The sequence below is a fragment of the Pan troglodytes genome, chromosome 12, assembly GCF_028858775.2.
Source record: "Pan troglodytes isolate AG18354 chromosome 12, NHGRI_mPanTro3-v2.0_pri, whole genome shotgun sequence".
Classification (NCBI taxonomy): Eukaryota; Metazoa; Chordata; class Mammalia; order Primates; family Hominidae; genus Pan; species Pan troglodytes.
In genome coordinates, this window is record NC_072410.2 from 57,687,120 (window position 1) to 57,758,667 (window position 71,548).

Genomic DNA, 71,548 nt, shown 5'->3' on the forward strand with positions numbered 1-71,548 from the left:
GCCTCCCAAAGTACTGGGATTACAGGCATGAGCCACTGCACCCACCATGGGGAGACAATTAAATACACAAAGAATAATGATCTATTACATTAAGTACTGGGAAGGAAACAAATGAGGTGCTGAGGGAAGAAAAACATGGGTGACCTATTAAAGATCATGTGACCAGGGAAGGCTCCCCTGAGGAGGTGACATTTAAGCTGAGGCTGGAAAGATGAGAAAGAGACAACAAGTGATGGGAAAGGACAGGAATTCCAGGCATTCTTTTTATTTGTTTGTTTGTTTGTTTGTTTGAGACAGAATCTTGCTGTGTCGCCCAGGCTGGAGTGCAGTGGCACAATCTTGGCTCACTGCAACCTCCACCTCCAGGTTCAAGCAATTCTCCTACCTCAGCCTCCAGAGTGGCTGGGATTACAGGCACGCACCACTATGCCCAACTAATTTTTGTATTTTCGGTAGAGACGGGGGTTCCCTATGTTGGTCAGGCTGGTCTCGAACTCCTGACCTCAAGTGATCCACCCACCTTGGCCTCACAAAGTGCTGGAATTACAGGAATGGGCCACCATGCCCAGCTGAATTCCAGGCATTCTGAGGTGCACTGGCTAGAGAATGAATAGATACCAAATGTGGAGGCACTTAGATGAGGCCACTGTGGCTGAAGTGAGGTGGGCAAAGGGTAGAGCCATCTGGGTGAGGCAGGAGAGGCAGGCGGGGCTTCCTGGACCAGTGTTTGGATTCCAGCTGGGTGCAGAGAAGAGACCCTGAAGGATATTCAGCAGGGGTGAAAATCTGATTTCTGTTTTAAGATCACCCTGGAAATAGAGGCACTCATTTGGAAGATGCTGTGTTGTCTAGGTGACAGATGGCAGAGACGTAGAGAGGGTGCCAGCTGTGGAGATGGAGAAAACCAGACAAATCGAGCTGTATTTTACAGGTAGAATCAGCATGATGATTAGCAGCTGGAACGGGGTGGTTGGGAGGTAAAGAAGAGTGTAGAGTAACTCCTCAGTTGCTGGTTTGATTATTGAGTTGTGGTGATGGGGGAGGGATGGCAATCAGGAGGTCAGCGGCCAGAGGCCACCCAGCATCTCTGGGTCTAAAAGGCAAATTCCAACAGAAGTTTAATTGGCTTCCTTTGAGTCAGATGCTTACCTGGTTCATTAGCTAGGCTGAGGTTGGGGGAGCACACAGGGATGGGTATGCTAGGGCCTGCCTAAACTTGCTAGCAGCCTACAAGAATGGAGAAAAGAAGCATGTGAATAACTAGAATCCAAAGAATTTTAAGGCCTGGGGCAGATGCCTTCTGGGGTGCCATCCCAGCCCCCCAGTCATTTCCCTTTCTCTAGAACCTGTTCCACCCACCCCAGGGTAGGGACCAGCCGCAGTAGATGGCAGGCAGAAAGAGATTCTGCTATAAAACACCATACACATAAAAGAAAGAACAGCAACAAATGGACAAAGATGGAGTATGGTTTTGTGCCCAAAGAATTTACAACCCCAAAATGAGTTTCGTGATATGCCTGCTTTGATTTCTCATTTATTCCAAGTTATCATTTATATTGTTAATCTATACAGTTTTCTCCCCCCACGTATTAGACAGCTTTTAAAAATGGTTTTCAAGGCTGGGTACTGTGGCTCTTGCCTGTAATCCCAGCATTTTGAGAGGCTGAGGCAGGTGGATCATTCGAGGTTAGGAGTTCGAGACCAGCCTGGCCAACATGGTGAAACCCCACCTCTACTAAAAATACAAAAATTAGCCGGGCGTGATGGCACGTGCCTGTAATCCCAGCTACTCAGGAGGCTGAAGCAGGAGAATCGCTTGAACCCAGGAGGTTAGAGTGAGCAGAGATTGCACCACTGCACTCCAGCCTGAGTGACAGAGAGAGACTGTCTCAAAAAAAAAAAAAAATGGTTTTCAAGTTACTTCGTGTGTATTTAAGTTTTTTGCCTACTTGATAAGCCCTCTGTTGGAAACTTCTCTGCAACCCTTGTTTATGAACCAGACAGGGCTGTGAGTATTCTGGTATACTGATGTCTACTCATTTACTGGTGTAAATTATTTCTCTGCCTCTATGCTAACTAGAGATATAGATATATATATATATGAATAATGAATATATAAAATTTATCAGTTTTCTCCCTCTATCTTAAAAGATTATTCACTGGGCTGGGCACGGTGGCTCATGCCGGTAATCCCAGCACTTTGGGTGGCTGAGGCGGGCAGATCACTTAAAGTCAGGAGTTTGAGACCAGCCCGGCCAACATGGTGAAACCCTGTCTCTACTAAAAATACAAAAAATTAGCTGCGTGTGATGGTGAGTGCCTATAATCCCAGCTACTCGGGAGGCTGAGGCAGGAGAATCACTTGAACCTGGGAGGCAGAGGTTGCAGTGAGCCAAGATCGCGCCATTGCATTCCAGACTGGGGGACAAGAGCGAGACTTTGTCTCAAAAAGAAAAAAAAAGAAGATAGTCTGGATGTAAGTAATTATTCAGGCAATTTAAAATGACCCCTTGAAATTAAATGCCAATTGTTTTGATTAGACTTTTTTCTAAAATGTCTGATATCATTCTGTGCCATAGGAAATTGAGTTAGTAACATCTTAACTTTTTCTGTTCTTTTAATTTTCCGACTCAGTCATTGTTATGAAACCCCAGGCACTGTCGTGGCTGTACTCCAGCCTTGGGGGCTATTTGATTTTCTGGTGTTATTAGTGCTAATTCGAGAGCTCAGAGGCTTTTATTCTTTTCTAGCTGGCGATCATTCTGTTTCCTTCCATCTTGCTGCGGTCAGCATGTCTGCTTCCTCTCTTCCCATGGAATTATGATCTGTTCTCAGCTCTCCCTGTACCCCTCTCACAGCCTAACACGGTGCCCTGTACAAGTAGGCACTCAATAACCATTTCTTCTATTGGATTAAACCCAGGAAGACTGGAAGTTTGCCAGAGGAAACAAAATAATTAAGCTTGTTAACTCATTAACTTTAATTTTAGACACATCCCTTAAGCTCCTGAGTATAGTTTGGGAAATCATACCTGAGTTCCAAATGGTTGAGGTTGTCAGGGATCTTGGCTGCTGAATTAAGCGGGGTGTATGGCTCTATTATACATGAAAATATGTCTTTGCAGGCACACATAATTGCTGCTAATTTGTACCACAGGAAGAATAAAAGTAGCAAATTGATAAAGAAGACCTATTTCTACTTCTATAATGAAGACTACTTACCCCCCATACATGTACAACTATTATATATCAATTTAAAAGACAATAGCCCTTGATTACCTTAAGTACAACCCCTACCTTCACTGTAGTATACCAGGATATAAAAGTATTGTCGAGGCCAGGCACAGTGGCTCACGCCTGTAATCCTAGCACTTTGGGAGGCTGAGGTGAGGGGTGTGAGTGGATCACCTGAGGTCAGGAGTTTGAGAGCAGCCTGGCCAACAATGGCAAACCCCGTCTCTACTAAAAATACAAAAAATAGCCAGGCATGGTGGTGCATGCCTGTAAACCCAGCTACTTGGGAGGCTGAGGCAGGAGAATTGCTTGAATCTGGGAGGCAGAGATTGCAGTGAGCCGAGATTATGCCACTGCACTCCAGCCTGGGTGACAGAGCGAGACTCCATCTCAAAAAAAAAAAAAAGAAAAAAAAGGATTGTTTATGAAATTCAAAGCTATTTGCTGAAATACAAGCACATTTTTATAAACGAAGGTGACATATTTAAAACACAGAAACAGGTAAATTGGGTGGAAGCAAAATTGACCCATAATCTTAATTTTATTGGTCTTTCCTACTGACACATTTTAACTATGTTACAAAAACTACTGAAGTTGAACTATGAGATACATCTTAAGTGCATCCTTAGTGGGCAGTTAATTATTTCTCACTAAATAGAGTTTTGCTCAGGCATAAAACCTTGGAGTCATCCTAGGTTCCTCTGGGCCTCATCTCACATCCTATCTGTCTGTAAATCCTGTTAGCTCTGCCTTCAGAATCTATCCAGAATCCAGCCATCTCAATACTTCCACTGCTACACCCCGATCCAAGTCACCACTCTCTTTTTATTAGCCTCTTAGCTGATCTCGTGCTTCCATCACTGTCTGTTCTGTATCCAGTAGCTGGAGCAACTGTTTATAAGTAGACGGTCTCATCACATCTCTTCCTGCTCAGTATCTTCCAGTGGCTCTTGTGATACACAAGTCCTCATCATGCCCTCTGGCCCTTCCTACCTCTCAGGACTTATTCCTGCATGCTCCCCTCAGCCACTCTACCCGTCACATAAGCCTTCTTTCTGCTCTTTAAACACACAAGAAATATTTCTTGGCTGGGTGTGGTGGCTCACGCCTGTAATCCTAGCATTTTGGGAGGCTGAGGCAGGTGGATCACCTGAGGTCAGGAGTTAGAGACCAGCCTGGCCAACGTGGTGAAACCCTGTCTCTATTAAAAATACAAAAATTAGCTGGGCCTGGTGGCTGGTGCCCATAATCCCAGTTACTCAGGAGGCTGAGGCAGGAGAATTGCTTGAATCCGAGAGGCAGAGGTTGCAGTGAGCCAAGATCGCACCATTGCACTCCAGCCTGGGCAACAAGAGTGAAACTCTGTCTCAAAAAATAAATAAATAAATAAATAAATAAATAAATAAATATTTCTTGTATGAATGGAATACAATGGTTGCTAAGTGAATTAATGAATTTTATGATAATTATAATCAATTACAGTTAGTACCAGCTATATGCTAGCCCTGCCCAGAGAGATGCTCTTTTACCAACTGGTGTAAACCCGTGGTTCTCAGACTTTACCTGGTATCAGAATCATCTGCAGGGCTTGTTAAAACTCAGATGGCTGGGCCTTACCTCCAGAAAAATTTACATTTCTAACAGGTTTCTAGGTGATGCTGGTCAGGCATACACTTTGGCTTAATGATTCTAGGCCAACTGGCCATTCTGAGGAGAAATTTGACAGATTTTGGCCTGGTATTCCTTTCTGCCTCTCTGGGTGAAAAGATTAATTGCAGATGGGTTTGGGGAAAAAAACTCTGAACTTTATTTTTTGATACTTAGCCACAGGGTGGCCCCCTAGCTCCAATAATTACTCCATAGCCCCCACTCCCACCGCATTAAAACACCTTTTGTTATTTGGAGAACTTCCAAGCCATTTCTCTCTCTCTCTTTTTTTTTTTTTTTTGCTTGTTTGTTTGTTTGAGACAGAGTCTCACTCTGTTGCTCAGGCTGGAGTGCAGTGGTGCGATCTCAGCCTCACTGCAACCTCCTCCTCCCAGGTTCAAGCGATTCTCGTGCCTCAGCCTCCCAAGTAGCTGGGATTACAGGCGTGCACCACCATGCCTGGGTAATTTTTTTTTTTTTTTTTTTTTTGGTATTTTTAGTAGAGACGGGGTTTGCCATGTTGGCCAGGCTGGTTTTGAACTCCTGACCTCAAGCGATCTGCCCCCCTCAGCCTCCCAAAGTGTTGGGATTACAGACGTGAGCCACTGTGCCCGGCCTCTCTCTCTCTCTCTCTCCCCACTCCCCCCACCCCCCCCCCAACCTTTCTGTCTTTAAATGTAGCTCTAAGGCCACTAGTTTGTTATTCACAACAGGCCGGCCCTTTCATGCATGGGATATGGTGGTGGTTTCCTCAGTAATGTAGGACTCTGGCTCTGTTAGAAGCGACTGTTGTCTTAGATAGAAATGGCACAGGAAAGTAGGTTTGTAAGTCGGAGATGACATGATATGAGAAAATGAAAGGAGATTTCATTTTAGCCCCCAGGAGGGACCCACACACAGGACAAACATCCACTCTTTTGTAGCCCATGCCGCTCTGCACAGGAGGGTCACCCCCTAAGCCTCACCCAGAAGCTCCTCCAAACCTCTTGTCACTGTAGTGGAGAGGAGAGGACCTTTCCTCCCGCTTCCAGCTGCCCTTCGTCTCACTCCCAGACAGATAAGAGGGCTGAGGACTGGTAGGAGTGAATGACAAGGACAGAGGGCTGAAGGCTGTGGATGCCACCTTCCTGGGCTGTCACCCCTGGCCTGGTGTTGCTATCTGAAAAGGGGGGAGCGGGCTGGCAGTGACAGACAAAGTGGTGAGTGCAGGGGAATAGGCCCAATCTGCGACCCACGGTCCTCCCTCTCCTCCCCTCTACACCTGTCCTCCTGCTTCTCTTTCTCTGTAGAGTGAAACCCAATTCTAAACGTTAACAGAGTCTGGAAAAGGCATCCAAGTAAAAACATGCAAAAGTTGAAAATAGCCTTCCACGTTATAAGGGAGGTTCCACTCCCAGAAAGATAATGACGACTATAAAATTCCAAATGGCACTTTGCCCACTAGCCACATTCTTCAATAACACGGTCTTAGCAGTTTCACGTGTTATTTACAGGTGAAGAGGCAGTAGATCTTTTTTCCCACTGAGGTCTCATTGAGGATATAGATAGGCTGCTTCGGATACTACTGGTAATTTTAGTTGTTTCAGTTTCATAAAATGTATGAGACCTACACTTCTTATCACAAATATCATTACTTCACTTCTTTCACTTAGAGAGAGAGGAAGAGGGGTGGAATAAAAGAACAAAGGCAGTGCAATAAAATACTCAAAATAGCTGTAAGACAAATAATGCTCAACAAAGTTGGTGGCAGCACAGAAACAGACCCACTGGCTGGTAGGCAGCAGCACCATGAGAGGGTTTGATGTATTCGTTCATTCACAAAGCCTGCCTTTGTCATGTAATAGGCACTTAGGGGAATCCAGAGCTTGTCTGGAATAGGGGGATGCGTCCTGCCAACAGAAGCAGTTCCAGACCCTGCAGGTTGGCTAGCCAAAGCCCAGCTAACTCCCATCAGGTGTACCTTCCTGAGCTGCACAGACGGAAAACCACAAACTGCTTTTTCAGACTTCCTTGCAGGTCTGCCAAGCAGAGCACCTGTGTGAAACTCAGAAGCTGCAGCTGGGAAGGTGGGCATGGGCCGTATGGGGTAGAGCTTTCTGGGAGATCTGATTGGGGTAGCTCTGAGGGAGGCTCCACTGCCCGGTTCCTAATGTCACAGGTGTGGGCAAGCACCTGCTGTGGAAACTCAGCACTCTTAACTACATTGTTCCTGGCTATTAGCCACCCACCTGTTTCCCTATACGTCCCAGAAATTCTGTACATTCTTTAATTCTTCCCTGTAATCAGTGCTTTTCTGCTTTGTTGTCTGTACTTGGAACACTTACCAAGAAATTAACCAAATCAGAGATACTCAGCATGGGCTTGAGGAAGATGTGTTTTGACATCATTTTCTCCAAATCTCTCGAAGTTTGTGACAAGTCTTTTTCTGCTACACTTTCTTCTAGTTCCTGTTCACAGTTTTGACCTCTTCCTCCATTTTCTCTGATGTTTAGCTGATTTTTACCATCTGTTCCATCATCCAGTTCTCCAAGGTGTTCATTTTGACATCCAGCCTGACACTTCCTTCGCACTTTTGTGGCACCTCTAGCACTGCCACTTGCTTGGTTTTTGACAGCTGGTACCATCAACAAACAAATGCCTTGGGGAAGAAAACATGTCAATTCTCATGGCTTGAAATGCAGGAACAAAACAGAAATGCACACCGACCTGGAGCTTACAGTACGGCGTGCCATGAGAGCTTGCATTGGCCAAAAGCATGCAAGAATACTCACTGTAGCTGATGCATGTTGTAAAAATCTGCATGAACTCTGTTCTTCAGTGCTGCAATTTCTGATGTGAACAGCACCATCAGCTTTACACAGAACAATACTCAGTGTGGCATATGTACTTTTATTATGCAAAAGAGCAGATGGCAGGACGTTTGAATATAGGGAAGTTGAAAGTCACCTGGAAATGCTTCATGTAAATAGCACTAACTAGGAAGAGAAGGCACCTGTGCTAAGAAAGGGACGTGAAGCGGCCAGTCCAGGATTTGCAGCCTTGTTTGTGTGTTACTATAGAATCGCCTGGGCTCTTTTAAAAAATATTTATTTATTTATTTATTTAGAGACGGAGTCTCTCTCTTGCCCAGGCTGGAGCGCAGTGGCGCAATCTCAGCTCACTGCAACCTCTGCCTCCAGGGTTCAAGCGATTTTCCTGCCTCAGCCTCCTGAGTAGCTGGGATTACAGGCGAGTGCCACCATGCCTGGCTAATTTTTTTTTTTTTATCTTTAGTAGAGGTGGGGCTTCACCATGTTGGCCAGGCTGGTCTTGAACTCCTGACCTCAGGTGATCCGCCTGCCTCAGCCTCTCAAAGTGCTGGGATTACAGGTGTGAGCCACTGCACACGGCCTGGGCTCTTTTTAAAAATGCCAATATATGGCAAAAAACAAAACAAAAATAAAGAGGAAAGTGGGGAGAAGGCCAGGGAAGTTTGGAGGACCCCAGGATTCCACTCACCTTACTGACCCTAGTGGTGTATTGGCTTTTTTAAGACAAGGTCTCACTGTTTCCTAGGCTGAAGTGCAGCAGCATGAACGTGGGTCACTGCAGCCTTAACCTCCTGGGTTCAAATGATCATCCCACCTCAGCCTCCCGAGTAGCTGAGACCACAGGCACGTGCCACCACACCTGGCTAATTTTTAAAATTTTTTTGTAGAGATAGAGTCTCACTATGTTACCCAGGCTAGTCTCGAACGCCTGGGCTCAAGTGATTCTACTGCCTTGGCCTCCCAAAGTGCTGGGATTACAGGAGCGAGCCACCATACCAGGCCACTTTCCCCTTTATAAAAATTTAAAAAGAAAAGAAAATCCCAGTATTCAGGCACAAACCCAAACCATTTTAATCAGAATCTTTGTGGGTGGAGTGCTGGTGGGTTGGTTTTTTTTTTTTTTTTTTTTTTAGCGTGGATGAATCTAATGAGCTTTCAACATTGAGAACCAGTGGATAGGGTTTCTACTCTGCCCTATTTATCCTTGTGAATGTGGCTTTTCTTCCTCTTTCCACAGGCATTGTCTGAGGCTTTCAAATAAGTAACCTCGTGGGTTTTTGTAGTAAGTAGCATTTGTGGCTGGAGGCCAGCTTCCCATTCAAAGACTGTCTCTTCTTAAAGAATTCTTGATTCTTGGCCAGGCTTGGTGGGTCACACCTGTAATCCCAGCACTTTGGGAGGCCAAGGCGGGCATATCATGAGGTCCGGAGTTTGAGACCAGCCTGGCCAATATGGTGAAACCTCTTCTCTACTAAAAATAGAAAAATTAGCTGGGTGTGGTGGTGCACGCCTGTTGTTACAGCTACTCAGGAGGCTGAGGCAAAAGAATTGCTTGAACCTGGGAGGCGGAGGTTGCAGTGAGCTGAGATCGAGCCACTCCACTCCATCCTGGGCAACAGAGCGAGACTCCATCTCAAAAAAAAAAAAAAAAAAGAATTCTTGATTCTTAATGGAACCACAGGTAGTCAGCAAGATGAAAAATGGAAATGATGATTCTGTAATTGTCCATGTTACAACAACCAGAGTATGAATTGCATTGCAGTTTTTTTGTTTGTTTTTTGTTTTTGAGACATTGTATTGCAAGACACCAATAGAGGCACTTACAGAGTCTCGCTCTATTGCCCAGGCTGGAGTGCAATGGTGTGATCTCAGCTCACTGCAACCTCTGCCTCCTGGGTTCAAGCAATTCTCCTGTCTCAGCCTCCTGAGTAGCTGGGACTACAAGCGTGCGCCACCACACCTGGCTAATTTTTGTAGAGATGGGGTTTCACCATGTTGGTCAGGCTGGCCTTGAACTCCTGACCTCAGGTGATCCACCTGCCTCAGCCTCCCAAAGTGCTGGGATTACAGGCGTGAGCCACTATGCCTGGCCTGCATTTCAGTTTTGTCTGGGGAAAGATCATCTCCTTGGCTGACAGGGTGTAAACAAGAGTAGATTTCCCCTCAAATGAGGTCATCCATGGCCACTGTAGTTAGAGGCTTTTGGGAAATTACCTAGAATGGAGTTTTCCAGAAAAGACCATGAACCAGGGTGCCCACAGATGCTGAGGGTACTAGGTCTGTGATTCTCAAACACTCACATGCCCAAGTATTTGCCAGGAGCTTGTTAAATGCAGAATTCCTAGGCTGCCCACAGTGCTGCTCACCCGGCAGTTGTCAGCCTTGGCTGAAACCCCTGGGCAGCTTTGAAAATACTGGTGCTTGGGTCCCACCCCCAGAAATTTTGGTTATTTGCTTTCGGGTATGGCCTGGGCATGGGATTTTTCAGGGTTCCCAGAGTAGTGTAATATGCATCCAGATTGGGAACCACAGGCAAGAAAAGTGCCACTGTGGACTCTTATTCCTGGTCTGCTGTCCCTCTTGGAAAGTCTTCCTTTCCAATTTTCCTTCACATTCTATCAGCAGTGGAGTAGAAGAGACTTAGAACTCAGGGACCATCTAGTCCAACCCCACAGTTCACAGATGAGGAAAACAAGGCCAGGAAGGGGAAGTGGCCGGCCCAAGGACACACGGCTACTACCAAGTCAGCCCCAGAGCGCATCCGGCTCACTCTCTCATGGTCCTGCTCCCATCATGCGGCCTACTGTGGAACACAGGGAATTTTATCTGAAGGAAAACGCTACAGTAAAACATTAGAAATAAGGAATGATAACGATTCAGTCCTCTAAAGATTTTTAAAGTTCTTCATCCATTTGTCACTTCATACTATCTTCTATATTTATAAAGTGGTGCTGGGTACCCAGGGGCAATGACTCACGTTCCCAGCAGGCCACGGATTTACTAAAAATGGGTGTGCTTTTGTACTTGACTCTCACTCTTAGGGACAGACTGGATTTGGGTTTTGATGGAAGAGCTGAGCTTCCAGGGAAGTATTTTAGCAGTTGATGGTTGCTTTCTTTCTTAAATCTCCATGGATATGTATACATCAGGTATCTTGTATGTATCAGGCTAATGCTTTTCAGTGTGCTTTAGTGAAGTGGAAATGGGTGAGATCAGGGATTCCTGGACAAGTGACTCCTCAGCTAGCACTTTATTGAGGAAGAGACCCTGCTATGCCCACTTTCTCTGTGTGTAGGGGTGTGGGGTGTGGGGTGTGGGGGGAGGTTCTGCTAATGGGGGCTGCTCCCCTGGGGAGCCCTACAAGCCCAAGTCATCCTAGGGCTCGGCAAAGACTTGCCAGAATTTCAGTACCTCATTTTGTTGCAGACCAAAAATAATAATAGGAAAATCATCCATGCGTCCCTGCTATGAGTGTCAAGGCACCTGTTCACGTATGTCATCCCAATGTCCTGGGGACATTTTTCTGATTTAAAAGCAAATGAAAATATTTTTGTAGGGCTGGAGCAGCGGCTCATGCCTGTAATCTCAGCACTTTGGGAGGCTAAGGTGGGACAATCGCTTTAGCCCAGAAGGTGGAGGCTGCAGTGAGCTGTGATCACGCTACCGTACTCCAGCCTGGGCAACAGAGCGACACCTTGTTTCAAAAAAATAATAATAATAAAGAAAATTTTGTGGGCCCCTAAAAGCATTGTGGGCCTCAGGTCCTGCGAGTCCTGTGCCTCATGGGCAAGTCAGCCCTGACAGGGGTGGAGGAAAACACCCACGCTTGGCCTCTGTGGCTCATGCTGCTAATGTGCTGGGGCACTACCCACGGGCCGTACAGAAACAGGCAGTGGGCTGGCTTTGGCCTGTGAGCCATAGTTTGCTGACCGTTGCTCTAGATGACCAAGGTGTAATTAGCTGAGAGAATTTCTGATGGCTCACAGGACAGCCAAGAAAAGACATGGTCATCCAAAGTGACTGGTAACCGCTACAGAGAGTCTTCCATTGGGCCCTAATTACCACCCCGCTCCTACACCCCTGGTTTTTTCTTCTCACTTTGTGAAAAGTAAAAGCGTACACTTATTAAACATAAATGGCTTGTAATCCCAGCACTTTGGGAGGCCAAGGCGGGCAGATCACTTGAGGTTAGGAGTTCTAGACCAGCCCTGGCCAACATGGCGAAACCCCGTCTATACTAAAAAAAATACAAAAATTAGCCGAGTGTGGTGGAGCAAGCCTGTAATCCCAGCTCCTCGGGAGGCTGAGGCGGGAGAATTACTTGAGCCTGGGAGGTGGAGGTTGCAGTGAACCGAGAGGGCACCTCTGTACTCCAGCCTGGGTGAGAGAGCGAGACTCCATCCCCCAAAAGCAAACAAGCCACATAAGTGTATAGCTTAATGAATTCTCACAAAGCAAACACCCATCCAGATCAAGAAATAGAGCATTCCCAGCACTTCCACAGGCTGCTCTCCCCGCACCTAAAGGAAACTACGAAACTGACTTCTCCCCTGTAGATCAGTTTGTTGGGTTTATAACACTGTGCTCTTTAGCATCGGGGCTCTTTCAGGCCTGACCATTGTTGTACTGTGTTTCTGGAAGGACTGAATGGAGTGGGCTACCACTCACAAGATCTCAGGGCCATGCTTTTGTCATGAGATTGGTTGTCTTAGAGGGGCTTGGAGGTGAGGAAGGCATGTGAGCAATCCAGCTAGCCAACCCAGGGTGCTCTGAGGACTAGAGAGAGAAAAGGTTCATTGATACCACAAAGTGCATAGCCACAAACACAGATGCTTTGTTAGAGGAACACCACAAATGGAAAAATCATGACTAGTGAAGCTGATTAAGGAAGTTCCTCTAGACTGCAACCCTATTGCTTTGAAACTGATTGGCCCATAACTATTAAAAGGGAAACAATTTATAGGGAAGACAGATTCAACATGTTACGTTCGAGTTGAGAATCAAAGCTTTTAACTGCAACTGACCCCACAGTTCAGGGCTGCCATGTTATGGCCAGGAAGGCTATGTACCGCACAACTCCTGCAAGCTCCATTCGCACAGAATACATGAATGGTGCCCTGCGGAACTGCATGCTGAGGCAGCCCCGCCAGTGTAAACAGAATCAGTTGCCTAGATTCAGACCACACTTTAACTTACAATGTTGAACTTCATCAGTTATACATGTTTGGGTAAAAGGCTCTTTTTTTTTTTTTTTTTTGAGACCTCCGCCTCCCGGGTTCCAGTGATTCTCCTGCCTCAGCCTCCCAAGTAGTTGGGATTACAGGCACGTGCCACCCCACCTGGCTAAATTTTTTTATTTTTAGTAGAGATGGGGTTTCACCATGTTGGCCGGGCTGGTCTTGAACTCTTGACCTCAAGTGATCTGCCCACCCTGGCCTCCCAAAGTGCTGGGATTATAGGTGTGAGCCACCGCGCCCAGCCAAGGCTTTTCTTTTTTTAAAAAAAAACTTAAAAAAAATATATATATATATATTTTTTGGAACAGACTCTCACTGTCACCCAGTCTAGACTGCAATGGCATGATCATGGCTCGCTGCAGCTTTGACCTCCCAGGTTCAAGTGATCCTCCTACCCCAACCTCTGGAGTAGTTGGGACTATAGGTGTGCAGCTAATTTTTTATGCACAGCTAATTTTTAAATTTTTTTTATAGTGACAGGGTCTTGTTTTGCTGCCCAGGCTGGTCTCAAACTCTTGGCCTCAAGCAATCCTCCTGCCTTGAACTCCCAAAGTGCTGGGATGACGGTGTGAGCCACTGCACTGGGTCTCCCAATTTTAAATATGAGACTAAGCCATGGAGAGGTTATCATGCCCAGGGTCATGCAGCAAGCAAGCAGCAGAGCTGGGAGTGGAACCCAGACAGCCCATGGTCCTCCCTGCTACATCGCCTGTGCTATTCAGACACAATTTACAGTTCCCGTGAACAGGTTCAAGTGGCTCATCAGATCAGCGCTCCTGATCCCCAGGGAAGAGATGGTTTGAGTGTAGATTTGCTCCTCTTGGTCTGGTTACATCAGAAAACTGACTCATCAAGTACTAATCCCAACCTCCAAACACTCTCCACAACAGAGAGTCAAGGCAACCACACTCCAGGGTAAGAATCCAAATCATTACTCCTAGCAGGCCCCATCAGGCCCCTGATCGGTGTGAACTCTCTCCTCATCCTTTGGGGATTGCCCAGAAATGAAAACCGGTTCCTGTATTATATGAAGAGCTGGAAATGTTCAGGTCAGAGAGGGGATCTGTTTCTTCAGAGGCTTCCACTCTGTTTGCAGGATAATTCCTATTATAAGAGGTGTCTAGATTCCCTAATGTTGCTGGAATGTGGTGTCATTGAAAACAAGATTATATAAAAGCATGGGTGAGGTGTGGTGGTGCCATAGTAGAGGCATGGACAACTGCTCTCTTTCAGGGACTTTCCCAGAATTCTAGGGCCTGGGGCTTTCTTCCTGTTGTTCCTACTTAATGCTTGCCTTACAGTAGATGCTCAGTTAGGGCCTGTTGACCTAGTCGTTCTGACAAGACATAACTTTATGGAGGTATGTGGCAAAACCACACACTTTTTACAAGAGCCCTGCTGGTGTGGAGTGGGAAGCCCCTGAGCAGCTTGACGCTTCCCAGTTGCAGGCAGGTGGCCGCAAAAGGATCAGCGACAGCAGCTCCGGTGGTAGCACTGCCCCCTGAGCATGCCTGCCCTGACTTAGGGGCTCGTGCCTGATGAATGGAGCAAGGAAAACAAATCCCTTTAGTCACCCAAAGCCCATCTCCTAGAAGATCAACAGCTCCTCCATCAGCAAGTGCCACTTCAACACACGAGAAGGGAATAAAGGAACTGCAGATTCCAGTGGAAACACGGTATTCATTTCTGAGGACTGTGCTAGGTTTTAAGGCAATTGTCACACGTACAAAACAGTCAGATGAACAGTATCTGAACAGATTTACCGCAACATGTTAGAAGGAGAACAGCAGGGGAAATGTTTTCAGACAAGGAGATGTGAGATTTTCCCCAGTCAGGTAACCCCTGGTCTACCGACTCTGTGGACTGAAAACCAGGAAGATACACAGCACATTCTCTCTTCTCGCCTCCAAGGGGAAGGGCCACCTGCACACTCTCGGAAGCACCCTTCTCCAGACCCAGACACGCTTCTTACTGCAGGGCCAGGCCAGGACACAGGATGGTCGGCCAATGAGTCTTAAGTCCAGCTCTAATTTCACGCTTTATGGCTTTGTGAAATTCATCTTTAGAAATGGGAAAATCAAGATACCACAGACATACAACTTGTAGTTAATAGTTAAGTTCCCCTCTATCCAAACACAAACTTGCTTGGCTTGGAGCTAAAACTATACACACACACACACACATGCATATACACAACACACACAACACACATATGTGTGTATAGATATACATATGTGTGTGTGTGTTGTGTATATATATATATGAAGGAAGAAAAAAAGATTTACTGAAGCCTGAAAAATAGTGAGTGTTCATTTACCATTTGGAATCAAACAATGTGATTGTTTCCCTTGAAAACAGAAGAGTATCAGCAACATGCTCTACCCAGCGGGGAAAAGTTTCCAGTTTCCTTTGCACGGTTCCTGGTCCCTTTTGGCTTCACAGGAGACTGGAATGGCTTAGCTGGTTTAAAGAGAGCTGGGCTTTCCCCCTGGCTGGGTCAACTCTGTGTCCCATGGCTCTTCTTCACCCTTTCTGCTCAGGCTCATGTCCCCAGTTTTAAGAAGGGGGTGTGGCTTGCTGGTCTCCGTTCCATCTACCCATTCTCATCTCAATGGTACACACATCCATAAGCATGTGCCCCTGTCTGTAGGGCCCAGGTGACACATAGCAACAGGGAAAACAAGGGAGTGAAGGAGGCTGAACACTGGGGAGCTTTAATGGCCTGTTACAGGGTGGCAGAAACAGTGGCTGGGTCTGGGAGTCACAGCAAAATCAGGCGCCCAGAACCATGGTGGAAGGTGGGGTTGCTAGTTCATGAAAACTGGAAGGACATTAGGAAGAGGCTGCATTTGATGCTGTCAAGTAACTACACACAGAACAAGGGCATGATAAAGTCCTAATGCACATAGAGAACAAAGCCCTGCTCAGAAATGCTGTCCTCACCAGCAGAAGGACTCTGTGGAGAAAGCTGTCCCTTACATAAAAAAGAAGAACATACTGGGTTAGCACTTGATATCCAAGAAGTGAAATGGTCGTTTTCGAAGATTAACAGTTTGCCTCACCAAATCCCTCTGAGGTAGGTAAGAGGCAGGTGACATTAGCCCCATTTTACAAATGGGGTAAAGTGAGGCCCCAGGACCTGTTACATCACGAATATGCATCAACAGCCACAAACAGCACGCTCTCAGATCTTCCCCCTCACTTAGCTTAGAACCGTGTCAGCAGGTAATTGGAAAAACATGGACCATTTCGCTGATAATTTTAAACTTGGATGTACTGGCAAGAAAGGGCTCTATATTTTGAAATCAGCCAAAGCCAGGGGACCTGGGAACCTGTGAATGGGGGTACCCCACTCCAATTAGTACATGGTTTTCTCTGGGGTGGTGGTGGTTTTGTTTTTGCTGCAGTGCAGCATTTTACAGAGTGTCCAGTTGAATTCAAATAATAGATGATAAATCAACAAGGGTCCTGAATGTGATAACTACATCACACCTCCCCAGGGAAGGAGGCCCATCTCTGGCCTTTTGCCAAATCAGCGTGAATGGAGAAAAAGCTAAAGTGTTATCAGAGGCCCAGGCCTCTGGAAGGAAGCAGAAAAGTGCCCCAGGGCTGGGATGCGAACTGGGACAATTGTGTGTGAAACCTGTCCTGTCCTGATTAGATTAGAGAACCCTCTGCCCCGCTTCACCCCCACAAGGCTGCATTCCCTCTCCTTTTTTCTTTGACCTCAAAATCTAAGTTGTTTACCCAAGGCTGTGGACCAGAGACCCCCACAGCGCTAACACCCACCTGGAGTATTTCTAACTTGACAATGTGCGGCACCTGCAGTCTCCCAGAACCCAGGGATCAGAAGCTATCCACACCTAGCTATAGCACAAACTCTTTAAACACCTGAGTCCCAGCTCAGCAAAGGCCAGCCATGGCTAAGAATTTGAGCATTTTTTCAATTACTGCAACTCGAGGCAATGCGACAGATGACTATAAACCCCCTTGGTTTGCTCAGAAAACACCTGATGCAGAGCTGACCGGGGAGAGTGAAATACATCTGCATTTTTTCCAAGATGTAACCACACAGGACCCTGTGAGTCCATGATTTCTTGAGCCTGGCAGCTCAAGGGGTTGTTTCCAAACAGATCCCTGGTGTACACACAGTTGCACCTGGACATGGATCAAGCCGAATGTCAGAGTGTCCTTGTCCTTGGTAACCAGTTCCGGCTGGGGAGCCCAATGCCAGTGCCGAGAGGTAAGCCTCAGGCCAGTGACTGGGCCAAAGCATTGCTTGGGAGGGTAAAAGTTGGCAAGGGCAGTGCCCTGTGTCCATGACTGGCGGCTGGGTGAACAGGGTGGGACATCACTGCTGGCAGGCAAGCCCAAAGGCCAGCCCCATCACAGAACCGACTCCTTGGATTCCAGTTCTGGGGCACTGGCCACGGGGCCAGCGGGGTTCTGGTGTGTCACCAGGGGCGATGTCTCCTCCTCAGACTTGCAGTTGGGGATGGCTTCCACTTTCACCTCAGCAAGTTCCTGCTCGCCTTTCTTTGTTGCCTTCTGATTCAGGTGGTGGAGAATGCCCGCACCCAGGGCATCCCCTTCCACATTCACCACCGTGGTGGTCCGGTCCCTGGTGGGAAAAGAAGAGGCAGCTATTATATCTACTGCTGGGCGATCGGGTCCTGTCACAGGCAGCCTGGATGCCGAGGGAAAGTCATGATTGTGAGGGGCCCTGTTGCTTCCTGGAGAGCATGCTTCTAAGGCATTGGCTTTACCTTATTCTAAATTAATTTTCTTTAAACACTTTTTTATTTTTATAGAAAGAATAAAAAAGAGCATAAAGAAGCAAACAAGCCACTCACCCCTAGTCCACAACTGAGTGAATCTGTATGCCCATTTTAATCTATTTCCTTCCAGTCACCTTTCTATACATGTATTTTATATGTATTAGACACCATAATTAAAAATCACACATAAGCCAGGCACAGTGGCTCATGCCTGTAATCCCAGCAATTTGGGAGGCTGAGGTGGGAGGACTGTTTAAGGCCAGGAGTTTGAGACCAGCCTGGGCAACATAGTGAGATCCTATCTCTGCAAAAAATAAATTAGCTGGGCATGGTAGAGTGTGCCTGTAATCCTAGCTACTCAGGAGGCTGAGGTGGGGGGATTGCTTGAGTCCAGGAGTTCAAAGCTTCAGTGAGCTATGATGATGCCATTGCACTCCAGCCTGGACCACAGAGTAAGACCCTGACTCTAATAAGTAAACAAATAAACAAACATATTGGGATAATAGTGTGGATACGGTTTTGTGTCTAGCTTTACTTCCACTGAATAATACACTGTGGGAGTTTCCCTTCTTTTTCTCATTTCAACGCTACTTTACTGCGGATGTTAATCTTCATATGTGTTCCATTGCCATCGGCAAATATAAATACCATCTCAAAGAAAATATCACTATCCTTTCCAGAAGCTGGCTTGTTGTGTTATAGATTAGCCAACACCATTCCCCTGTCCCTGGAGCTCAGAGGAAGTATTGTGCACATTTTGAAGAGAGGGAAAAATGTGATCTTCCCTGAGGGCACTGGGGAGCTGACTCCATGCAGAGTGCCGTCCTGCTGTCTGCAGAATCAGAGGGGATGGGGTGGCTGGCAGGCCTGTGTGACTTCAGGTCTCCACTGGGCAGCCGGCTTGGTGCCCTGTTTCCCTGTTCCTGGCCAAGCACCTCTTTGATGCCTCTTCTCCACGCACAGGAGGTGGCTGGGTGAGGAAGGAGAGGGGGCCTCGGTCAGCTCTGGTCCTGTCCAGCTGGCCAGCTCAGGGACGGAGTTCCCTCTGATGAGGTGTCTGCGCAATGCAGGTCTCTTTTGCAGATTTTACCCTCATTGCTCTGAGAAGCCCCTTCAAGTTGGAAAAACCACCATTCCCACCTGCAGCAGGCCAGTCCGCGAGCCCAGTGCCAGGCCCTGCCTGTGACGAACCTGGTCTGGAGTGTCTTTCTTTGCTGACATGAATTGAATGTTTTACCTCGTGTTCATTATTCTGTGTGCTGTTCCCGTGCTAACTCGCTCAATCTTCCCCACAACCCTGGTGTGAGTGCTATGATCATTCCCATTTTACAGATGAGCAGACCAAAGCACACACAGTGCACATTACACAACTACTAGATGGCAAATCTGGGATTTCAATCCAGGCACCTGGGCTCCAGGGCTCATTTTCTTACCCACAGGCTCTACTGTCTCAACTTTAGTACCTCAGCCAGCCTTCCCTATAAAATAGATATTATTCATGCCTGCAAAAGGTATCATGTGACTCAAGGAATCCATGCACAGAAACTGTTTTGTGTCTTCACAGCAGCCCCAGAGATGTGGTCTGGATCACACCTTCTTCCCTACCTCCTCCTCTGCTGAGCCCAAGCCCAAGTCACTCACATCAGCATGGTTCATCCTCCCTCCCCTCACAGAAATCACTCCTTAGAATTTTCCAGGCCAGGGACAATCATTCCCAAAGGATCACTGCTCCATCGACTTATTACTCCTATGCAGTCAACAACTCCATAGACTCTTGTGTCCCTTGGGCCTGCGCTGAGGGCCTCAGCTGTGGACCCCTGCTTTACTGGATGCTATAAGCAAGTTCTTGGTAATGACATCTCATGGTCATTCCTGGATGTTTGGGGGCATGTGACTCTCATATTGTTTAATTTTTCCTAGCTCTAAATCTTGCCCTTTTAGCTCCACTGTAGCCTCCTTCACAAGGCTGGAGTGTGTCTGAAGTTCCTCTTCATGGCCCAGGCCCAGCAGTGCTAAGCTCCTAGGGAACTCAGTGCAGACTCTTTTTGGTGTTCTCAGGACTTGTTACTTACACAATCCAGTCCACAGCCAGGATCAGAGGCAGGTCATGAGTAGGCAGCCCAATGGCCTCCAGGATAATGGCAATGGTGAGGACCCCTCCAGCTGGCACGCCTGCTGCTCCAACACTGGACGCTGTGGCAGTCACTCTAAGGGACGGCAGAGCAGGGCCAGCCATTAACATAGAGCGTGGAGTGGACACAGAGAAATGCAGACCATGCAGCTGCAATGTGGCTGGAAACTAAAAACCGCCCCACCATAGGCTCTGCTGGCTACGCCCTTGAGAGTCAACACACGCTCTTCAAGTAATGAATCCCCACTGTCCTCATTTTATGAGCGAGACACCAAGTTGTGGTGAGATTGGTTTTTCAAAGGAAATCACAAGAAAGGCCTTCAGTTTTGAGCCAGGGAAAGAATGAGAAACTTACAGAATGGTGAAAATCTGTCCTGCGTTGAGCTCTACGTTGTTGAGTTGTGCAATGAACACAGCGGCGACACACTGGAAGATGGCTGCTCCGTCCATGTTCACGGTGGCCCCGATGGGGAGAATAAACCTGCTGATCCTCTTGTCCACACCATTGTTCTCTTCAATGCACTTCATCATAGAGGGAAGGGTCGCTGAGCTAGAAATGGGAAAAACAAACCGCCAGACATGACAACAGTCCGAGGCAGGCTAACATGTGTCTTGTCTCAGACCCCAGAACAGAGCAATTAGCACCATCTTCATTTCTGGCTTTCTTCTCTTGAAATAAGGGAAAAAACAGAATCACTTTAAAACTTCCGTCACAACACGAGGCTTTGGCAACTCCCAAGATACTTAAAATATGACTGCCTTCATTTACCTATTCTGTCATTTACTTGGATTCACGTGTTCCAAGTTTCTTAAGAACTGCACATTGCCTCCCGGTGCAAAACGTTCCCAAGAGAACAAACAACTAGTTTCTCTACATGTGCATCTCCTCTCTTGAGTGCTCCCCTCCCAAAAGTAAATGGTAAACTATGATTTTTTTTTCTTTTAGGCCAAAACCCAGAAATGGCTCTGTGAGCTTGGAAAGAATAACTAAGTAGATAACCATAAGAACAGTACCTGCTCCCTCTAGCTGGCTCTGCGGGCTTTGCAGAGGTTAGTTGGTGCAGCTGAGAAACAGGTTTTTGTCTAGGCCAGAGGAACTTCCTTCCCTAATTTTTTTTTTTTTTTTACTCCCACCTCTGTGTTATATAAATAGCCATCCAGATTGGGAGGAAGTGAGCAGTAGAGGCAAAACTAAATGTGTGAATGAAACGACGTGCTGCCATCCTTTGAAAGTTTTAACATATTTGGAAAACCCAGTGTTTTTTTTTTTTTTAAGGTTTTCCAGTGAATGACAGGATGCATCTCTTGTGCCAAATTAGACAATCCCACACTATTGTGGACTCCTAGAGGGCTAAGCATCCATCCCTCACCACGGTGCCTCAGACTCGTTTTCTAATTCACATATCCAGAAAGGGAGAATTGGGCAGGAACCATTCTAGAAACTTCCCTGCAATGCATTTTGAGTTAGGTGGGCTGCCTTCTTTTACTCAGGGAAAGGTCTTCCTAATTAGGGTGAGGGACCCACAGCTGGGCTAACTAATGATCTGCTGACCTCTAAGGAGCAAGAGGGAGAAGAGAATGAGGTAACTTCAGTAGAATAGTAAATGAAACAGAAACCCACCCCAGGGGAATACAGAAAAGCTTTGGGGCTGGTCAGTTTAAGAAATCATGTGAGGCTTGGTGTGGCTGTGCATGCCTGTAATCCCAGCTATTTGGAAGGCCGAGGTGGGAGGATCACTTGAGCCCAGGAGTTCGAGACCAGCCTGGGCAATCACGGGAAGATCCTGTCTCTTAAAGAAGAAAAAACAGAAAAATCACAGAAGACCAATATAGAGTTTTCCAGGAATTAAAGTATGTCAAGACACTGGTTGTGCATCTACCACTGGGCTCACCTGGTTCCATGTTAACATGGCTCAGAGCAGTGAAGAGACCCAAAACCCACTCACCTGGAGCAGGTAGCAAATGCTGTCGCAAATGGGGCGAGGAGGCCCAGGAGGAATCTGAATGGGTTTTTTCGTGTGAAAACAAAATAAATAAGTGGCAGAACAATTCCTCCATGAATAACATGGCCCAATATAGATGCGAAGATGTATTTCCCCAGGCTGGTCACCAGCACGATGATGTCTTTCATTTCCACGATCTTGCTTCCAACAAGGAACATGATGCCCACAGGTACGTACCTAGGGCACAAGCACAGGGTACTCATCAGTGGGGGATAAAGCTGGGGTGAGAGATGCAGGTCCCTCCTGAGGCAGAATGCAGGGACTTTCAACCAGGCCGTCTTCTTCTCTCCCTAGGATAACCCCGAGGAACCGAAACAGTCAGGGTTATACCATCCCCATTTTACAGCCTGTGAGACTGGGTAAAATGAGGATGACCACTCACCAAGGGTAACAGAGTCAGGACCAGAACCCAGACGTCTTTCCCCTTGGATACAGTATTTCCTTAACAGAAGGATGCTACCAGTCACAGGGATTCCCAGGAGGAAAGGCAAGGAAATCGAGATCAAAGCCTCCAGGACTGTGAGCCTGACTTTTGGCTTTGCTCAGGCTTGTTCTGAGAACTTAGAAACACAAAAGACTAACACCTATTTCACAGAGTGGCTGTGATAGAAAATTGAGCCAAAGCTAGGACTTTTGTGAAGTTTTAAATTCTTTGTGGCTTAGACAACATGATTCCGTGGGAAAAAGTCATTAACAATGACACTCTGGGAACACGCCTGGAGCGTGAGAGTTTTTTAAAGGCAGGATGGGAAGGAATGGACTGTGGGAGCTACAAAGAACAAAAGTCAGTTGTTTTGAATTAATATAAATTCAGGAAGAATTTTCTAACTGCTGACTTTATTTGTAAATTTTAATTGCGTAGGTAATAATGTCACATAGTTCAAATTTCAAGGGGTACAAAAGAGTGAACAGAGTGAAGTCTCCCTCTCATCTCTCTCCCAAGCACCCAGATTTTCCCTCCCTGGAGACAATGTCACTGGTTTCTTGAGTTTTCTTTCTAGAGATATTCTAAGCAGTAATTATTAATTAAAAACCCGATAGTAATACATGAATACATTCTCCTTTCAAAAAATTACAACGTAGATGACACCAAAATCCTCTTTAAGTACCATCCTCAAGCCAGGATCCTCCTGAAATAGCCACTCCTACCTCCTATGCAATTAGATACATAGGTATGTATTTAAATCTATGTGTTTTTTTCTTTTTCACCCTATATTACATCTTTGAAATCTTTTCATATCAATACATAGAAATCTACCCCATTCATTTTTTAATGTGGTAAAATATACATAAAATTTACCATCTTAACCATTTTTAAGTGTAGAGTTCAGTGGCATGAAGTTCATTCACATTCTTGTGCAACTATCATCACTATCCAAATCCAGAACTTTTCCATCATCCCAAACTTTGAAATCATTAAACATAACAGCCTACTTTCCCCTCCTCACAGTTCCTGAGAATCACTGTTCTACTTCTTGTCTCTCTGAATTTGACTATTCTAGGTACACAAAGGTGGAATCATACAGTGTTTGTCCTTTTGTGTCTAGGTTATTCCACTTATGATGTCTTCAGGCTTCATCCACGTTGGAGCATGAGCTAGAATTGTACTCCTTTCTAAGGCTGAATAATATTCTGTTGTATGTCTCTATCTCATTTTGTTTATCCATTCATCCAATGATGGACATTTGGGTTGTTTCCACCTTTACCTCATTGTCTTTAAATATTATCTTCAGAATGGAAATACCGTAGGTTATTTTGTCATCGTCCTGTTGGTGGATGTTTAAGTTGTTCCCAGGTTTATCGTTACAAACGACACTGCAAACATACTTTGTGGTAACCACATGCCTTTGTTCTCTAGGTAGAGATGCTAAGAAGTGAACTGCTAAGTTATAGGATGTGCATATTTTAAATTTCAGTAGATACTGCCACTTTGTTCTCCAAAGTGGTTATTCCATATCACATTCCCACCAGCAGTCCAGGAGAATAATCTTCCCTCTGCAACAGTGGTTCTTAACCAGGGATGATTTTGTCTGGAAGACAGTTTGGTTGTCATAACTTTTGGGGCATGGTGCTAGTGGCATCATGCAGGTGGGGGCCAGGATGGTGCTAAACATCCTACAGTCATGAGACAGCCTCCCACGAAGACTGATCAGCCCAAAATGTCAATAGTGTCATGGTTGAGAAACCTCACCCTCACCATTATCAATGCCTGATAAAACCAAGTTTTCATTTCCCTTATTTCTAATGAGGTTGAGCATCCCTTAAAATGTTTACTGGTAATTCAGGTTTCACATACTTTGTCTATTTTCTGATGGTTTGTTCAGTGATTTTTCTTTTTCAGTAATCAGAACTCTTTTTTTCTATATATGCAGTATGCAAATATATATATCAATTTTTAGAAATGAATGTCTTGACTTTTAACTTTGTTCAAAGTATCTTTTGCATGCAGACTTTTTATATTTTGATGTGGTTAAGTTTAGCAGCTTTTTAAGGCTTTTGCTTTTTATATCTTGTTTAGGAAGACTTTCCCTGCCTCTATATTTTCTTCTAATATTTTTAGAAGACTCCTCTCTTTCTTTCCTTCTTTTCTTCCTTTCTCCCTGGTCAGTTTAATCCAGGAGTTAGCAGCGTGAGTTTTTGTAAATAAAGTTTTGTTGGAACACAGTCATGCTCTTTCATTTACAAATTGTGAATAGGTACTTTTCTCCTACAGTGGCAGAGTTGGGTAGTTGCAATAGAGAGCATGTGGCTTGCAAAGTTGGCTGACTCTGGGTTTAATACATCTGAAAGTTATTTCTGTGAATAGTGTAGGGTAGGCAGGTACTAGGGTTTTGGAGTGGGTAGTTAGTAAAAGAAAGATTGCAGAAAGCGGTAATACTGACAATGCCTCCCATACTTGGTTGAGATCCCTTAACTAGTTAAGGCATTTTAAACTTCAATTCTGTGTAATATGCATTTCTGAGCAACAGGTCTCTCGCGCTCTTGCTGCAGTTAGACATTCAGCAGGATCTGCCTTACTGAATACCTGCTTATGTGACTGGTACATCAAATTGAAGGAATGACTAAACTGGTTTCCAGATTAAAAGCAAATGTCCGGCTGGGCGCTATGGCTCATGCCTGTAATCCTAGCACTTTGGGAGGCCAAGGTGGGCGGATCACCTGAGGTCGGGAGTTTGGGACCAGCCTGACCAACATGGAGAAACCCTGTCTCTACTAAAAATACAAAATTAGCTGGACGTGGTGGCGCATGCCTGTAATCCCAGCTTCTCGGGAGGCTGAGGCAGGAGAATCGCTTGAACTTGGGAGGCGGAGGTTGCGGTGAGCCGAACTTGTGCCATTGCACTGCAGCCTGGGCAACAAGAGTGAAACTCCGTCTCAAAAACAAACAAAACAAAACAAAATGCAAATGTCCTAACATGGACGTATCAGTGATATGGTTTGGATTTATGTCCTCACCCAAATCTCATATTGAATTGTAATCCCCCACCTTCCCCCTATCTTTCTTCCTCCTGCTCTGGCCATGTGAAGACATGCCTGCTTCCCCTTCACCTTCTGCCATGCTTGTAAGTTTCCTGAGGCCTTCCCAGCCATGCTTCCTGTATAGCCTGTAGAACTGTGAGCCAATTAGACCTCTCTTCATTATAAATTACCCAGTTTCAGGTATTTCTTCATAGCAGTGTGAGAACGGACTAATACAATCAGTTTTTTTACTTTTTAATTTAATTGTTTATATTTTGTAGAGATAGGGCCTCACTTTGTTGCCCAGGCTGGTCTTGAACTCCTGAGCTCAAGCAATACTCTGGCCTTGGCCTCCCAAAGTGCTGGGATTACAGGCATGAGCCACTGCGCCTGCCCCAATTTCTTTTTTTTAGTCTAAACTTTGGAAAATATTAATATTTTAGACTTAACAAAAGCCAAGAAAAGAACTTGACATCTAAATACCTTTTCTTTTCTGAAAATATCAGTTCTCTCCCTAGAACAACAATCACATGAAATGGCATTGGCAGTGATAGAGTCAGGCTCTGGAATTTTCAGATTGAACAAGAGAAATATCACTGGTAGGGAGTCTAAACTTAGCCTCCCATTCAATTTCAAACTTCTAAAATCAGTCCAGCTGTCATCCAGCACTACCTGAGAGAGAGAAGTTCTGGGATCTTTCAGGGTTGAAAATAAGGAAAATGCTTTGTGCATGGAAGGAGAAACTAGTTCTTAACAATTAAGTAGGCTGGGCGCGGTGGCTCATGCCTGTAATCCCAGCACTTTGGGAGGCTGAGGTGGGCAGATCACGAGGTCAGGAGATGGAGACCATCGTGGCTAACACGGTGAAACCCTGTCTCTACTAAAAATACAAAAAATTAGCTGGGCGTGGTGGCGGTCATCTGTAATCCCAGCTACTCAGGAGGCTGAGGCAGGAGAATGGCTTGAACCCGGGAGGTGGAGCTTGCAGTGAGCCGAGATCGCACCACTGCACTCCAGCCTGGGTGACAGAGCAAGACTCTGTCTCAAAAAAACAAAACAAAAAAACAAGTAGAAGCAGCTGGGTGCAGTGGCTCATGCCTGTAATCTCAGCACTTTGGGAGGCTGAGGCAGGCGGATCGCCTGAGGTCAGGAGTTAGAGACCAGCCTGGCCAACATGGTGAAACCCTGTCTCTACTAAAAATACAAAAAATTAGCTGGGCGTGGTGGCGGTCATCTGTAATCCCAGCTACTCAGGAGGCTGAGGCAGGAGAATGGCTTGAACCCGGGAGGTGGAGCTTGCAGTGAGCCGAGATCGCACCACTGCACTCCAGCCTGGGTGACAGAGCAAGACTCTGTCTCAAAAAAACAAAACAAAAAAACAAGTAGAAGCGGCTGGGTGCAGTGGCTCATGCCTGTAATCTCAGCACTTTGGGAGGCTGAGGCAGGCGGATCGCCTGAGGTCAGGAGTTAGAGACCAGCCTGGCCAACATGGTGAAACCCTGTCTCTACTAAAAATACAAAAAATTAGCTGGGCGTGGTGGCGGTCATCTGTAATCCCAGCTACTCAGGAGGCTGAGGCAGGAGAATGGCTTGAACCCGGGAGGTGGAGCTTGCAGTGAGCCGAGATCGCACCACTGCACTCCAGCCTGGGTGACAGAGCAAGACTCTGTCTCAAAAAAACAAAACAAAAAAACAAGTAGAAGCGGCTGGGTGCAGTGGCTCATGCCTGTAATCTCAGCACTTTGGGAGGCTGAGGCAGGCGGATCGCCTGAGGTCAGGAGTTAGAGACCAGCCTGGCCAACATGGTGAAACCCTGTCTCTACTAAAAATACAAAAATTAGCCGGGCATGGTGGCAGGTGCCTGTAATCCCAGCTACTCGGGAGGCTGAGGCAGGAGAATTGCTTGAACCCAGGAGGCGGAGGTTGTAGTGAACCGAGATCACATCACTGCACTCTAGCCTGGGCAACAGAGAGAGGCTCCGTCTCAAAGAAAAACATTAGGTAGAAGCCACAGAGGTCTGGTTTGGGTAAAACAGCAGGATAAAGCTTATGAGAGATTGATACTGGAATTGGTATGATTTTGGAGTGAGGGAGCTGGTCAAATTTTTACCTTTCAGCAAATAATCTAAGAATTGTTACTTAACAATCATGCTTTCATTGATATCACACAAAGAAACATTTACAAATTAAAAGCCTACATAAAAGGGCCAGGCGCAGTGGCTCACACCTGTAATTCCAGCAGTTTGGGAGGCTGAGGCGGGTAGATCACCTGAGGTCAGGAGTTTGAGACCAGCTTGGCCAACATGGTGAAACCCCGTCTCTACTAAAAAAAAAAAAATTAGCTGGGTATGGTGGCGGATGCCTGTAATCCCAGCTTCTCGGGAGGCTGAGGCAGGAGAATCACTTGAACCCAGAAGGTAGAGGTTGCAGGGAGCCGAGATCGCGCCGCTGTACTCCATCCTGGGCAATAAGAGCAAAACTCTGTTTCAGAAAAAAAGCCTACATAAAAGAAGAGCATTCCAACTTTATATATGCATGGGGTGAAAATGGACTTGTCCTTGTCCTCTATGCTGTGAACTACTATAGTAAAGGGTCCCTTTGAAGCTTCAAGTCTATCATTTTCAGATAAATGAACCTTATTTCATGCAACAGATAGCAAACTAATGGAATTCACTTTCCCACAAGATGACATGGGCAACCCACATGAACTGGGTGGTGGTAGGAACCCGTAAACAGATCCCGGTGATGGAAACACCAAGGGGTCAGTGTGGACACTGAGGAAGTGACTGGTAAGTGTGGTGCATGCCTGGCTCTCTGAGGTCCTGGACAAGAGGAGAAACTGTCTCCACTTCCATCATCCCCTGTACCAAGCCTGGCTCGTGGTGCATCAACCACATACACAGCATTGTGCCAGGTGGTCCCACACAGGTACCTAGAACAGCAAGGTGGACTCTTTTCTGGATGGCAGGAGGAAGGAGAGAGAGAGTAGGCAGCAAAGCAGCACTCACCACATAATCCAGGACACCAGCACCATCGTTGCCTCGTTGAGGGAATTGAAGAAACGGATGAGGTCTTCTCCTTCGGAGCCTAGTTTCTTTAAGGCCACTCCTAACACCAGAGCAAACAGGACCAATCCTAAAATGTTCATCCCTTCTATCTCAGTGCCTATGGGGATCTGCAGGATCAGAGAGGATAGAACAAGTTTACAACAGATGAGTGAGAATTAAAGATGTATTTGCTTGGTGTCCCCACCAGACTGAAACACTGTACCCAGAACGAGAAAAAGCTCATATTTTCTTTAACAATTAGCAATTCTGCAAATAAAGGGGTAGGAAACTTAAGGGGAGATGTAGTCTGAGGATACAGAAAGCCAACAAGCAAAAATTTCTTCTAGTTAACTCTGAAAGCTGCCCAAAATGGCATAGGTTAAAGTGGAAGGTAGTGGGCTCCCTGTCATGGGGATATATTCAAGTAGGGGTTGGACAGCCACCTCAAAGGGCTGCTTTTAAAAGAAGAGCTGGTTAGTCAAAAGTTCCTTCAGGCTGGTCGCGGTGGCTCACACCTGTAATCCCAGCACTTTGGGAGGCCAAGGCGAGTGGATCACCTGAAGTCACAAGTTTGAGACCAGCCTGACCAACATGGTGAAACCCTGTCTATACTAAAAACACAAAAATTAGCTGGGCATGGTGGCAGGTGCCTGTAATCCCAGCTACTTGGGAGGCTGAGGCAGGAGAATCACTTGAACCCAGGAGGCAGAGGTTGCAGTGAGCTGAGATCATGCCATTGCACTCCAGCCTGGGCGACAGAGCGAGACTCCGGCTCAAAAAAAAAAAAAAAAAATTTCCTTCAGATAACAAATCAGTGACTGTAACTTTGACTCCTAAATGTCCACAGAGTTTTGTTGTGAGGCTCTTACAGTGACCTCCTAGCCGACAAACTTCACAGAAGATTTTCATGATCAACATGGACTTTTTCAGGATACTCTTTCCCAAATGACTGACTTAAAATGCATAGACATACTGTATTCTTAATTTTTTCCAGCAATGCTGAATCTCCTTACTGCAAGCATATATTAGACAAACATTTTATCCCACCAACACATGTTATGAAATAATCGTTGGTGTTCCCTAGCCCTTGCAGCTTGAGCGCAAAGGCTGGGCCCTAGCCCAAGTGTCTGGCAAATGATAGGTACTCAAAATCATCACAAATTTCTTCCTAAATACTTTTCTAATTTCCAAATTAACTGGAGACATGTAGGTGGCTGGTGTGATTCACATGAAATGTACCAAAAGCCATGGATTCATATATATCATAAATATTGTGATGGAGTAGCTTTTCATTTCCTTCCAACTTTTCTTTTTCCTTTCTTTCTTTCTTTCTTTCTTTTTTTTTTTTTTTTTTGAGACAGAGTTTCGCTCTTGTTCCCCAGGCTGGAGTGCAATGGGGTGATCTCAGCTCACCACAACCTCCACCTCCTGGGTTCAAGTGATTCTCCTGCCTCAGCCTCCCAAGTACCTGGGATTACAGGCATGTGCCACCATGCCCAGCTAATTTTGTTATTTTTAGTAGAGAAGGGGTTTCTCCATGTGGGTTTCTCCATGTTGGTCAGGCTGGTCTGGAACTCCCGACCTCAGGTGATCTGCCCGCCTCAGCACTTCCAAAGTGCTGAGTTTACAGGCGTGAGCCACCATGCCTGGCCTTTCTTCCAACTTTTCATTGTGAGGACAATGATCACCGTATAGGGCGCTTTTGTTTATGTTGATAGATATCACTTATAGAGGAGCAGCGGCAATAGTAATTAAGGAGCATTGGCTTTGGAGCCTGACTTTCACTACTTCCTAGTTGTGGGAGTCTAGGCAAGTTACTTAACCTCTTTGTGACTCAGTTCCCCATTTATAAAATGGAGATAGTCACAATAGCTAATATGTAAAGTTGCTATGAAGATTAAATATGTTAATATATGTAAAGTACTTAGACTGTGTCAGGCAAATGAAAACCAACAAGAACTATTATTATGTTAATGGAATATCTTGGATATCATTCTAGGCTCACTCTGTCTGGAGTGTCTTCCTCTTAAAATGTTATTTTAATTCCATAGACAATAAGACGACTGTTTTTATTTATTTATTTTTTTGGAGACAGGGTTATACCCTGTCATCCAGGCTGAAGTGCAGTGGCGTGAACACGGCTCACTGCAGCCTTGATCTCCAGGGTCTAAGCAATCCTCTTACCTCAGCCTCCTGAGTAGCTGGGACTACAAGCATGTGCCACCATGCCAGGCTAGGTTTATTTATTTATTTTGTAGAGATGGGATCTCCCTAAATTGCCCAAACCGGTCTCAAACTCCTGGGCTTAAGTGATTCTCCCAATTCAGTCTCTCAAAGTGTTATTATTACAGGTGTGAGCCACTGCACCTGGCCAAGACTTCTGACTATCACTACTCTCTCCTGGGACTTGACTTATTGAAGCTGGGTGCGGTGGGTATAGCTGAAAGCTGGGGGAGAGAGATGATTTGGGGGATTTATTGCTGGCTCTGCTACTGGCCTACTAGGATTCTATGAGCTGGATGGCTAACACCTGGTGATGACCTTGGGGCTGTCAACTCACGCTTTTTGATAATGTCCCAAGTCCTAACTGGAATTAAGGGTCAAGATTCAATTAAACCAGAAAATTCAATTATTATTTGAAAGTTGGTTTTAATATCACATGTTCTCATATGTGGGAGCTAAAAAAGTGGATCTCATGTAGACAAAGAGTAGGTTGGTGGTTACTAGAGGCCAGGAGGTGTAGGGGGGAAAGGGGACAAAGAGAAGTTGATTAATGGATACAAATGTACAGGTTGATAGAAGAAATACACTTAGTGTTTGATAGTTCAGTAGGGTGACTATATTTTACAATAATTTACTGTACATTTCAAAATAGCTAGAATAATTGTAATATTTCTATCACAAAGAAAAGACAAATGTTTAAGGTGATGGACATCCCAAGTACACTGATTTGATCTTTACAAATTATATTAATATATTACATTATCACATGTACCCCCAAACTATGCACATTTATTATTCGATTTCTTAAATCAGTAAGAAAATTGTTTTAACAATTAAGAGCTGGTTTTAGCAGGTCTGCAATTCTAAAGTGTGGTGTTTGAGGTCAGGCAGTTCCAGCTTTCGAACCAACTCTCAGATTTGAGGACAATTACAATAATTTTTCCAATGAAATGACTCCCTTTCTGTAGAGGAGGCTGGTGGCAGGTGGGTTTGGAGCAAGGTATGCTGGCTGCACACCTGGGCAAACTTAGCATTGAATGGGGCTAGGGGACTACAAACAACCAGAGTTGCATCCTGGCCAGTCTCCCTGGGATTTTGCAGATTCTGTTCCTGCTGCCTACATCACTTTTCCCCCACATCTCCCCATAGCTCCTCCCTCACCTGATCAGAAGACCTCCCTGACCACCCTGCTAAAATAGTACCCATCACCACAGACACACACACACAAACACAAACACACTCTTCCTATCTATTTGCCTTGCTTTAATGTTCTTCTTGGTGCCTATCACTGGCTGACATATACTTATTTATTACATGATTCCCTCCACTAGAACATGAGCTTTGTAAGAGCAGGGCTTTGACTATATCGAGCACTACTGGAGTCCAGCACCTGGGAAGGGCACCTGGCTGTTGCCAAATAAATCACTGTTTAATGAATTAATGATTCAACTAAAGCCTAGGAGGAGTGTGTCTGTGGCAAGTTATTACGTGGGATCAAAGTGGCCATGGAAGACAGAGCCACGGGTCAGAGGCACCCTTCCAAGTGTCCTTAAGCCTCTGGCTCCTTGATTGATTTAATTCTTTTTAGAGACAGTCTCCCTCTGTTGCTCTCTAGAGTACAGTAATCTTAAACTCCTTGGCTCAAGGGATCCTCCTACTTCAGCCTCCCAAGTAGCTGGTACTACAGGCACACGCCACCATACTTGGCTAGTATAGAAAAAAAAACTTTTTTTTAGATACGTATCTATGTTGCCCAGGCTGGTCTCAAATTTCTGGCTTCAAGCAATCCTCCCACCTCAGCCTCTGAGTCATTGAGATTACAAGCGTGAGTCACCATGCCTGGCTAGGTCCTTGACTTTTCATTCTGTCACCAATATCCCAACCTTGGGGACAAGGCCCACACCTGCTATGCCTTTACACAGTCTTCTCGCCACAGGGTTTAGGAAAGCCTGGAACCAGCGAGGACACACTGCTTCTCTTTCTTTTTTTCTTTTATTTATTTTTTTGAGACAGAGTCTCGCTCTGTTGCCCAGGCTGGAGTGCAGTGGCAGAATCTCGGCTCACTGCAACCTCCTCCTCCTGTGTTCAAGTGATTCTCCTGCCTCAGCCTCCCAAGTAGCTGGGATTACAGGTGCCCACCACCACGCCTGGCTAATTTTTATATTCTTAGTAGAGACGGGGTTTCACCATGTTGGCCAGGCTGGTCTGGAACTCCTGACTTCAGGTGATCTGCCTGCCTTGGCCTCCCAAAGTGCTGGGATTACAGGTGTGAACCACTGCACCAGCCTCTTTCTTAAAGCCTGACTCCTTAAATGCCTGGGTGAAATTTACAGTGAAGGCAAGTGTATGTCAGCTGAGGTGGATGCTCACAGGTAACCAGTATTTCCAGTGGAGAAGTCACAGCAGCCATATTTGCCAAAACTTAAAGTTATTGAAGAGACAATTAGTGTTCTAGCATTTACTCATCACCCTTGGTTTCTTTCTATTTATTTATTTAGACATAATTTTGCTCTGTTGCCCAGGCTGGAGTGCAGTGGCACGATCATGACTCACTACAGCATTGACCTCCCAGGGTCAAGCAATCCTCCTACCTTGGCCTCCCAAGTAGCTGAGACTATGGACATGTGCCACCATGCCTGGCTAACTTTTATTTAATTTTTAGTTTTTGTAGCGATGGGGTCTTGCTGTGTTGCCCAGGCTGGTCATGAACTCCGGGGCTCAAGCAGTCCTCCCTTCTTGGCCTCCCAAAGTGCTTGGATTATAGGCGTAAGCCACTGCACCTGGGCAACAATTAGTTTTTTTTTAACTGGTCAAAATGGCCTTGATCAACCTTGGAAGACCATCATTTCAAGTAATTTATAGTGGGGGTACTAAATCCTACCTGATCTGGTTGTCCTAAGGCTCAAATGAAATAACGTCGGAAAGTGTCTGTGCCAAGAGGGTGGCATGCAGAAGTGAGCCACTTACCTGGAAAGCAGGCCTAGCTGACACCCACATCCCAGTGAGCCCAGCTGTGGAATCCAGGGCCTGTCAGAAGGGGCCCAGTTGGACGTCCAGCCACGTCCTCTGGCCAGACAGAGTGAAGTGACCTCCATTTTTTAAAATCAAGAGCCACTGACTGGATTCACATTTATGAACAGGGGGATATCATTCACTAGGGGACTTTTGGAATGTGTGTGGGCACTTTGGTTGTCATAATGATTGTGGTGTCTTACTGGGAAATAGTAGGCAGGGTACTAAGAATGCCATCCGTTCTGAAATGTTCAGGCAACCAAATGCAGACTTTCCTACATCCCCCAGGCCTCAGAGCATCCTATCAGACAGTCATATAGGGAGAAAAAGCTGTTTAAAATGCACTCAGCTAGGATTAACTCCATTTTACCCATAAATATTTTTTCTGCATAGTTTTAGTATTCACTGGATTTTCCAAGAATATCAAGTGGATGTAAACTGAAGGAAGACTTTATTTTGTTCCGAACTTCAACAAGTGTTACTTGCCATTTTAGAATAATACCCAGGTCACTAGTATGAGACATAATGTTGGTCTGCACTTGTAGCTGTTGCGTCTGGGGTAATTCTGTATACATATACAAAAATATTTATTTAGCGTGTATTTCAAAATGTGCAGAAAAATAGCAAAAAATATGCCTACAATATTTAGTTGACTTCTATCTCACTGCTTTTAAATCTCAATTTATTTATTCTAAGTAAATGCAAGTATCTGTAAACTTCATTATGTCTTCTAGTATAGTTGTATATTTACATGGTAAAATATGGATTATTTTATTAGAAATTATTTTTATTTCGCCCTTATATTGATTTTTAAAAAATGTAATAGGTATAGGGGTAGTTTAAATCACTTATTAATTACATTTCTAGATGGTAGAAAAGGTTTTATAAAATGTTTTCTGGGACCAGGCACAGGCTCACACTTCCAATCCCAGCACTTTGGGAGGCAAAGGTGGGAGGATTATGTGAAGCCAGGAGTTCAAGGCCAGCCTTGACAACATGGTGAAACAACAGCCTTTTATGTTTCGTCTCTACAAAACATAAAAAATAAAAATAAAAAATAAAAAATAAAATATTAGCCGAGCATGGTGGCACACGTCTGTAGTCCCAGCTACTTGGGAGACTGAGGCAGGAGAATCACTTGAGGCCAAGAGTTCAGTGCAGTGAGCCATGATCACACCACTGCACTCCAGCCTGGGCAACAGAGCGAGAGCCTGTTTCAAACAAACAAACAAACAAACAACAAATAAATCAACAAACAAAATGTTTTACGGATCCTCCGAGGATTGTAGTGCTTTGAGAGCAACATGGTATTTGGCCATGTTGGTAAATAACCAAAGGAGCAAACCTAACCTGTTCGCTCCAATAGCCCATTCAAACCCCAAAGTTTTCAGCCCACGTCTTGTATGCTCCTTCAAAGAAGAAATAAGATTTGTTTTAGACATATTTTTACAAGTGACCTTATAAAAAGCTTTACCTTTTCATGGGTTACATTTCCAGAGCTGCTGTTCTGGGTCACGACTTTATAATCGGTTGCATACTGTGATCAAGAGGAAAAAAAACCCACTGTTAGTGCACAGGTGAAGACCGACCTAGAGGAACCAAGGGCACTGCTGCACTCTCGCTACTTCTGTCACTGTTCACACTGAGTGTCCTGGGCATTCCTCACTTGGCTGGCCTGACAAGAGCCTCTGAGAACTGTGAAAAAGCTACATTAGGACCAAGTCAGAGATACTTCAAGAGGTCTCTGGGTTGCTTAGTGTCCCAAGGAAACGGAGAATTTCCTTATGTTCTTTGGGCAATGGTTTGGAGAAGGAGGGCTGCACAATTTTATGCTGATAATTTGACATTTCCTCAGCCTTATAAGTCATATTATTTGAATAACCTTGGCATTAACTCCATAATGCCAAAGTTCATTTTTCATTGTATCATTTTATTTTCATTCATTTATTTATGCCCCACTTTGTTCTAGAACTTATTTGAGCATGACTGCTTCTACCGTCTCTTTCTAATCTGGCTTGAGCCTCCACTCTTGAAAGCCAGGGATGTGAGGCAAGATGGCATCATCTAACTGAGTCTTCAGGGGAACTCAGTTATCAGAAGTGAGACGTCTCTCTAGCTTTGGTCCCCTGGTTGATTTCACATGCTTCTGCATGGTGCACATAGGTGTCTGCCTGTGGCAGTATGTACTAACAAGTGGAATTACATAGGTGTCTGCCTGTGGCAGTATGTACTAACAAGTGGAATCTGTTAGTACAGTCCTTCCTGGCCCCTTCGAAGGGCACCTGGTCCTTGAACTGTCAGGAGGAGGCAATTAGGAAGTATAGACTCGAAGGCCTGCTTTCTGCCTGCCCTTGCTGGGCTCTGGTTTCTCTCAGCTTTATCAGTGTTACAGAAAGGCAGAGGTGTTCAAACAAACCCACCCGCCTCCTCTGTGACAGGCACTAAAAAAAGCCCCATATACCTATATTTTTTTCCTACCTCACATTATATATACAAGTCACTCCTGTGCTTATATGCAGATCAAAAAACAAAACAAAACAAAAATGAGAGGTTTAAGTAGAAACAGAAAAGTCTTTCATTGTAAAAAGCAATCAGATTAGACCATATAATCTAGGCCTTTATATTCCTTCTCTGTGTAAAGAATGGTCATAGGAGACCAGGCGCAGTGGCTCACGCCCATAATCCCAGCACTTTGGGAGGCCGAGGTGGGCGGATCACAAGGTCAGGAGATCGAGACCATCCTGGCTAACACGGTGAAACCCCATCTCTACTAAAAAATACAAAAAATTAGCCGGGTGTGGTGGCAGGCGCCTGTAGTCCCAGCTACTTGGAAGGCTGAGGCAGGAGAATGGCGTGAACCCGGGAGGCGGAGCTGGCAGTAAGCCAAGATCGCACCACTGCACTCCAGCCTGGGCAACACAGTGAGACTCTGTCTCAAAAAAAAAAAAAAAAAAAAAAGAATGGTCACAGGACTGTTACTTGCAGCATTGCCAAAAAATAGGGGAAAACCAGAAACAACCTGAACATCCATCGGTAGGGGACTAGTAGAGGAGAATTATGTTATACTCTTACAATGGAATACTCTACAGCCGTGGCGTTATGCAGAAGGGTAGCTACCGACATGAGAAAATATTCACAATATACTGCCTTAAAAAAAAAAGCAGGCTATGAAGCAACATGTGTAGTGTGTGTACATACTATGTATGCTTATCTTTATTTTATTATTTATTTATTTATTTATTTATTTTGAGATGGAGTCTCACTCTGCTGCCCAGGCTGGAGTACAGTGGTGTGATCTCGGCTCTCTGCAACCTCCAACTCCCAGGTTCGAGCAATTCTCCAGCCTCAGCTTCCTGGGTAGCTGGGGTTACAGGTGCACGCCACCACACCTGGCTAATTTTTGTATCTTTAATGGAGATGGGGTTTCACCGTGTTGGCCAGGCTGGTCTCGAACTCCTGACCTCAAGTGATCCACCCGCCTTGGCCTCCCAAAGTGCTGGGATAACAGGCATGAGCCACTGCGCCCAGCCTGTATGCTTATTTTTAAAATGTATGTGTATACACGCATAGAAAAAACATATCTGAAAGAGGTATACCAAAATAATGGGTAGCTCTAGACAGTGACTATGGATGATTTTTGTTTTCTGACACTTCTTTGTATTTTATTTTATTTTTTTGCAGTGAGCACATATTATCTTTATAGTCAGAAAAAAAGATAAAAGTGTATTTTTTTAAAAAAGTGTACAATATTTAAGACATCCCCAAAATGTGATTTGAGGGTATTTCTTAGGTAATGTAAACAAATTTTGGAACCAGTGGGACATTTTGGAAAGTTTTGTTTGTTCAGTCTTTATTTATTTTATTGTTGTTGTTTTTTAACTCTAGGTACCCATTGATAAAAGTTTAGGCCAATCTTACCAAGTTTTGTTAACACCACCATCTCTCCCTGTTCTACCTTACCTAACTCTATAGCAGTAATTGATACATTTCTTCCATCAAAGTTTCATATTTTTAGCAAAGTATCAAGCCTTACCGTACGGAAAGCTGCAACCACAAGATTTGAGGGAAACAGGTTTCTGTTGGAAAAGAAAGCATTCTGTCAGTATTCTTTTAAAACAATTTTTTAGAGATGAGGTCCCTGTTGCCCAGGCTGGAGTGCAGTGGTGTGATTGCAGCTCACTGCAGCCTTGAACTTTTGGGCTCAAGTGATCCTCCTGCCTCAGCCTCCCAAAGTGTTGGGACTACAGGCGTGAGCCATGGTACCTGTCTTCATCAGTATTCTTAAAATTCAGTGTGCAAAGTATCTGCTTTGAGATGTCCACTTCTAAAACCCTAACACAGTGTTCTCTCTCCACCCCTAGCTGACACTGCATCTTTTGCTTGATTTAAGCACCCTAACTGTGCCTGCGCTGCTGGGCCACAGTAGATACTTTGAAGCCACTGATTTTCATTTCCATCTCTCTCATGGTACTCCTTGATATCTGAACTTAATGGTGTCCAACCAAGTCTATAACTGCATTGCTTTCCTCTCACCTAGAGGTTAGGCACCATTGCAGTGGTTTGCAATGTCAAGTATCACTGCTCACTAGTGAAATCCAAGGGCGTTTTTGTTGTTGCAAAATTGAGGCATTCCCCAATTGGGGGGAGTGTGTAGGGAGAAATGCCAGGTCCCACACATTTGTCCTGTTAAATGCAGTAGAGTCCTGTATAATGAATTATCTCAAGGCCCTCCAATGTCTTGCATGACATACGTGTAGATAAAAACCTTATCTATAATTACTCAAGACTAAACTAATTCCAAAACAAGGTTCTGTTTTTCACAATTTGAACATACACTGAATTTTCCAGAAGTGTAACTCCTTGTAAATTATGGGGTGGTTTTTGTTTTGCTTTGTTCAGAATGTTTCCAAATATTATTTGTCTTCCTGGAAAATCACACCACCAGTGCAAATTGTAGAATCTGAGTCCCTAATTCCACACCCAGTGTCAAGTAACAGTCTGCATTTATAACTATCTCATTAGCAGTGATTCTGAGTTCAGGAGTAAGCATTCAACCACTTTATTTTAGAGCATGTATATATTGAGACACATCGTTTTTGTTATAATTATTTTCCTTTTGTTTTGTATATTACAGTTACATCATATTGATATTTTGAAATTATGTGGGCAGGGACATTTTATTTATGGATTTCATCTTAGAATTAAGGATATTATAAACATTTGTTATAAAAGTAGGGCAATCGAGCTGATGGAGCCCAAAATCTGTTCATGCAAGTAGTTTTACTGAGGGCTCTGTGTAGGATGCTGGTCTTGATATACAAGAAATTCTATTCCAGCCGACAGTCCATTTGTTCTCACTTCCTGCAAGAAGAGTAAGTCTAGAAGAGCAAAAGACTCTGGATCATTCTTAACAATTTGTGTCAAACTTATCCACTAATTCTTACTTCTGTAAGAAGCTGGGTTGCTCACCAGGATCTCCAGGCAACTATTTGCAGTGCATTGGGTTTCAGAGGTAGGCAGGTCTGGCTGCAACCCAGCTGTGGCAGGCAGAGTCTAAGATGGCCTCCTGGTATTCACACCTTTGGGTAATCCCTTTAGTCTGGGTGGACCTACGACTTGCTTCTAATGAACAAATGCAGCAAAGGTGATGGGATGTCACATCCACGATTTGGTTACATAAGGTTGTAGCTTCCATTGTGCTAGCTGACTCTTCTTATTGTCTTCTGCTTGCATACTTTGATGAAGCAAGCTGCTATGTTAGAAAGGCCCACGAGACTAGAAACTGCAGGTGGTCTCCAGCCAAGAGCCGACTGAGGCTCCCAGTCCAAACTTCAAGGAACTGAATTCTGCCAACAACAACATGACCTCAGAGGTGAATCTCTCCCCAGGTGGACCTGCGGATAAGAACCTAGCCCTGACCAACACCTCCGATTGCAGCCTTGTAAGAGACTCTGAAGCAGAGGACCTAACTAAACTGTCCCAAGATTCCTGACCCCAGAGAGACTGTAGGATAGTAAATATGTGAGATTTTAAGCTGTTTAAGGTGTTAAATGTGTAGTAGTTTGTTATGCAGCAACATATCAGCCAACAAAGTTAATAAGATGCAAAAATCAATGCATTAGAACACTTAGGGTGCTCTCACAGGACGGCCAGCATACACAGCCTGCAACAGAGCATTTCCCAAACTTGTCCATAGAACCTGAGTTGCTTTTAGCATATTTAGAGAATACCAGAGTACATGTCTGCATTTAAGCAGAAAAAATTAATCTTTAGCTGAATTAAATTGTTGCAAAACTGTGACCAGAAGTTTGATTCTTATCACAGCTATATTTACTTTTTAAAAAGTAGAAACAGACTAGCAACTTATATTGGCTAGTTTTCAGAGTATAGATGAGTAACAACTTACATTTGTTATTATTTCCATTACAAAGCAACTTTCTTACATATTTCAGTCTTGGGGGCTACCTTTGGCATTTCATTTCTATTTTCTGCCCTAGTCAGAAGCAGCAAGGGGCCCTGTGCCAAAGTCTCTCTGTTCTGTATCCACCACACAACAATCCTCAGTTGTTGACAGACTGAGCTGCTCTAAGTTTCTCTCTCCATGAGGACCGGGAAGTTCAGAAAAGAGTTGGGTTAGAAGACCTCCACTTTCCTCATGGGAAACAATTTCCCCCGGCAAATACCTCACATCCTTCAGGGATTAGCTGTTTCCTCAATTGGTACAAGCACAGCCTTTCCCACAGCCTTGAATGCATTCTCTTCTAAAGAGCACAACACTATTTGTTTATTCTGTCTATCTGTCCTGCCCAATCTCTTCATACAAGCAATAACCCAGTAACATCTCACCCAGAACAGGCCCTGTCTTTAACCCAGAACTTCTACACCTAACAGCCACTGGCACACCGACCTGTTTTCAGACTGTCTACAATATCTAGTCTACAAAATCCAATGGGAACAGAGGGGTCCAGAAGCAAAAGAGCAACTTCTGCCCCCCAAAAATCAAGTTCCTAAGAAAAATGTGATGTGTTTTGACAGTTTCTGATAAAGTTAAACATACACTTACCATAGGACTCACCAATTCCATTCCTAGATTTTTTTTTTTTTTTTTTTTTTTTTTGGAGACAGAGTCTCACTTTGTTGCCCAGGCTGGAATGCAGTGGCAGATCTCGGCTCACTGCAGCCTCCGCCTCCGGGTTCAAAAGATTCTCCTGCCTCAGCTTCCCGAATAGTTGGGACTACAGGTGTGCACCACGCCTGGCTTATTTATTTATTTATTTATTTATTTTTCTGAGACGGAGTCTCGCTCTGTCTCCCAGGCTGGAGGGCAGTGGCGTGATCTCGGCTCACTGCAAGCTCTGCCTCCGAGGTTCACACCATTCTCCTGCCTCAGTCTCTCGAGTAGCTGGGACTACAGGCGCCCGCCACCACGCCTGGCTAATTTTGTTTTTGTATTTTTAGTAGAGACGGGGTTTCACCATGTTAGCCAGGATGATCTCAATCTCCTGACCTCGTGATCTGCCCCCCTCAGCCTCCCAAAGTGCTGGGATTACAGGCGTGAGCCACTGCACCTGGCCAATTTTTGTATTTTTAATGCAGACAGGGTTTCACTATGTTGGCCAGGCTGGTCTCAAACTCCTGACCTAAAGTGATCTGCCCACCTTGGCCTCTCAAAGTGCTAGGATTACAGGCGTGAGCCACCACGCCCGGCCCACTCCTAGATATTTACCCAAGAAATATAAAAATATATGCCTGCAAAAGGGAACCGTATGCATAACAGCGTTATTCATAATAGTCCAAAACCCAAATGTCCATCAACAGATGAAGGGATACAAAGATTATGAAAACTCCATACAACGGAATACCACTTGGCAATAAAAAGGAGCCAAGTGATATACGCAACAACATGGATAATCTCAGCAACACTGTGCTGAGCAAAACAAGACTGACAAAGGAGAGTGCATACTGAATGATTCCGTTGATATGAAACTCTAGAAAAAGCCAAACTAATTTATAGTGATAAAAAGCAGGTCAGCTGCCTGAGGCCAGGGGTGGAGAATGGGGATTGCTGAGAAGAGTCATAGGTGATGGAAAAGTTCAGTATCTTGATTGTGGTGGTGGTCACATGAGTTATCCATTTGTCAGAACTCATTGAACTGTACCTCTAAAGTGGGTGCATTTATTGTATATAAATCATACCTTGAAATTGTTTAAAAACTTATATAAAAAAGTATGGTAATAACTGTTAGAGATTTTCCAACTAAAAAGTACGTACATTCAATGGGAGGGCTGAACTTTTTTTTAGATTATACAGCTCATTTCTCAGATAACAATCTCTGGGAAGGGCTCTCCTGGTGGCAGTGAGCTGAAGCACCATAGAAAGCATCTTCCTTCGCTTTCATCCTCTGCTTGCCACAGACCAGGAGCAGGAGCAGTGCCCTCCTGCTGTCACCAAGGGCAAGGAGATGAGGCTGCCAGAATAAAGCAACATGTTTCTCTGTCCTCTACTTTCCCTCTCTCCTTTGGCTTTCAGACACAGATGCTGCGGTAAACTCTGGTTCTTACTCCTGAGCTCTCTTCTAATCCGGGATCAGCTGCCTCTCTGGCAAACAGTTTTGCTTCCCAGAGCTCTGTCTTCAGGCATTTTTCCCAACTCCTCATGTTCACACAGTAGCTTCATGGGCTTTTGAAATCAGAGACATTGAGCTGGAAGGGATTTTAGAGGTGATCCAGTTCTATCCCCTCATTTAGCACATAGAGACACCAATGCCCAGTCACTGAGCATCTCCCATTTCTGCTCCATCTAGGCCAGCACTGTCCAACTGAAATGCCTGCATTTGTGCTGCCATGTTGGACTATAGAGCACTTGAAATGTAGCTAGTGCCACCAAGGAACTGATTTTTAAGTTTTATTTACATTTGAAGTAATTTTAAATAGCTACATGTGGCTAGTGTCTATTGTATTGGACAGCCCAGATGTAGAGTACTGAAATCCAGAGTCCAGAAGTCAGGAGGACCAAATGGTCATCCTGTGTTCGCCTCTGCACATCACCCACTTTCACTGGGTGTTAGGAGGCTTCTAAGCACTGAGCTCCTCATCTTATTCAAGTTTGCAAATATTTCCTTTTTCTGTTGTTTGATCCTGAGAGATCTACTTGAATTACATATGTATTAGGCCAGAGTTTCTCAAATATGAGTAGACCATTAAATCAATGTATTGGCTTTAACCAGTATTTTATAAAAGATGAAATACATTAGACAAAAATATCAGTATGTATCACACTTAAAATATTGTTTGGTGGAACCTGTGCTTTGGTTTGAGTATGTGGGAGTTGGGGGGCGGGTATAGTGTGGATGCCATAATGTAAAATGTACTTTTTATGGTAGGTCAAAATTAAAAACATGTGTGAAACCTCTAAGATACACTACGAAATCTAGAGGCCCAAGTCAGTCCAAGCCAGGAGATAATGAATGAACAAGCTTTTCCAGCGCTATAAGACTCTTTGAATACATTACTTAAAACAAACAGAAAAACTGGTATGAAATGAGGTTGAACTGGCCAATGCAGAACCACTGTGGGAGGTGCTGTGCAGACCCATGCAGCTCACACAGTGAAAAACTTCAAAAACGTTCTTTCTGTAACATCTGATACTGTTTGTTCTTCTGATCCTATTGTCAAGGGTGGTATGCATTTCTCTGTTCTATATGAAAAGAATGTAAAACAATTTACTTTTGCTTGGGCATATTTTGTTCCAGAATTATTTCCTTTTATTTAAGTTCAAAAATTCTTTACCAAATCTATTAAAATTTCAAAGACTCTTCAGAACAGGATATGGCATGGTATGTACACCTGATAAATATTTATTATCGCTAGTATTTATTGTAACAGAGCCAGTTAACAGGGATGTGACCCTTCAGATCTTGGTACCCCCTACAAGGCTGAGCTGAGGAAGGGCTGGGGCTGGTGGACTTGCACTCTGATGATGGGGGTGTGAATCCATCCTCTCTTTAAGGCCTCCATCCAGTTTTAGATTCCAGCTGGAAAGGGTAAGGCTGAACCCCTGGAGTGGGGATCTTTTGGGGGAAATTAGGTTAAGAGCAGCACTCATGCTTCATATCAAATAGCCCTCAGCTGTCCCTGAGAGGGTGGGACACACTAGAATATTAGCAAAGCACTCATATATTAACTCATTTAATCCTCACAACCATTCTAGGTTGTAGGTCTCACTAGTCTCATTTTACAGATAAGGACACTCAGGCACAGAGAGGACAAACGACTTGTGCACGTACAGCAAGTACGTCATAGAGCTGGGCTTCAAACCCAGGTGGTTGGCTTTAGTGTCTGCTCTTCATCACTACCCACCTCCCTAGGTTGATGCTTTTTTCTGTCTCTAAACTATTCAGGTGTCCTCCTGGGTGGTAAAAGAAATGGTCAAGAGTGAGAACCTTTTTTTAAAAAAAATTACAAGCTGCTATTATTTTCCTTTCATCACTAGTTAGGCTGAGACAATGCCATTAATTTGGATCCTTGTTAGATCTGCTGTCTTCATCTTGCCTATAGAAGAGACATGGGCATAGTTACAACAACCCGCCACAGTCAATAATGTAAAGAAATTGTTCACAACTCACTCCTCAACTTTGCCATCTGGTGGCTAATATTACTATTTATTTTAATTTAAAAAATATGGAACGCTTCACATTGGAACATCACGTTGTGTGTCATCCTTGCACGGAGGCCACGCTCGTCTCCTCTATTGTTCCAGTTTTAGTATATGTGCTGCCAAGGCAAGCACAGGGGGCTAATATTAAATCTCAGTCTCTGATAGTTTTTTTTTTTTTTGCACCTATTCAAGTAATGTGTTCTTTGCAGCTTGAGAAGCATCATACATATTCACACCAGTCCTTGAGAAGGAGGTAAGTCCAGCACACCTCCCTCTGTGAAGGGAAAGGCTCAGAGCATGGTTTGCTATTAAGAAAATTAGCACGAGCAGTGAAAAAAACCCTAGAAAACTGGGCAACAGACAAAATCCTAATTGTATTTACCATATACATGGCCACACCCTACTATGCTACTGCAAGATGGTGGCCCTCGGCCATTCTTCTGGCTGCCAGCACAGACCAGAGCCCTGGGCCTAGGCTCTGTCCCTACCCGCCTCCTTGGCAGTTACACCCTGGTTCTCCATTTGAAAACTACAAACTTTAGAGCCCAAAGGAATGTTAGAAACCATTTGCCTCAATCCCTTCAATTTATAGCAGAGGTCAACTGGAGATCATAAGCATGTAAGGCAGGGGGAAAAGAAACCGGAATGTCAGTGAGAATCTGTGGGGACTTCTGTCCCATTTCAGAATGGAAGGCTCTTCTGTGTTTAGTTTTGACTTCTCTCCCTTTCCAAATTTTCCATAGTGTGACTCTATTAATTAGTAGTCTAAAACATAGTCAGTTACTGTTCACTTCTCCTCCAGATGCCATGTGGTTCCCAATACACCTAAAGACTACATTAGCTTCAAGTCATCTTGAGTGCCCCTAAACATTCCTCTTCTTCCCATCTACCCTCATTTATTTCAGATTACGGAAAGAGGGCCATCCCCATTAGCTCAGGTGAACTGGAAAACCCAATCACTCTATTTATAACAAGAGCACAGGTGTATTGGGCCAGCACTGTTCTAACAGCTTTAGAACCCAGAAGAGCTTTAGAGCTCTAAGACACAACCCAGCTAACCCTCAGAACAATCCTGCGAGGTGGGTACCATCATGATTCCCATGATAAAGATGAGGAAACCAAGGAATGGAAAAGTTATGGACATGTCCCACAACCAGTAAGCATTGTTAGGGACCAAGAAGTTCCACAATGACTAGTTTCCTGATAACCTGTTTCTGTCTCTTTGGTGCCCAACCATTTCATTTTGGATGAAAAGCCACAAGTCAACCACTTAGGTCACACATGGTTCTCAAAGTCCTATACTGTTCTGGATTCCCAGGCACAGAACTCCGGGCTGCTCAGGAAGAGACTATGATTCTTCCACCTGCCAGCTACTATCGGCCATCCCTTCTCAGTGCTTCTAGCGCCAGCCTTCTCATCCCAATTCTCTATTCTACATTGTTATTTCTAATCCATTGTGTGCTGGGAAATCAAACCACTCAGCAATGACATTCTGAATTTTAAAAAAACATATACACATGTAATGAATACCTACTAGCTTCATCTCTTTCTGACTTGTAGTTCCAGCTTTAAAAACCAAATTAGAAATCATGACAGAGAGACCCTGGGGGATTTGGGGGCACTTTACCATCAGGAAAGGGCATGGACTTTAGCACAAAGCCTCAGCAGCAGCTATGCTGACTCATCAGAGGCCTTTCCCACTCTTCCAGGTGTTTAAGTTCTCAGCAGCTACCTCGAGAGGGCCTGCTGGATAACTGAGGCATTTACTGGCAGAGTCTCATTTCATTCACGTGCCCCTAGGAAGAAAGGAATGGGGCACTGCCTTTCCAAAGAAGATGCCCAGAGTCACATGAAATCCACATCCATGAAGTTTCCTTGAAGGAAGCAATTTTTTAATTTTGATGTCAGAGACTCTCCAGACACAGGAAGCGTTTCCGGGTGGCTTGGGACTTAGTTTCCTTTCACAAGCTGCTCAGCCTGAGACCAAACCTCAGCGGTGCACACATACTTTCCTTCACTTGAGGAGCTCAGCCTCCACGCTGGCTGGAGGAAAGGGGCATTTGTCTTTACCCAGTCATATGCCTACCTGGTTCCTCTCTGGGCCCAGAGAAAGCATTTCTGAGATAGCCACACTAGACTAGGCAGGTGACATTACTAAAGCATGTTAACTTGGAGGAAGAGGGATTAGGAGAAATAGAGAGAACCCTGCACTGTGGGGTAGGAGACCCACAGTCCTTCTAATCTCTTCTTTATAAGCCACTCCATGACCTTGAGCAAATCGCTTAATCTCTCTCAGTTTCCTCAGTCATAAAATGGGATATACCACCTGCCCCACCTTTATCCGTGAGCTGCTGGATTAGATGAAGTTGGCTGTTGGAAGAATTGTGAAGCACTACCTATCCCCAGCAAGCCACAACAAATCCTCTCTTAGCCCTCCATGCAGGTGCAGCCCAAGTCATTGAAAAGTTGCACCCACACTACTAAGCTATGATGCTGGGTCACCATCCATGTCAGAAGCAGGAGGTGAAGGGGCTTGGGTCTAAAACTAGAAAACCATGATCAGGAAACAAGAAGTCCCTTCTGGAGCTGGAGGTAATGAGGTACCCCTTACCACCACTGCCCCCTCTTCTGGAGTTAAAAGATCCTATTGAAGCTCCCGGTGCGGGACCATAGCAGGGCAGAGCTGAACATCCATTCTCCCTCCCTGGGCCACAGATCCCTGCAAAGAATAATCCTTTAACCCCATTATTGCCTTTCCTCCCTGAGAAAGCTGACCGACCTCCTACAGGTAATAGGCTAAAGGTGCTCTCAACCTCAGGAGACTTCTTTTCAGCACTCACCTAAAAGTTAGTTTCCGAACTTAAAAAGTGTCTGGACTCCAAATATCAAGCTGCCAGTCACAGAACAAAGGCTGTGATCTAGACCAGCGTGGGCAGCATAGTGAAACCCCATCTCTAAAAAAATTTAAACAGTTAGCTGGGGCCGGGCGGGGTGGCTCACGCCTGTAATCCCAGCACTTTGGGAGGCCGAGGCGGGTGGATCACGAGGTCAGGAGATCGAGACCATCCTGGCTAACATGGTGAAACCCCGTCTCTACTAAAAAATACAAAAAATTAGCCGGGCGTGGTGGCACGCGCCTGTAATCCCAGCTACTCGGGAGGCTGAGGCAGGAGAATGGCGTGAACCCAGGAGGCGGAGCTTGCAGTGAGCCGAGATCGCACCACTGCACTCCAGCCTGGGTGACAGAGCGAGACTCCGTCTCAAAAAACAAACAAACAAACAAAAAGTTAGCTGGGTGTGGTGGTGTGCACCTGTAATCTCAGCTACTCTGGAGACTGAGGCAGGAGGATCGCTGAAGCCTAGGAGTTCGGGGATGCAGTGAGCTAGGATCCCAACACTGCACTCCAGTCTGGGCAAAAGAGCAAGACCCAGACTCTTAAAAAAAAAAAAAAAAAAAAAAAAAAGCTGTGATCCCCTTAAAAGTCCTAATAGGCCACCACTATCTGCCCTTTTGGCAAGAACTTTTGGTCTCCCTCATGAGTGTTTTTGTTGTTGTTGTTGTTGTTGTTTGTTTGTTTTTAAATACGGATGTCCTAGATTTTTGTTGTTTTAAGTGAACAATCTCTCTCTTAAGTGCAGACAGCCATCACATTTTCCAGAAGGAGAAATGGAAACAGTTGGAAAGGCAAGTCACTTTGCCCAGGGTTTGCTGTTTTTCACAACCTCAGCAATGAGGAGCTTTGCCTCAATAACTCAAGACAAAATATATTAATAACTCCAAGGCTCAGAATCCAAAATCATCAGAAATCTGGAGAAGGAGCCAGCTGGACTCCTCACTCAACTGAACCTGGTTAGATCAGTAAATGCCTCCAGGCTGCAGTTTCCACATTTGTGAACTTTGGGCTAATGGAGAAACCAGGAGAGACCAAGGTTTTGGATAAGTCACAGAAAGGATACTACATCATCTCAAAGGATGAAATGCAACTTCTAAGAATTACAAAAAGCAGGCAAAACTAAGTGAAGATGCTTCTCTCCCTCCCCTCTAGAACTAACACTTTCGCACAAAGAAAGGCCTTTGAAACACAGCACTCTGCCGTGGTCTTTACTGGGGTGGACAGCAACCTGTCCCAAGCCCCAAGCCTTCAGGAGAGGCATATTTCTGGGCAATATGTCTCACTCAACTAACCCCAGCCCTATTATCCGTGGGTCCACTGATAACTGCAGAAAATTGCCAGCTTCCTTTGCAGCCAAGGACTGTAACAGAGAAGGCCATAGATTGCAAGCCGGATGACCCAAGAGGCAAAACTTAACCAATGCTCCCAGAAGCTTTTAGGCACCATGTGGGAGAAAATGAGGCGAAGCCATTGGGGCGTGGTCGGAACATTTTTACCGGGGAGAGCAGCGCGAGAGTATAAGGAGTAAAGAACAGGCGGGGCGGCTGGCTCTTCCCTAACAAACGCCCACCTAACGGTGGGGACTGGTTCTTGCTCAAAGATGCGGCCCTGCTCTTTCGATTGTGCGGTGCGCCCCAGCTGTTTGCAAAGGTGTGGTCAGCACGCAAAGACTCCAGACGTCATTTTGATATTTTTAAAACGTTAAACGCCAGCAGCAGCCAGCTAAGAATTAACTCTTAGGAGTGTATAAGCATATGGGTGTATGAACTGGAGGGCATCCGAGAGCTGGCGTCTCCCACTGGGCCCTGGGAGAGGTGGAGAGTGTTACCTGGCCAGGTCGAGGAAAGAGTCCACCGTCTCTTTGGGGACAGGAGGAGGCCCCGAGTCCTCCAGCCCCAGGTCGCTGGACTGAAGGGTCTGCGCACCGGATCCTGGCTTGATGATGAACGCCAAGGCCACGGCGAGCGCCGAGGCACTCAGTGTGGTGAGGCCAAAGTAGGCGACAGCGATGCCGCCCAGACGCCCGAGGCAGCTGGCATCGAGGGAGGCGGCGCCCGACACCAGGCTGCAGACCACCAGCGGCAGGATGATCATGCGCAGCATGCGGAGCAGCATCTCGCCGGGGAAGGCCAGGTAGGTGACCTGCGTGCGGCTCAGGCTGAGCCCGCGCAACGCCGCGCCCAGGCCCGCGCCCGCCAGCACCCCGGACACGGTGAGCAGCACCAGCGCTTGGCGCCGCAGGAAGCCCGCGCAACGCCGTGCGCGTCCCGCCGCGGTCCCCGGAGCTCCGGGCCCGGCCGCAGGCCCCGCCTGAGCGCTGTCAAGGTAGCCGTTGGTCTCGTTGCTCTTCTCCATGGCGCTACACGCCGCTCCGAGCTAGAGGTGGCAGGGGACGTGGGCTCTGGCAAAAGACGGGGTTCCCAATGAATGGGTCGGTCGGCCAGTTGTGCTCCGCAGGTTCTGGGAAGCCGCCCCGGGGGTCTCCCGGCCTGGCGCAGGAGCAGGTGCGAGAAAGGCGAGGAGAGGCGCAGAGTGCGGGTTGGAGCCGCGGGCGGAGAGGATCGCGCCCAGCCTCCCTGGAGCAGCCGCCGGCTGGAGATGATGCAAACGGGAGCCGCGAACGCGGACGCAGAGGGGGAAGTAGGAGGGAGCGCGAGCGGCCCCAGCCCGCCCACTTCACGCCCGCCGTCCCGCCCCCTGCGGCGCTGGCCAATCACAGCCCGGGAGCCGCCGCCGGGAGCCTCTGGTCCCCACCCGTGTCGCGGGTGCCGCAGGGGGCGGCCGGGCGGGAGGCTCCACCCGAGGCCGCGGGGGCGCGGGCGGCGCCGGCCAATCCTGGCGCCAATAGCCGCCTACCCGCCCGGCTAACGGAGGCCGGCTCCGGGCGACCGCGGGGAAGTGCGGGCTGAAGGACCGCCCGGACTCGTTGGCACCTGCCGGGCCCTCTCCCGCGGCCGGGATCTGAGTCCTCGGGGCCAGAGGGCCCGGGAGAACTTAGAACGCAGCGGCGTTCCTCCTCCTGAGGACTGTGGGAGGGGAGGGGAGGGGAGGAGAGGGGAGGAGAGGGGAGGGTCCCTCTCTCCCGGGTGGCGCTTTCGCCCCCGCGCGGCCCGCTCTCCTCTCCAGAGCTCGCCGGCCTCTCCCGCCAGGGGGCCGGGCGCGGTGAGGGGGGCCGGGCGCGGTGAGGGGGCCCGGGGCGGTTCTGCCGCCGCGTCCCCTCCTGCGGAAGATGCCTTGTTCCAGGGGTCCTCAGGGGCTTGTGCGGTAAAGCACGCCATGGTGCCCAGCAAGGCCCCGGCCTTGAGACAAAGGACGGACCGGAGGATGGATGAATAAGGGGAGCCTTCGCACGCGCTCATTAGGGCTCTAACGCAGCCATACCGCTAGAGAAAGGGGGCTCGCTGTGCCACCAAACCCGGCGCCCCTGGGCCGCGGAACCGCGCGCACCGGGGCGCTCCTGGGCTTGTGTCCTGGGGCCATCAGGATGGGGCTGGGTCGCCCGCCAGGCAGCTGTCTGCGGTATGGGCGTTTAAGACGCAAAGCTCTTCTAGAAGAAACAGAGCTCTCACGCCACCACTTCCAGTTGGTTTCTGCCACGTAACCAAAGCTGAAACACAAGCCACTGGATTTTAACCTCTTCCGTTCCCAGGCCTGAGCCCTGGCGAGAAAACAGCGCAGACGGCGGTTTGGCCATCCTGAACGGTTCCTTATTGTTCACGTTCTATGGATTTCCTGTTTATTTCATCTTTTATTTGATATCTGCTTTGGCCACGCGAGTTACAAGGGAAACTTCTGCTGAGTCTTTTTACTGTGTCACAGTTATTATATTTTTATATTTTCTTATTCTGCTTGTGAATTGTTCTTTAAAGACTTCCGTGAGTGGTCTTTTGTTTTTTCTTTTTCCTTCCTTCTTTCCTTCCTTCCTTCCTCCCTCCCTCCCTTCCTTCCTTCTTTCCTTCTTTCCCTTTCTTTCCTTTCTTTCCTCTCTTTCTGGGACAAGGTCTCGCTATGTTGCCCAGGCTGGTCTCCCAGTTCCTGGGCTTATGGGATCCTCCTTGGTAGCTGGCACCACCCACTGTGCCAGGCAAGGGAAGACCTAATTGTGGCTAACCTCAATTAAGGAGGAAGGCAATTTACTATAGATTTCTTGCTAAAAAGGAGTCATCTTAAAACGTCATGACATATTTGTGCAAATCAAAATGCCTTCATAAGGAACTTTAAGGAGCTGTCCAAATTTTGAGACAGTGAGTATTTTATTGCTTGGAGCCAGCCAGCTATTGGCTAGAACTTGTAAGGATTGTGTGTGTGTGGGGGGGGGGGGGGGGGCGGGGGAGGTAGTGTCAGATGAAGAGCTGCACATATTTGTATCTGGTTTTCCAGAATGCAGTTCATTTCTCTATGTGCACTGAAGAAAGAGTAATTCCTACAGACACACACTGTGTTTTGCCAATCAGCCCTTCCCTTTGTTTTGACTACCACGTTTATGCAAAAGACTCTCAAATCATGCTCCAGAAATGAGTCTTCGGCTGCCTGTTTTACATCTTCACCTGAATATCCTGCAGGCGTCCCAACTAAAATGTTCAAAACCAAACTCATGGTTGCCTTCCTCAAACCTGCTCATCCCTTCGGTTAAAACATAATTGATGACCCAGTCACCTCTGTGTGAAACTTCAAAGTGAACTTTGATTCTTCCCTCTGTGGTGCCTTCTCTCATCTAATGAATTGCCAAGTCCCACAGAGATTCCTTTCACAATATTTATCACATCTGCCCATCCCATCTATTCCCACTGCTACCACACTGGCTCAGTTCTTATTTCCTCACTTCTTATCTGGGCTATTGAAATGTTCTCCTAATTAGTCTTCCCACTTCCAATGCTCCTTTTGTTCCAACCATCCTGTATTTTGCCTTGCCCCAGGCTAATCTTCCTAATGAGTAATATACATGTTAGGATAAAGTTCAGCTTTCACCCAGCAGAAAAGAAAGAGCAATGAGGGCATGCCTTCTCTCTTTAAAAAAACTTCCTAAAAGTCATACACATTATTTCTCTTATATTTCATCGATAAGAATTTAGTCAAATGACCATACTTTTCTGCAAGAAACGTTAGGGAATGTAATTTTTGTTTTACACAGGCATCCACCCAGTTAAAAAATTGGAGTTTCTGTTACTAAGGAAACACAGAAAAATGATATTGGAGGACAACTCCTTCATATCACTTCTTGTTCAAAAGCTTTCAGTGGCTCCCAGTGAATTAAGAATGTGTTCCTCATCCTGGCATTCGAGGCCTACCGTGATCTGGCCTCAGCCTGCTCTCTAGCCATGTGCCCTCTATGCCTCCTGCAAAAATGGCACTGTGTGCTCCTTCCACATTGTTCTGCCTCTCCATCCAGTCCCAGTTCAGATACCACATTCCTCCCATAGCCTTTCTGAATCCTCTTTGCACCAACTCTGCTTGCTGCCTGCAGCTTTTTATGCTGTACCTGTGCACTCCAAAGCTGCAATAACAGTCAGTCAACCCTCAATTGGGAGTGGAGAACTCCCTGAACTACTAGACATCATGTGGTGCTGAGTGTGAGAGCACTGTTTGGGGGTGCCTTATACTATGCTACATATATCTGTCATTGAATTAGCGAAAGGGTCTCTTGGGGCCTTTTATCTCCAGAGGGCTGCCCTGTAGCCACTCTGCCTACTTGTGAGGCAAACCAAGAAACAGGTGTCCTCTTCTGGCCTCAGCAACATTTGGTGGTATTACTATATCTCTCTATGAAAGGGTTCACTTTCTGCCACCTTTTTCCCTCTTTCTTCCTCTCCTTTTGCATTTTTTGGTCTTTTGATAATTTTACATGCCTCCTGTTTGTAGGTATTTTGTGCAAAAAAAAAGTTGATTCCTGTGTTAGACACCTTCCCCCACAGTACTTATATGTGTTTTCCCTGGTTTCTGGATGCGTAAGTACTGAATTATAGCAACGCCTTACAAGTGATCCAGCCTGACAGCGTTACCACTACTGTCATCTGATCCCGTGATAGGCTAAAGTATTGTTCAGCCAAAATTTATTCCCTTGTTTCTTCCACTTAGATAGGAGTTTACCTTCCCCATTGCCTTTGTGGATGTGATGCAAGTGGAGGCATCAAAATGTTTTCACACAATCGCATGTGGACTCCTGCATACGTGTGACCCAGCATGCCTTGGGTAGATGCTGCCCCTTCAGCCTGGCACCAGAACAAAGACAGGAGTGTGCCTGAATTTAGCCTGCAGCCCTGATCAAACCCAGCTGCCTCACAGCCTAAAGAAGAACACCCCAGTCAACCCACAGACCCATGCGTGAGAAAAATAAATGCTTATTGAAACCCACTGAGTTCCGGAGTCATGTGTTATACTGTGTTATTGTAGCAATAATTGAGTAATACAAATGCTCACTTCAGCATCTGTTCCAGTTATCTGTTGCTGCATAACGAACCAGCCTAAACCACGCTGGCATAAAACAACAACCATCTCAAAAAGGAGTGGCATAAAACAACCACCAATTTTTTTATGCTCATGATTTTATAGGCCAGAAATTCAGACAGGGCATAACAGGAGGTCTCATTTCTGTTTCACAATGACTGAAACCCCAAGCTGGGGTGGCTTAATGGCTAGAGATGGCTAGGACAGCTCACTTGGGGTCCTCTGCCTGAGGCCTAGGTTCTGGCTATCTATTAGGATCCTCATTTCTTTCCCACATTGCATCTATTGAGTCTGGGATGTCCAAGATGCCTCTTTCATTCACACGACTGGCACCTTGGCTAGTGGGTTTGGATCTGCTGGGGCTAGCTGGGCATCTGTTGCTCTCTCAGTGTGGGTAGCTTGGGTTTCCTCACAGTATGGCAATCTTGGTGAAGTCAAATCTCTTTTGTAGTGATTGATTTCCCCCAAAGTGAGTGTCTTAAGAAATGTAGGTAGAAGCTGCAAGACTTCTTCTGACCTAACCTCAGAAGTACCAGAACATTACTTCTTTCTCATTCTGTCAGTCAAGCAAATCATTAAGGCCAGCCCAAATTCAAAGGAGGAGAATTAGATCCCATCACTCCATGGTGGGAATAACTAAGAATTTGCAGCCATCTTCAACCCACAGTAACATTCCTGCTTAAATACTCGTGTTTTGTGGGCCAGCGCAGTACACATAAGTCACTACTTGCCCTAGCTCTGGTGTTTCTTTAGACAACTCTACTAGAAATTTGCTTTGGACAGTCTCTCAATAAATGGTGCTGGGAAAACTGGATATCCATATGCAGAAGAATGCAATTAAACCCTCATCTCACACCATATACAAAAATCAACTCAAAATGGATTAAAAACTTAAATTTAAGACCTGAAACTGTTAAACTACTAGAAGAAAATATGAGAAATATGAGAAAAGCATCATGGCATTGGTATGGGAAATGATATTTTAAAAATATGACCCCAAAGCACAGGCAACAAAAGGGGAAACAGAAAAATGGGATTATGTCACACTAAAAAGCTCTGCAGAGCAAAGGAAACAATCAACAGAAGGAAGAGACAACCTACAGAGTGGGAGAGTATATTTGCAAACCAGACATCTGATAAGCGGTTAACATCCAAAATATATAAGGAACTCAAACAATTCAACAGAAAGAAAACAAATAACCCGATTAAAAAATGGGCAAAGGACTTGAATAGACATATCTCAAAAGAAGGCATACAAATGGCCAATAAGTATATAAAAAATGTTCAACATCACTAATTATCAGGGAAATGCAAATTAAAACCACAATGAGATATCACCTGACAGGTATCAGAGTGGCCATTAACAAAAAGAAGAAAGATAACAAATGTTATAGAGGATGTGGAGTAAGGAGAACACTTGCACACTGTTGGTGGGAATGTAAATTAGTATAGCCATTATGGACAACAGTATGGAAGTTCCTCAGAAAATTAGAAATGAAAACAGCAATCCCTGGATGTATATCCAAAGGATATGAAATCAGTATGTTGAAGAGATATCTGCACTCCCATGTTCATTGCTGCACTATTCACAGTAGCTGAGATATGGAAACAACCTGTGTATCAAAGGATGAATGGATAAAGAGAATGTGGCACATAAACACAATGGAATACTATTCAGCCTTTAAAAAGAAGGAAATCCTGTCATTTGCAACCACATGGATCAATCTGAAGGATATTTTGTTAAGGTAGGCACAGAAAGACAAACCATATGATCTCATTTATATGTGGAATTTATTATACAAAAGTAGAACTCACTGATACAGAAAGTAGAAAGGTAGTTACTAGAGGCTGGTGATTAGGGGGATTGGAGATATGTTGGTCAAAGGAAACAAAATTTCAATTAGGAGGAATAAGTTCAAGAGATCTATTGTACATGATGGTGACTGTAGATAATAACAATATATTGTATACTTGCAAGTTGCTAAGAGAGTAGTTTTAAAGAGTTCTTACCACAAAAAATAAGTATTTGCAGAAATGTGTATGTTAAATAGTTTAGGCATTCCACAATGTATACATATATCAAAACATCATGTTTTACACCATAAATACATACAATTTTTTATAAAATAAAAGAAAGTTATTTTGTCATGATTTAGTCATGTTCTTAAAACCAGGACTGCATCATCCATCATGAAGGAGACTCAGTTTCCCTCATTAAAGAATGGCTATAGATTTTTTACTTACAGAGTGATAACAATAGTTTTATTCCTTTCTTGTCAAAGTGACTGCCACTCCCAATATACTTATGTACCCATGAATAGTGTATTGTACTCACACGCTGGCTTCTGCTAGCAAAGAGGTTGTCTCAGCTCTATCTTCACATCTGATGACCTTTACATATTTTTCACATTATTTCACTAGATTCACCAGGAACATCACCAAAATCATGGAGCAGGAGTTATTTTTCTGCCATGAATGGACTGAAAAAAGAAAATTTTATCCTTCATCACAGGCAAATTTGGATTTTGGAGTACTTTTTACTTTTCCTAAGAGATACCAGATAGTTTAAGTAACAATTATATTAAAAAGGTTAAATGCCAGTTTAGTTCTTTCCATATCAGCAAAACACAACTCTGTAGGAAGTACGATGTGATTTTTTTTTAAAAAAAAGAATATTTGCTCTCCAAATAGATCTGACTACTTAGCAAACAGAGCAAGCAAAGACAAAATCTAAAGTAATAAATGAATTCTTTTTCTCCTGTGGTGAATAACTTAGTGTACAGTGGCATACTGGCATCAAAGTACTGATGACTTTGTAATCAGTAATCCTTTTTCTAGGCTCCCCTCAGTATCATCCCTACAAACCAAAAAGAAAACAAGAGAAAAAAGGGGCCATAGAAATGCCCCTAGAACCAAAAGGTCAGGTGCAGACTCAGATAAACAATTTGAGTCAATACTAAAAAAGGAATTTGGTCAGAATGGGAGTAAAAGTCAGAATGAAACTGAAGTAAAGTGTCTGTCTCCATGGTTTTAGAGACTAGCTAAAGATATAATAACTGACATTTTCTTTGTAGAAGGGTCTGGTGAAATAAGAGCACCGAAGAAGACAAGTTAGAAGATGGGAACACCAGTTAGGTTGGTGTCTGGGTTTTGTGGGTGGCAGTTCTAAGGCTAGGGATTTAATTCAACAACACAATGAGATGTTTATGTAGTTTCTCACTAAGAATAAATCACTCTGCACGGCTCATAGAATGAATACAAAACTGGGGAGTAAGAATTACTAGAGCAGCTGATAAAATGCATATTCCTGAGCCTGGAGCAGGGCCTTGGAACCTGCATTTCAACAAGCCAATCCCTCCCCCACCATATTATTCAATCAAGAATAATTTATAAGGGCATTGAATTAACAGAATTCGGCATTAAAGAACAAAATAAGATCTAGAGTTAGGCCTTTAAAGCCTGCCAATCAAGTCCTTCCAACTAAGTGCAATGCTATAAGGTGAGAAGCTGGTGGAATTAGAGGAGAGGGGGATTGGATAGGGTGGAGAAGAAATGGGTATCAGTTAGTATGAGTTATAGTTCTCACAAGAATTTATTGTGCTTGGTGTAAGAATTCACTGGAGTGGACTAAAGTCTATTTGGGGAAAAAGATATGGACTCCTGAAAAAGATAACTCATCTTACAAGTAGAGCTCAGAGCTCAGGGTTAACTTTCATCAGAGTCACCTAGAAAGAATTTGAAAAGACCAGATTCCAGGGCTCTACCCTGGAAATTTTGTTTCTGTAGCTCTGGGATAGGACCCAAACATCTATATATATTTTATTCTTCCAGTTAATAAATTAATGAGATATAACAACAAAATGCAATGGAATCTAGATTAAAAGAAAAGTACAATATTGAGGGAATTAAGGAAAATCTTGTGTGGACTATATGTTGAACTTCATGTTGAGTTCTTTTAAGGGGTGATAATGGTGTTCTGGATATTAAGACAATAGCCTCGTTCTTGACAGACCATGAAGGAATATTTAGGGATGAAGTGTCATGGCGTCTGCACACAATTTTTGGGTGGCTTGGCAAACAGGAAATGTATACAAATATAAAGAGAATGATGCAGTGGGGGAGGTAAGATGTTAATACCTGGTAAAACTGGATGAGGATATATGGGTGTTGTTTTGTTCTTGAAACTTTTAAGTAGATTTAAATGTTTTCAAAATTATTACTATTATTATTCATTATTATTCTTTGAGATGGAGTCTCACTCTGTCACCCAGGCTAGAGTGCAGTGGTGCGATCTCAGCTCACCACAACCTCCACTTCCTGGGTTCAAGCTATTCTCCTGCCTCAGCCTCCGGAGTAGCTGGGACTACAGGCACGTACCACCACACCTGGCTAATTCTTGTATTTTTAGTAGAGACAGGATTTTACCATGTTGGTCAGGCTGGTTTCGAACTCCTGAACTCAGGTGATCCGCCCGTCTCGGCCTCCCAAAGTGCTGCTGGGATTATGGGCATGAGCCACCGCTCCCGGCCCAAAATTTTCAAAATTATAAAACATTGTTTTTACAGGAAAGAATAATGATAGAGCAAAAGACTCCACATTTGATTTTGTTCCACAGCAGAGTTGTGCAATTTTAGTAGAAAGGTAAGTATCACAGAAGCTCGGAGCAGTGAGACGTCACAGGGGCCCAGAACTGTGGTTTGCCATTCGTTTTCTCCAAGGGCACGCATGACAAATGATGTTTACACACAGTGCCTACAGCCATAGGTGGACCTAGGTTTAGAGGTAATTCCTGGCTACCGGCCTGTAACACAACAGATTTTCTTTCCACTTAAGGAAGAATGTTGGCCTGCAAGTAAAGGATGTTATCACAGGGATAACTTTGAATTCACTCAAATTCATTTAAAAAATAATAATGTCTTAACTTCTGTACATTTGTGTGGAAGAAGTTTGGAAATACAATAAATCATTTGAATGTACAAAGAAAATTTAGATCCTTTGCTACCTGTAACTGATCTAATCTTTGTCATAAGCAGTCATGGCCCTGGGTCATTGCATGGAAGAGAAAATGACTTTAACCCTCTAGTGAATGTAGAGGAAGTCTTTTCCTGCTTAGAGAGCCTCATGTGAATAATTCTGAGTCGTTTGGTAAATACACAGTGTTTTAGACTTCCTCTCTATCAAGTGACTCTACAATGATGTGATTATAGAAAATTGTAAGGACAGTTACAATTTTTTAAAAATTGAGAAAGAAGAGTGCTTCACTTGTAAGACAAATGCATGGATATTGTGATAGATTATGAAAATAGTCCCATTTTTAACCTCTCCCTGTGTCCTGACCCTTTGTCATGTTGCTTTTCAGGGCCCTCCAATTCTGAATCTGGGCTCAATCATGTGCTTCCCTTTGGCCAGTGGGTATGGCTGACCTGAGACAAGCAGAGATTTGAAATGGGCTTACATGTTGAGCTTTTCTCTTGTGCCTGTGCCATTGCCATAAGACCATGCCTGGACTAGCCTGATGGAGGATGAGAGTCACCTGGAGCATGACTGAGTCCTCCAGCTATCATAGTAGAGGTCATTCCAGACCAATGACCAACCAGTCAGCCTGCGGATATGGCAGCAAACCCAGCCAAGATCAGGAGAGCTGTCTAGTTTCTGCCTCTTACCCCACCTCCTGAAACATGAGAAAGAAACACTTATTGCTGAATGCCCCAGAGGTTTCATTTTTTTTTTTTTTAATGTATTGGTCCAAGTTCTCCAAGAAGCAGATGCCAGCTGGGTGCAGTGGTTCATGCCTGCCTATAATTTCAGCACTTTGATAGGCTGAGGCTGGAGGATTGCTTGAGCTCAGGAGTTCGAGATCAGCCTGGACAACACAGGGAGACCTTATCTCTACAAAAAAAAAAAGAAAGAAAGAAAAGAAAAGAAGATAGAATAAAATGTACAAGGGATTTTATTAGGGACTTTCTTATGTAAGAGAAAATAGAGAGGGAGCTGTGAGCTAGGAATGCTGTCAGAAGGCAATGCAAGTCTGATCCCGGGTGAAGGAAAGAGGGAAGGAAGGTTGAATGGAAATGTCCTAGACTGTCCTGCAATCTCAGGAAGGTGTAGCAAAGCTATTGGGGAACCTCAAGTGAAAGCCAGCTGTCAGAGGAGTCTTGAGCCTCCTAGGAACAGCAGAATCCCCACCGCATTCAGCCATTGGCTGGGAGCAGCCTGTGGGAGGCATGGCCTTGACACAAACATGGCAGTGGATTTCAGAGCACACCAATTGGTGAATTAGACTAATTAGTCTGCAAGGTCTTTCTCATGGCTGCCACAGTTGCACTGCATTATTATGGGAAGACAACTGATACAGGCAGAGACTACTTACTGTAGAAGTTTCTTAACATGAGCAGTACTGCCTCCTAAAGGACATTTTGGAAGTGTCTGGGGGAGTCTCTTAGCTGTCATAATGTTTGAAGGCCAGGGATGTCAGATGTCCTGCAATGCACTGGACCATCCTGCACAGCAAATCTGTCCTTCACGGGTTTCCAATATCCTGTATGAAATCCACAAGGAAAATAATCTGTTGAAAATTATCTGAGCCAATAATCTGATTCTGTTTTATATAGAAACATCAAATATTTCTTGCTTAATATGAATATGCACTGAATTTCTAAGATTGTCATTGCTGTGCATATTGAAAAAAGAGTGCTTTGCTTGAAACTTTATTAAGTGTTGGTTACCTATTTTAGGAAATCATGCCAGTAAGTATCACTACTTGTGGTGTATGAGTCACCAATGCAGTGCTGCCTGGACAGTCTGCATTTGTGACTGTGGCCACCACATGCAATGTGGAGCATCTGGCTCTTTTTTGTTTATTTGTTTGTTTGTTTTTTGAGATAGAGTCTCGCTCAGGCTGGAGCACGATCAGTCGCTCAGTCGCCCAGGCTGGAGGGCACTGGCACAATCTTGGCTCACTGCAACCTCTGCCTCCCTGGTTCAAGCAATTCTCCTGCCTCAGCCTCCCAAGTAGCTGGGATTACAGGCACTCATCACCACGCCCGGCTACTTTTTGTATTTTTTTTAGTAGAGATGGGGCTTCGCCATGTTGGTCAGGCTGGTCTTGAACTCCTGACCTCAGGTGATCCACCTGCCTCAGCCTCCCAAAGTGATGGGATTACAAGCGTCAGCCACTGCTCCTGGCCTGGCTCTTTTGTTAAATTGCCCTGCATGATCATTCCTGGGCACTGACAATGAAACAAATTTTATTATATTGATTTTCTTGAAATTATGTGGTTGGTAGGCTGTTTTACTTAAGTACTTCATTTTAGGATGAAAGAATGTGCTAGGTCTCCCATGGCGTAGAACTACTCCTGTAGAATGGGGGTCAAAAAGCTGCATAAAGATTATAAAAGAGAAGAGAAATGTACACACATGTTCGTAGCAGCATTAGCCACAATAGCCAAAAAGTAGAGGCAACCCAGGTGTCTGCTGACAGATGAATGGATAAACAAAACAATCTATACACACTCCTTCCTCAGGAGCCCAAGGTCACACCGAGCTTCACCCTTCGTTGGAAGACTGAGCACCAGATGTGTGGGGAGGTGTCCAAGCATCAGCCCTCTGAAGTCCTGGTTTCTAGTAACACCACCTTTTCCCTTTCGCTCCCCAGTCCTAGAGGTGGTAGCTTCTCCCTTCGGTTATTAATCTCTGGTTTGCCTCAGCATTCTCTTTTTGCTTTTTTCCCCAGATACCTAACACCATTGTAATCAATTACCTATATCATATCTCTTCTGTTGGAAATTCCTAGTGTGGTTTCCGTTTTCCTGACTGGACACTGACCAATGAAACCTCTTAAAAATACACATTTCTTTGTCAACAAAGTGGTGCAGTAGTGATGTTGCCTCTACCTGTACTCATAGGGCAGAATCTGATATGGATCTCAATAGCAGTTAGATTTCAATCTCTATTTTCTACTAAAAGGAATGAGAGCTCTTTGTTTTTGGGTTGTTTTGTTTATTTATTTTATTTTATTATATTTATTTATTTATTTATTTATTTTTGAGACAGAGTTTCGCTCTGTCACCCAGGCTAGAGTGCAGTGGGAAGATGGCTTAAGCCCAGGAGTTTGAGGCTGCAGTGAACAACGATCAAGCCACTGCACTACAGTCTGGGTGGCAGAGTGAGACCATCAGAAGGAGAGGGAAGGGGAGGGGAGAGGAGGGGAGGGTGTAGGAGAGGGGAGGGGAGGTGAGGAGAGGAGGGGAAGGGAGGGGTAAAAAGAAAGGAAGGAAGGGAGGGAGGGAGGGAGGGATGAGGTTTATAAGTTTATAAGCTAATTTGATATTAATGAAAACAGTAACATCTAGCATTCTCCATACACAATAGCACTCCATGGATGCTGAAAACCCACCCAACCATCCTCCTTATGATGGGATGGGGAAGGCACCTAGGTAACCCTGTGGCGATACAGGCCCCTCGGGCACTTACTGCTCCATCTCTGGGGGCTGCCTCAGGACTAATGTTCAGCCCCTCCCAGTTGTCCACAGCTGTCACTGAAAGATTGTCTGGTTCTTCATCCTAGTGGATGGATGTCTTTTCTGATTGGCTGGAACCAAACTAATTACTAGACACTTTAAATATCACTGGTTATTTTGGATTGTCATCGTGTTCTGTGCCATTTCCTTTGGTCTCAAAGTTAGCACATGCTGAAGTTCTTTATCCTGACTTGAGGACTCCTCTAGACAGCCAACTCTCCCACACCCCTGAGTGTGCTCATGGTTGTGTGGGAACTTCCGGATCCCTGGCCCTTCTGGGGATAACTGAACCAACAGTGAGATCCTTTTTGCCCAGACCCTGTTTCATTTACCCTGCTATCCTCAGCACCTTGCAAATTGCTGGGAGCATTGTAGACACTGCTGTATGATACAGAAGTTTGTTGAACAGTGTAGCAGTGGTGCAGTTGTTTTTTGAATGGTGTAGCAGTATAGAGTAGTGGTTTGCTGAATGAGACAGCAGTATGGAGTAGTGTGACTGGCATAGCAGTATGGTTTAGTGTTTTCTTGAATGATGTAGCAGTATGGTGCAGACGTTTGCTGAATGAATGGTACAGCAGTATGATATAGGGGTTTTCTGAGTGGCTTAGTGGTATGGCATAGTTTGTTGAATGGTGCAGCAGAATGGAGTAGTGGTTTGTTGAATGGTGCATCAGTCTGATGTACAGGTTTATTTGAATGGTATAGCAGTATGGCATGGCAGTTTTTCGAACGGCTCTGCAGTATGAAGTGGGAAGTCTGACGTGTGTATATGTCTTTTTTGTCACTTAGGAGCCTTGTGATCTTGGGCAAGTTACTTAATCTTTCTGTGCCTCACTTTATACTCTATAAAATGGGGGTAACAACATCATAGTGTTGCTGAGAATCAAATGAATGATGTGCACAAAATAATTAGCACGGTTCCCGATACATTATAAAATGCTTCATGAACGTTAACTGAAACAATAATTATGTAACAAAATTTGTTATTGTTGTGTGTGGTTTAGTTCAGTTACTTTGACTAGTTAATGTGTCAGAATAAAGAAAAAACACACTCCAAGTTCTACTTCCATCTAAGGAAAAATAATTTGAATTCTTGTTCACTATATGTTTGAATAATGCAAGGAAGAATCCAAGCAAAACCTTGCTGTGGCATGGGAGAAGGTTAGGCATTTTCTGGTGAATTTTTCAGATCAAATTCTTGTTTTCTTTTTTCTTTCTCTTGTACTCTGGCGCAGCTTTCCTGGATTCTTGCTGCTGTTGCTGAGTGCTGGGGAGTAAGTCACCATCTGCAAGAAGGCACGTGTAGATGAGATGGAGTTAAAAAATCCAAGTGGCACTATGAAAGGTCATCACTAGTTAACAGGAAAAGGAATGGGCATTCGTCCCTGCTTGGCAGCCAATCTTGGCCCTTGGCAAGCATCCATTGTGAGTTTGGCAAGTGGCAGAAGTGGGCATGTCGTCCTGACTCCTCTTCACCCCACACCCTCCTCCCATGCCCAGGGCCAGTGTGAAGGTCACATGTCTTTCTTTTGAGTCATCCCTGTGTTTAGGCTGCCTGTGTCCAAGCTAACTAGGGAGACTGACTATCAGAACTGTAACAAGATCCCCACCTTGACATGAAAGGCAAAGGACTTCATTTAGCAGGAATGAGGAATGGTTAAATCTGCATAGGAGGCAAGATCAGCATCAACAGTGATGCCATGTTGATAATATGTACCATGATAATGATGTGATGAGAATGGCACTTTACTTCTGCGGTTTTTCTCCTCAAAACCCATCACCCTGTCTATTCATGAGAAAAACAGCAGACAAATCCCAATAGAGGGACACCCTACAAAATACACGACTGGCACTCCTTAAAACTCTCAGGGCCATCAAAAGCAAGGGATGTCTGAGAAACTGTCACAGCCAAGAGGAGCCTAAGGAGACATGATGACGGATGTAGCACGGCTTCCTGGAGGGGATCCTAGAACAGAAAAGGACATTAGGCAAAAACTAAGGGAGTCTGAATAAAGTGTGGACTTTAGTTAATAATAATAATGTATTGGTTCATTAATTGTGACAAATGTACCATGCTAACATAAGATGTTAATAATAGGGAAAAGTGGGTGTGGGAATATGAAAGCTCTTTGTATTATTGCCATAATTTTTATGTAGGACTAAGACGATTCTAAAATTAAAATGTTTATTTTTAAAACTTTGCATAAGACAGGTCTGCAATACACCTTAGCCTGTTAACCCAGGTTGTCTCCAGGAAGTAGAAAGGGGGTGGGGGTGGGGAGCTGCCACTTTGAGCCCCTACTGTGTGCAGGGTTAGGGGCTGGAGAGATTGAGGAGAATGAAAGGCACACGCTTGCCCTCACAGCGTTTAGAGTCCAGCAGGGAAGGGCTTTTGATACTTCTATAATATTTGAATTTTTCTCCCACGGACATGACCTACTTTCAAAATCTGATTTTTTATGAAAAAAAAAAGGTACAACATAAAGCTAAATACAAGTGAGAAAGAGCAGATTCTCCTTATAAATGTTAACGTGGATTGGGTGTGGTAGCTCACACCTGTAATCCCAGCACTTTAGGAGGCTGAGGTGGGAGGATTGCTTGACCCCAGGAGTTTGAGACCAGCCTGGGCAACTTAGGGAGACCTCATCTCTACAGAAATAAAAAATTAGCCAGGCATGGTGGCACACGTCTATAATCCTAGCTACTCAGTAGGCTGAGGAGGTGGGAAGATGGCTTGAGCCCAGGAGTCTGAGGCTGCAGTGAGCCACGATCAAGCCACTGCACTATAGCCTGGGTGACAGAGTGAGACCATGTCAGAAGGAAAGGGAAGGAAAGGAAAAGTAAAGGGAATGGAGGGGAGGGGAGGGGTGGGGAGGGAAGCACAGGGCCCCCAAAAATTAAAAAAAAAAAATTAGCAGATTTCCTTGGACACACTGCTACCTATTCTTGGACTATGGTTTTTAAATTTCTTTTTAGGTCTAGACTAGAGTTCTGTCAGTTGAGAATTATGTTTCCCAAACTTACTTAACCTTGGCCACAGAATACATTAAAAATAATACAATATTGACAGAACAACAGCAGATATGCATATGCTCTAATGCAAACTTGTATTAAAGAAGGCTAGGAAAAGGGCCACCTAGATGAATTTCCTTAAGGAAAAAAATTCAGTCAAAACATCTTTTATCTCACACGTTCTTATAAAACTTTTAAAATGAGTTTTTAAATCTATTTTGTGTCTTTTATATATTTCTTAAATATTTTCTATCTTTTAGAAATCACTTGTCTCCATGTTGGAAACAGCATCATTGTGGCTAAGAGGTGTAGGAAGCACAGCTTTGGATCTACGCTTTCAGTGCAGTGTGTTGGGAAAAGTCCACTTTGCCCAGATACACTGCAGCCAAGGGACTGAGGATGAGAGCTGCATGCTGTGTGATATTTGTGCCCTCTTAAATTAGGCTACTTCAAATGCTGTTCATTGTTTCATTTTGGGCAATTTACAACTAGATTTTTTTTCCTTTTAGAAAGTTCAAGCTCAATTGCTCATCTCTACTTTAAAGTATTCTATATTTGCATTTGATTCAGATATCATCTAGCAAGTGAAGATCCTTCTTTTCATCTAAAGCTTTCTTATTTTAGCCGTAGATCTAAGGAGAACAAGTTAGTGCCATATATTTGTTTAGTGCTCAATATGCATTGCTCAGTATCACAGATACTAAAACACATGCTAAAATTATGTGACAAGGTACATATACATTAGAATTGCATTTGGCTGCATGTAACAGGGATCTGACACCAATGGCTTAACTAAATAGGGGTGTTTGTTTTCCTATGATAAACAATTTGGAGGTGAGCAATCCAGGGCGGATGCAGTAACTCTATGATGTCATCAATGACCCCAGCTTCATCTGGATCCCTGGGTGACTATTCTTAGCGTGTGGCTTTTGTCCTCATGGTCACCAGCTGTCTACTGCACATCCAGGTGTCAAGTCTGCATCTCAAGCAGGAGGAAGGAGGACAAGGATAAGAGGCAAAACGTGCCTTTCTCATCCACCAGAAAAACAACATTTCTCTGAAAGCCAACTTAGTAGACGTCCCCTTACATCTCACTGACCTAAATGCTGTTACGTGACCACTACTAGCTGCAAAGGAGCTGAGAAAAAGCAAGTCCTGTAGCTGGTCCCATGGGTACCTTGAACAAAGTCATGGTTCTATTGTAAAGGAAGGCAGAGAGAGTGAATGCTGTGTAGGTGCCTCTCAGGGCCTGCTGCCATCAGCTTACAAGGCATTTGGTAAACACTGCTCCGTCCTTGGCGTACAGAGCAAACGTCCTGCGGGGATTGTTCCAGCTCTTTCTGGTATAGGCAGACTACTACGTAATTAAAATAACAATATTTTTCACATATGTGCTATTCTAGAATAAATTTTGGTAGGAAAAAATAGCATTGGCATCTGTTATTTTCATGGAACATGTATTAAATTTCTTCAGAGTACAGATTAGGAAACTCCAGCCTAAGTCATAGAAATAACCTATTCCAAATGACAGCTGTATTTTATATTAAGAAAACCCAAAACTGGCCGGGTGCAGTGGCTCACGCCTGTAATCCCAGCACTTTGGGAGGCTGAGGCGGGCGGATCACGAGGTCAGGAGGTCGAGACCATCCTGGCTAACACGGTGAAACCCCGTCTCTACTAAAAATAAATAAAAAATAAAAAAAAATAAAAATTAGCTGGGCATGGTGGCAGGCGCCTGTAGTTCCAGCTATTTGGCAGGCTGAGGCAGGAGAATGGCGTGAACCCAGGAGGTGGAGCTTGCAGTGAGCCGAGATCGCGCCACTGTACTTCAGCCAAAACTTACTTAAAGATTTCTTTAAATAATCTCTTAAATTTAAAAATCTAATTTAACTTTAAAATTTAAAATCTATTTATAGGCCGTATGCAGTGGCTCAACGCCTGCAATCCCAGAACTTTGGGAGGCCGAGGCAGGTGGATCACTTGAGGTGAGGAGTTTGAGATGCCTGGCCAACATGGTGAAACCCCCTCTCTACTAAAAATACAAAAATTAGCTGGGCGTGGTGGTGTGGTGTGCGCCTGTAGACCCAGCTACTCAGGAGGCTGAGGCAGGAGAATCACTTGATCACAGGAGGCGGAGGTTGCAGTGAGCCGAGATTGCATTACTGCACTCCAGCCTGGGTGACAGAGCGAGTCTCCATCTCAAAAAAAAAAAAAAAAAAGAAAAAAAAGAAAAACCTATTTATATATCTCAGTACCAAACCTGTTGTATCCTACTTAGGGCCACTAATTTTCATTTCCAAATTCCACATGGATAAGTAGCACCAATTGTACATTTTCTGGATAACTCTTCTGAAAACAAAAATGATAATTTGTTCACCTGAATCTTTTTAGTATCTGCCTCACTGTTTTGGCATTCTCATATGGTTTCAACAGTGTATGATTTGACCTGAGAACAAAAATAGCATCTTGGAATGTATTTCTTTACCTCAGTACTGACTTAGGTTTACAGATGAAGGCCTCTTCCTGCCACCATCAGTTTTTATTCTATCTGTCTATACTCATCCACATCTGGAGTGAAATTAATCCTCTTTCCTGCACTCAATCCTAAATGATATTTTTTTTTTAAGAGAAAGTATCTCACTGTGCACAGGCCAGGCTGGAGAGCAGTGATGAGATCATAACTCACTGCAGCTTTGAACCTGGGCTCAAGCGATCTCTCCCCCAACCTCAGCCTCCCAAGTTGCTAGGGGTATAGGCAAGCATCGCCATGCCTAGCTAATTTAAAAAAAATTTTTTTAAGACAGGGGTCTTGCTTTGTTGCCCAGGCTGGTCTTGAACTCCTGGCCTCATGCAATCCTCCTGCCTCGGCCTCCCAAAGTGTTGGGATTATAGGCATGAGCCACCATGCCCAGCTGACTTCATTTTTAAATGTAAAAAATAATGCCTGTTACTTACCAAGATAATACAAGCTTATTATAAAAAAATTAAAACATCACAAACATTTATGTCTCAACTAGCACAAGTTCCTTCTCATAATAATTATTATTTTCTTGCAGAATTTTTCAATGCATATATATATGTGATATATAAAAATGTATACATAAAAGACATCGTTGGCGTCTATATAACATCTACCTTTGTTCTTTTCTAAACAACCCCATCTTGTTCAGGAAATCCAAGCTAATTCCTTTGCCAAAGGCTGGCTTAAGAGAGGGCCCACAATGCAATTCTGGTCTGTCTTCCTCTGCTGGATGTCACCTTATTTGAACTGGACACTTAGAACCATGACAGCCATCTGTGTCTATGAGGGAGTGAGCCAGAGAACCAAGCTGACATGTTGAATATGGACTTCTTTAAGGGCATGATGGCAATCATCCTCATTGTTTAAGTCAAATAAGCCAGGGTTTTCTGTGTTTTGCACCTGAAAAAATCTTAATCAATAGACTATATTTGTCACCATTATAGAAGTGAAATATCATTGTCTAGGTTGATCAGTTTGTCCGTGTTGGCATGGGGCTTTTCAGGTCTCAAAACTAGAGTCCCATATGCCAGGAACCCCGTTAGTCCCTAGAAAACCTGGACTATCTGTTGCCCCTACATTATAGATACTTCTGCAACTTTTATTTCACATGTATCTGCATGTGTTTCCCTATTAATATATAAAGACCCATATTGTTACTTTGGGGCTTTATAGAATTCCTTTGGATGGATCATTTTGTGTCAGGAATTGGTGGGTTCTTGGTCTCACTGACTTCAAGAACGAAGCCGCGGACCCTCGCGGTGAGTGTTACAGCTCTTAAGGTGGCGCCTCTGGAGTTTGTTCCTTCTGATGTTTGGATGTGTTCGGAGTTTCTTCCTTCTGGTGGGTTCGTGGTCTCGCTGGCTCAGGAGCAAAGCTGCAGACCTTCGCGGTGAGTGTTACAGCTCTTAAGGCGGCGCCTCTGGAGTTGTTCGTTCCTCCCGATGGGCTCGTGGTCTCGCTGGCTTCAGGAGTGAAGCTGCAGACCTTCGCGGTGAGTGTTACAGCTCATAAAAGCACTGTGGAACCAAAGAGTGAGCAGTAGCAAGATTTATTGCAGAGCGAAAGAACAATGCTTCCACACTGTGGAAAGGGACCCGAGCGGGTTGCCACTGCTGGCTTGGGCAGCCTGCTTTTATTCTCTTATCTGGCCCCACCCACATCCTGCTGATTGGTAGAGCCGAGTGGTCTGTTTTGACAGGGTGCTGATTGGTGCGTTTACAATCCCTGAGCTAGACACAAAGGTTCTCCACGTCCCCACCAGATTAGCTAGATACAGAGTGTAGACACAAAGGTTGTCCAAGGCCCACCAGAGTAGCTAGATACAGAGTGTCCATTGGTGCACTCACAAACCCTGAGCTAGACACAGGGTGCTGATTGGTGTATTTACAAACCTTGAGCTAGAGACAGAGTGCCGATTGGTGTATTTACAATCCCTGAGCTAGACATAAAGGCCCCACCAGACTCAGGAGCCCAGCTGGCTTCACCCAGTGGATCCCACTCCGGGGCTGCAGGTGGAGCTGCCTGCCAGTCCCGTGCCGTTTGCCCGCACTCCTCAGTCCTTGGGTGGTCGATGGGACTGGGCGCCTTGGAGTGGGGGGCGGCGCTCACTGGGGAGGCCGGGGCTGCACAGGAGCCCATGGAGGGGTGGAAGGCTCAGGCATGGCGGGCTGCAGGTCCCGAGCCCTGCCCCGCGGGAAGGCAGCTAAGGCCCAGCGAGAAATCGAGCGCAGCGCCTGTGGGCTGGCACTGCTGGCGGACCCAGTACACCCTCTGCAGCCGCTGGCCTGGGTGCTAAGCCCCTCATTGTCCGGGGCCTGCAGGGCTGGCTGGCTGCTCCGAGTGCGGGGCCCGCCAAGCCCACGCCCACCCGTATCTCCAGCTGGCCCGCAAGTGCCGCCTGCACCCGCGGTTCCTGCTCGCGCCTCTCCCTCCACACCTCCCTGCAAGCTGAGGGAGTGGGCTCCGGCCTTGGCCAGCCCAGAAAGGGGCTCCCACAGTGCAACGGTGGACTGAAGAGCTCCTCAAGTGCCGCCAAAGTGGGAGCCCAGGCAGAGGAGGCACCAAGAGCGAGCGAGGGCTGTGAGGACTGCCAGCACACTGTCACCTCTCAATTTCACTAACATACTTTTTTTTTTGAGATGGAGTCTCACTCTGTTGCCCAGCCTGGAGTGCAGTGGTGTGGTCTCGGCTCACTGCAACCTCCACCTCCCGGGTTCAAGCAATTCTCCTGTCTCAGCCTCCTGAGTAGCTGGGACTACAGGCGCCCACCACCACGTCTGGCTAATTTTTGTATTTTTAGTAGAGACGGGGTTTTATTAGATTGGTCAGGCTGGTCTCCAACTCTTGACCTCAGGTGATCCACCCGCCTCGGCCTCCCAAAGTGCTGAGATTACAGACGTGAGCCACCGTGCCCAGCCTCATTGATACACTTTTAAATTAAACTAACCTATTCTTTTTGTTAGCAATATTGTTCCCTGTTGGTTTTAAAAGAAGAGTTACTATAAGCACTCAGATCTCAACTCTTTTTTCTCTTTGTAGTCAATATTTTATAATAAAGTGATCTCTGAGTAAGCAGAAGAATACATAAAATAAACAAAGCCCTCAGAGGCTCTGTCTCGTGTTTTAACACGCAGTGTCCTCCTCAGCCTCCCTTAGCAGAGCTGTTCTGTGCCTTCCCTCCACCTTAGTTTCGGCCATCACTTTCTCTTTCATTTGTCCTATCCTCAGGGACTTTGGGTTTGAAGGAAGAATTTGCGGATGCCACACTGGATACAGGGTATCCAATCCTGCATCTCACTCCAAACAAATGTTTTCAGTCTTTTAAACCTGAAATAAATTTGCTGGGATCTAGGTCTTCCCTAATTTTGAAGCATCAGGTATCAGAACACACCAATTTTCTGGGTAATGATTGGTTTTAGAACATTTTGTTCTGTGTCAGAAAATTTTCAGAATTACCCTTGAGAGAAAACTTTGTTTTGGCAAGTTAAATAATGTATCAGTTAGGATCATTTTTACCATAAGAAATAGAAAACCCATTGCAGGTTGGCTTAAGATAAGAATTTTTACTGTCTCTCATTACAAGAAGTCTGGGGGTAAAGGTAGTCCTGGGCTTAGCTCAGAAGTTCAGTGATACTATCAAGGACCTTGGTTCTCCCGATCTTTCTGCTCTGCCATGTTCAGTGATTGGCTCTTGGTTATAACACGGCTGCAGCATCACATACTCATAGAATGGCATCCCCACATAGAAAAAGGAACTGTGTCTATCATCTGTTCCCTTTTGAAAGTGAGGAAACTCTCCCCCCAAATCCTCTTGCAGACTTCCCTCATATCTCATTTGCTCCACTCACATCCAAGTGTTTGTCCAAACCATCACTCAGAAATCCAGGAATGAGACAGCTGTGATAGGCTCAAGCCAATCAA

General features: G+C 45.0%; 1 protein-coding gene, 1 long non-coding RNA gene and 1 pseudogene across 3 annotated transcripts; all 3 read right to left on the reverse strand.

Moving 5' to 3' along the window:
- Positions 1 to 230: 230 nt before the first annotated feature.
- LOC134807895 (uncharacterized) lies at positions 231 to 7,737 on the reverse strand. The gene is made up of 3 exons (XR_010149425.1): positions 7,652 to 7,737; positions 7,205 to 7,518; positions 231 to 1,093 (listed from the first exon to the last, which is right to left on the reverse strand). It is a non-coding gene; the product is annotated as an uncharacterized LOC134807895 (long non-coding RNA).
- Positions 7,738 to 15,615: 7,878 nt separating this feature from the next.
- SLC1A4 (solute carrier family 1 member 4) lies at positions 15,616 to 50,723 on the reverse strand. 2 transcript variants are annotated; one of them, XM_009442565.5, is made up of 8 exons: positions 50,513 to 50,723; positions 37,614 to 37,656; positions 35,055 to 35,117; positions 28,307 to 28,473; positions 21,783 to 22,016; positions 20,192 to 20,386; positions 19,778 to 19,912; positions 15,616 to 17,548 (listed from the first exon to the last, which is right to left on the reverse strand). In XM_009442565.5, the coding sequence occupies exons 4-8, from the start codon at positions 28,444 to 28,446 to the stop codon at positions 17,314 to 17,316; spliced, it is 939 nt and encodes a 312-aa protein (XP_009440840.1). In that variant the 5' UTR covers positions 28,447 to 28,473; positions 35,055 to 35,117; positions 37,614 to 37,656; positions 50,513 to 50,723; the 3' UTR covers positions 15,616 to 17,313. The 2 variants fall into 2 exon arrangements, with proteins under 2 accessions (XP_009440840.1, XP_001166088.1); XM_001166088.5 differs by lacking the exon at positions 50,513 to 50,723 and adding an exon at positions 48,960 to 49,810.
- On the reverse strand, positions 44,255 to 44,369 carry LOC112208234 (U6 spliceosomal RNA; annotated as a pseudogene).
- Positions 50,724 to 71,548: the final 20,825 nt, after the last annotated feature.

What these genes read in the sequence shown, in the direction of transcription:
- SLC1A4 (XM_001166088.5), bottom strand. Translation starts at nt 49,486, where the DNA reads ATGGAGAAGAGCAACGAGACCAACGGCTACCTTGACAGCGCTCAGGCG. An exon ending in TGGTTGCAGCTTTCCGTACG is followed by an intron (nt 35,118 to 37,613) that starts GTAAGGCTTGAT and finishes TCTTGATCACAG; the next exon opens with TATGCAACCGATTATAAAGT. An exon ending in CTGGTGTCCTGGATTATGTG is followed by an intron (nt 22,017 to 28,306) that starts GTGAGTGCTGCT and finishes CTTGTGCCCTAG; the next exon opens with GTACGTACCTGTGGGCATCA.